Below are 67,437 nucleotides of genomic sequence, written 5' to 3' on the forward strand. Positions count from 1 at the left end.
TTTACATTATCGATAATTTGACGAGGCACGATTTGTAAAAAAGGATTCAGTGGTCCAGTGACTTATCCAACCTGATACATTTTATCTATGTAATCGGATTTATTTTCATTTTATTCTCTTAAAAATAATTTGACTATTAAATATTCAATTTTTGTACTTTTATTGTTTTGTTTTGTTTTTCTTTCTTTGTTTTTTACTTTTTAACTTATATATTTTTCCTTAAAAACAAAAGCTTCTATTTTTGTAATTTCTTTTTGCTTTTACAAATTAATAATTTTTTTTATTTCTCAAAAAATTAAGGTTGGCTGTAAGCTTCAGATATATAAAGACGAATACACGCCGTAGCACAACAGACAACTTGGTTCAATGGTTAAGCTCATAGTTAGACGACCTTTAGGTTTGGTGTTCGAATCCTTCATTTTTTTTTTTCTTGCAGCTTAATTTGTTTTTTAGTTTCATAGCCTTATAGTTGTAGATATTCCCCGGATTCTAGCTGCGGATATATCCTGCACAGGTTTGAGTGGATATTTCCTGTACTGCCCCTTCTGAACAGGCTTGAAAGCCTAATATCGTATAAATTTAGGGATCGAAAGCCAGTTGCACAGCCGCACATGAATTTGTTGTTCCAATTTATTAGGAGTGCTGTCTTATTTCTAATATTGACTCATATTTGAATTGTTATTAGGGCTGCACATGGGCAGGTTTGAGCGGGTATTAGCTAAAACCAACCTCATACCCACAGACTGCGGGTTTTTATTTTCATAACCAACCCGGCAACCACAAACAGCGAGCGAGTTTTGTTACCCGCCCGCTACGGGTTGTGCGGGTTTGGATTTCAACCCGGTTTATATTCAATAATCATTCACACACATGTTTTAAAGTTTAAATAAACTACTTACTTAAGTTCTTGATAACTTTAAAAAGAAAAAAAAAACCATAAACATAACTACATAAGTCTTCATTATTAATCTTAAACAAGTACTAGTGTACATTGTACACTAGTACTTCCAATAAAAATAAGTTTAAACAGTACGACTACTTTAAAGTTCAGATTAAAACTTAAACAATAAAAGTTTTCAGACCAACAATAAATGACTCATGTCTCTTCTATCATATTCAAGTCTCTCCTCCTAGCATCCTCAAGGATCAAGGACTTCCGATACCGGGTTTTTCGGATGGGTTTGGGCGGGTATTAGATAAAACCAACCTCGCACCTATAGACACCGGGGTTTTTATTTTCATAACCAACCCCGCACCCACAACGGGCGGGTTCGGATTTAAAACCCACTGGTTTAGCGGGTACATGCGGGTTTGGTATGATGGGCGGGTCTTGTGCAGCCCTAATTGTTAATATATGAATCACTATTATTGTTTCTATTATGAGGGGAAAAAATGCCCTTTTTTATATGTTTTTCTCATATTTGAGTTCAAGTGCAAAAATTTCTTTTCACCTATATCACGATTGTTAATCGTATAAAACTTGTATTTTGCACTTCAAAAGATCGTACAAAAACTCGTGCAAAAACTCGTATGAAACTTGTTAAACAAAGCATTTTCGATCTCTCTCTGCCCCGGGAAAGAGGTGTACCTTGAAATCTTTGTGTACAATTGGGGTACTTTATCAAAAGCCCCAATATAAAAAATAAAAAACACTTTTCACTGAGTCGGATTGGTCTGGGGTTGGGTGCTCTTATATATATATATATATATTTGTGATGAAAAGAAAAAATATACAGTATAAATTAAGAAATATATATACTAATACAAAAGATCTACACTTTCAGTATTATCAAACGTTCAGTATCTGGAAAAGCAACATAAGATGAAGAACCGAGGGAGGAGGAGGAGTAGCAGCAATAATCAGAATAAATTTAGGAACAACATATTCATGTGTTGGTGTATGGAAAAATGATTGTGTTGAAATCATTGCTAATGATTTCCTCCTCCCAACACATGAATATGTTGTTCCCAAATCAATCCCGTTTGCTGCTACCAAATCAATCCCGTTTGTTGCTCCCAAATCAATCCTGAATCAATTCCGTTTGCTGCTCCCTCTGTTCTTTCACCCATTTTAATGAATTGCAGAGACAAGTGATGAAAACGGGGAAACTTTAAAAGGCAATTTTGAAGAGATGAAGTTGTTATTTAAAGGGATTTTCAGTGAAGTGTATGGGGGGTTTTAGTGTGAGAGAGAGTGATTTACTGTAAAAAGAGTTGATTTTGTTCTGAGAGAGAGACTGAGAGAGACGAAGTGGTGTTTCCAAGAAAAAGGAAAGAAAACGAAGAGACAGGGGAGAGTTAATACTGAACTGATTTGACTAGACCAGCATCACCACCAACCCACTTGGGCGTTAATAACATTGGAGGGTAAATGATCCGATGATCCTGGAAACGGAAGGGTTGAATTCATTGCGTTAATAACGTAGTGATGTCGATCCTTGCAGTCTGGTGCAATGTTTGGGATTCTGGAAGGAACTTTAGTTAGTCTCCTACACATTCATTGCATTTAATTCGATTGGATTTAAAAAAAAAATCGATTGAATTCAAAAAATGTTTGGAGACTGCAACACGTTTGTTATCTTCTATTTCTCAATACGAGTTTTGAGGTTTGAACATAAATTACTAATATTGTATTTATTCATTTTCTACCTTTTAGAAAAGTAAATCCGTCAATAATCCAATCTGTCCCTAATTAATATCAAAAAGGTGGGTTCATGGAAATATCTGATAGGGGAAAAGCGGGAAACGGATTTTGCAGTTTCAACTAAGGGGAGTTCCCTTTATATAATACAAGAATGTTTGGCAAGCGCGTATGCACGTGCTAGAATCATTGATTATTATCGACAACAAAAACAACATTTCATAGAAAAAAGAGAAAGAAAAAATCTTAGAAGATCAATCCAATCTTAAAAGATCAACAAATCAAATATACAAAGACATAAAAAACTATTAAAAGATTGGCGCTATGCAGGAATAGCTTTCTCCGTCTATTTTTTCCTTCTATCAGGCTTTTTATCAAACACGGCTGAGTTTGTTTTGTGCATATAGCTCCAAGCTTTCTTAACCTACAATTTTGAATCTAACCATTACACAACAATCCAACTCCTTTCCGGATATTGCAAAACATACCAACTAACTCTCTGCTACTGCAAAATCATCTTCATATTTAAACCATACTTCCCATCCAATACGGATACAATCACTTGATCATCTAATTCCCAAAATCTGAGACACTAAATCAGTGACTTCCGAACAAAAATTTGATCATAAAACTAATAGCAATTAAACCTTCCAGAAGATAAATTAAATTAAAATTAATAAACCCCAAACCAATCAGAAAAAAAGAAAAGAAAAAAGACTTTACCTTTTAATTAATCAGCAATTGCAAGAATGTATTCACAATATTAATAAAAGATCATAAAATAGAATAATTGAAAAAATAGAGTATCGTTAAGAAGTTGAGCTCCAGAAATTAATGGTGTCTACCGTAAGAGGGTAGAACAAAGAAGCAGTCATGGGGTAATTGGCCTATATAGATATATATTGTTTGATTACGGAGAATCCTAGATTCTTCAAGAATTTTGATAGTTAAATTACGAAAAAACCCATGTTTTTTTGCAATAATTAGCACTTCAAAAAATTAAGATAAGGGTAAAATGGGCAAATATAATTTGCAGCTTCACTGCACTGTAGCAATGAGAGTTTGCTTTATATAATAGAATAGATAGTCAACACGTTTATCATTTAATCCCTTGGGTCCCACCATCCCCCATTTAAAGGCAGAGAACTAAAATCCTTTAGTCCCTATAAAACCATTTCCAATGTGGTTTCTTCCATAACCTTGCTAAAGAATAGTGATATTAACTAATTTAGGCTTAGTTTGGTACTATTGCGGCTTTTGTAAAAGCACTTTTCGGTTGTGCGTTGTTGTGTTGTGCTGTAAGAAAAAAGCAGTTAGACGTTTGGTAAAATATTAATTAAAGTTGAAGCTGATTAAAAAAGCAATCAAAGTGTGTTCCGTAAAGTATCAGATTCAACCATTGTAGTTGTAGCAAATGACAAAAGCAGACATATCTCCGAAAACAGTTTTATATAATTTTATTAGGTTTAAAAATAATTGATTTTTTATTATTAAATATAAATATATATAATATTAAATTTACTAAGGGTTTGGGTGATTAATAATAAGGGTTTGAGATGATTTTGTTAATGGAGAAGTGGAAACCTAATATTAGAGATAAAATTACACTACTTCAGGTGCAAAAGGAAAACATCACATGAACTAACATATTAGCTCATGTGAAGAAAGTAAACATCACCTGAACTAATTATATTAGTTCATGTGAAGAAAGTATGCTTTTACTCTTGGTTCGGGTACATTTTTTTGGGCATCGAAGAAACAAGCAACGGTGGCTCTATCCACTGTGGAAGCGAAGTACATTTCGGCATCAATAGTTACATCTCATGTGACATGGCTAAGAAGAATCTTGGAAGACATCCAAGAGACACAAAAAGGGAGCACCGTAATTTTTTGTGACAACAAATCGACAATTGCTATGTCCAAATATACGGTTGAGCATTGTAAAGAAAGGCACATAAAGCTCAAGTATCACTTCATTCGAGAAGCGTTTGAAGATGGTGATATAGACTCAAATATTGCAAGACGGAAGACCAATTGGCAGACATATTCACCAAGGCACTTCCAAAGGCAAGCTTCAAAATTTTAGAGAATTATTAGGAGTTGTAGAACATCACATTAAGGAGGAGATTGTTAGTTAATGTGATGTGGAAATTATATTCTTCACATGAACTAATATAATTAGTTCAGGTGATGTTTACTTTCTTCACGTGAACTAGTATGTTAGTTCATGTGATGTTTTTCTTTTGCACCTGAAGTAGTGTAATCTTATCTCTAATATTAGGTTTTCTAAACCTATTATATAAAGAAAAAAATGAATAAAAAGAATGTAACTTATCCAAAATATCTAAAAGAAAGAGAGTGAGAAGAACTAAGAGTTCCCACTTCTCCATTAACAAAATCATTTCAAATCCTTATTATTAATCACCCAAACCTTTCCAACAAGCCTCATTGATTTCCCTTCGAAATTTTTGAATTTGATTACCTTGAGGTGTGGTGGCGAATATCTAGGATCAAGTGACCAACAATCATCACCTTCTACGCAAGTGATTTTAACACTCTAAACAATAATCAAAGCAAATGTTCAACAAAATACGATACAAAAACTAGAATAAGTAGTAATGCTAACACAAATGCTACTTAGTATATATGAGAGAACCCAAATGGGTGTGCAAAAAAATAAAAAGAAAATGAAAGCTTAGTGACTTGCAAAGGGGAAGACGAGTTATTCCAGTTTAGACAACTAATCGGAAACCGGTTCCTATATGTATAGGTTTATTTGAAATTTATGAAACTACTCTACATAATGTCGTTCAACTCCAGAAATGGGTATAGGGTTATCTCGTCAATTGAAAACCGACTTCAACTTGTTGGGAAGAATTAAAACAACCGGATCGGAATTCAATTTGCGTAAACGTCCTAATAACAAATAGTTAAATCATTAGATTCATTACCTTCAAAACTCAGATCTCTTTTGTTGGGAGTTATTGTCGGTGGTGATTGGTCAAGAAGGTAAAATAAACTTCACATAACCCAATACCTACACCGAAAATAGAAAAGAATCACACAACAAAAACCAAATATCAAAAATCAAAAAGTTTCCCAAAAACTAACAATGATAAACTAAGAATCTCACCTTCCCATGTTGACAGAAGTGTTAGTTGCGGTTTTGCTAGTTTTCTTGATTTAATGACAGACCTAAAGAAATTCATATCGAGTGCTTGGATTATAGGAGGTAGATCAAGATTTTCTGGTGAGTTTTCTCCCAAATATTTTGGGGTTCGGATTTGGAGACCTAGGTTCAGTGTAGTTGTACTTCAGAGAGTTAGCGTGCAATGCAGCTACAAAAGGAAGAGCAAGGAAATGAAGAAAGTCTAGGGTTTCATTTTTTTTTTATTTTTTTTGGTAAGCTAGGGTTTCAACTTTAGGTTTGAATTTATATTCTAATTAGGTTTCACCTTTAGGTTTGTATCTACCTCGAGATTCTAAATCTAACGTTGCACCAAAAGATCTGTACCGTTCTCGTATTATTAGAGCATATCAGAATGTATGATGGAGGTCAACCCGAGCAGTGTGAATCGGAACATGCCTCGTCGTTTTTATGATTAGTCGTAATATCTGACATGGACTATAAATCTAGAAATGTACGAAATGATTAAGGATTTGTCCAATATCTGAAAGATCATAATGTATATTGAATGTCAATACCGAGAACTAGGAGCCTAGCCAAGTGTTTAAGCGCCTGTGATTACCCGTCAGATCTATCTCCGGACTCTAAATCTAGGAATGTACCAAAAGATATGTTTTGTCCCATATCTGGTAGATTGAAATATGACGAAGGTCAATATCGAGCAGTGTGAACCTAAACATACATCGTCGCGTCTATGATTACTCACAATATCAACCTCGAGACTCTAAATCTGGGAATGCCAAAAGATATGTTTTGCTCAAAATCTGGAAGATTGGAATGTATGTCAAATGTCAATACAGAGCAGTTGTAAACTAAACATGCATCTTTCCATCAATAATTACTCATAATATTTACCTCGAGACTCTAAATATAGCATTGCTCCAAAAGATCTGCTTTGTTTCATATCTATTATATCGCATTGTATGATGGAGGTCAATCCGAGCAGCATGGACCGGGACATGCCTCGTCGCATTAATGATTATTCGTAATATCTATCATGGACTAAAATATCTGTGAATGTACCAAAAGATTAGAGCTTTGTCTAAAATCTGTAAACTTCAGAATATAGGACGGAGATCAATACTGAATACTGTGACCTAGACATGCTTCGTCGCGTATATGATTACTCATAATATCTTTCAGATGACCTTAAATCTATTAATGTACCAAATGTCTACTTTGTCCATATCTGGTAGAATGGAATGTATGACGGAGGTATCGAGCAGTGTGAACCTAAAAGTCAATAATATCGAGCAGTGTGAACCTAAACATGCATCATTCGGTATATGATTACTCATAATATCTACCTCGAGCCCCTAAATCTATGAAGTGTACCAAAAGATATGTTTTGCTCAATTCTGGAAGATCGGAATGTATGTCGAATGTCAATACCAAGTAGTGTGAACTTAAACATGCATTGTTCGGTATATGATTACTCTTTATACCTTTCTCGGTACTATATATTTAATACGTCAAGAACAATATGCTCTGTCCAACATCAAATAAAGTGGAATGTATTACCCAGGGCCCGATACCGAGCAGTGTGAACCTGAAAATGCCTAGTTTGGTGTATGATTACTCATAATATCTATCGGGGGACTATACATTTAGCAGTGTACTAAAAGATCTACTTTGTCCCATGGGAAACTGAAACAAGATCGGATAACCATACACGATGATTTGTACGATTGTACGTATTTGGGTTACTAATATCGAGGTTGATCGAAATGGACTAAGGATTGAAAGAAGCCGTATTGAATGATTTTGCGCAAGTACGCATATTTAGTTTTACTTTTATAAAGATACCGAAATTTTACAATTATAACAAGGCGTAAGGAAAAAACAATCAACTTTTGATGCATTTTCTTAAGAATAAATGACTTCTTATATGAGCATTATTGACTGGATAAAGTATTTTAGTTATATATATATATTCATATGAAATTTAGTGACTATTCAATCATATTTTCATTGGGCCTTTAAGGAGTAAATTCCTTTTAATTCATTATGCATTTAATGAAGATATTCATTTAGCCCCTTTATCCAAGTAGGAACAGAGATAAATTATTAATTTGACGAGGTTATTCATTTGTCGAACATTCGTTTATCGAGGTAAGGCTGTATCTCTTGTACGAAAATTTAATTAAAATAATCACTTATACGAAAATTTAATTCAGATAACGGTTAAATTGATGGACTTCATTGCGAGATTTTGTTTAAGGATTAACGGTTAAGGATCGTCTGAGATCCTTTTGTCATATATGGTTGAATCTTGCTAATAAGAGCCTATACCTACAAAGAGGAAAACTTAACGTACCCATCAATTATTACGAAAGTACGAAGTGATTAGCTAATATTGCACATGAATAGGGGGCAGACTACCACCTGCAAATCTAGTAATAAGTACTATGCCTGGAAGGGTCTTGTCGTGTCATCTAGAGGGAAGAGACCCCAGTATAGACCGGGGGAAGAAGACATCAGTCTATGGGTCCAAATCCTTACAATTTCATGATGGTTTCTCACACCACCTTGGATAATGAGATGTTCTACAGATTATTCTCTAATATTTCTTCAATCTGCGAGAAGAAATGTGTTTCTCTTAATAAATATTTTGAGGGATAGAGATAGGCCATGTGATTGAAATCCATCGACGGCTGTCATCTAATTTATATAGTCATACGGATTGGCATCCATTTGTCTCTTTCAAATATTCTACCATCCGTCCATTTTAGAGCCAACTGTCATTATTATTATATATTATGCACTCCGAGATCGAAATCTGGCCGGGAGTGGACCACAATAAGCCGGAAGCTTGGTAAAAAGATGAACCCCTCCATTTTCAGGTAAGATTCCGTCGTAATATTCTCCAAAACCGTAAACAAACCCTATTCTGGCATATTGTACGCATACCCAGGCTCCGAGATCGAAACCTGACCGACAGTGGACTTTTATAAGCCGAAAAGTTGGTAAGAACGATGAATCCCTCCATTTTCTTGTAAGATTTATTTAGAATATTATCTGAAACCTTAAACAAACCCTATTCTGGCATATTGTATGCATAACATGATTCCAAGATCGAAACCTTATCGTGAGTGGATCACTATAAGTCGGAAACTTGTTAAGAACGATGAATCCATCCATTTACATGTAACATTCCTTTGGAATATTCTCCGAAACCTAAAACCTTCCCTGTGTCTGGCATATTGTATGCATAACTGACTACAAGATCGAAACTTGGCCATGAGTGGACCACTATATAGTTGGAAACTTGGTAAGAACAATGAATCCATCAATTTACAAGTAAGATTCATATGAAATATTCCCCAAAACTTTAAACATACCCTATTCTGGTATATTGTATGCATAACCTGGGTTGTTGATTGAAACCTGGCCGTGAGTGTACCACTATAAGTTGGAAACTCTGTAAGAACGATGAATCCATCAATTTACAGGTAAGATTCCTTCGGAATATTCTCCGAAACCTTACACAAACCCTATTCTGGCATATTGTATGCGTACCCTGGGTCCGAGATCGAAACATAGACGGTAGTGGACCCGTATAAGTCGGATTTCTTGGTAAGAACGATGAATCCCTCCATTTTCAAGTAACATTCCTTCAGAATATTCTCCGAAACCTTAAAAAAAACATCTTCTGCGATATTGTATGCATACCCTGGCTCTGAGATCGAAACCTGGCCGGTAGTGGACCACTATAAGTCGGAGTCTTGGTAAGAACGATGAATCCATCAATTTACATGTAATATTCCTACAGAATATTTTCCAAAACCTTAAACAAAGCCTATTCAGGTATATATTGTATGCATAACATGGCTCCGAGATCGAAACCTGGCCGTGAGTGGACCACCATAAGTCGGAAACTTGTTAAGAACGATGATTCCATCCATTTACATGTAACATTCCTTTGAAATATTCTCCGAAACCTTAAACAAACCCTATTTTGGCGTATTGTATGCATAACCTGGCTCCGGGATCGAAACCTGGCCGTGAGTGGACCACTATAAGTCGGGTACTTGGTAAGAACAATGAATCCATCTATTTACGGGTAAAATTTCATCGGACTATTCTCCGAAACCTTAAATAAACCATGTTCTGGCATATTGTATGCATAACATGGTTCCAACATCGAAACCTGGTCATGAGTGGACCACTATAACCCGGAAACTTGGTGAGAACGATGAATCCATCCATTTACAGACAAGATTCCTTCGGAATATTATCTGAATCCTTAAACTAACCCTATTCTGGCATATTGTATGTATACCCTGGCTCCGAGATCGAAACCTGGCCGAGAGTGGACTACTATAAGTCGGAAACATGGTAAGAACGATGAATCCCTCCATTTTCAGGTGAAATGGGATGTAAATTATCAGATTATGGTAACTCGGGCCATATGACCCTTACTCGAAATTTGTGCAATAAATATTATGGAGACTGTGACGATGACCAGACTACCCTTATATGAAATATGTAAAGTAAATATTGAAGACTCTGAAAATGACCAGATTACCATTGGGTAATTTGGTCGATTTCAAGGGCACTAGAAAATTTTTCCCCTTTTTCCGGCAAGGGTATTTTGGTCATTTTCAAGGGCACACCGAAAATTTCTCGCCATTTCCGGCGAGGATAATTTTGTGAATTTTTAGGGGACTTGAAAATTTTCCGCATGTGCCGCTCGCTGGTGATGTGCAAGATGTTGATTTTCAGCTGTTGGATTAGAAACTCGAGTATATTTACCAACCTAAAGATGAAACCCTAATATTTCATTGTTTTCTCTCCGCTGCTCTCTATCTCTTTCCAAAAGTCAGTGAGAGTACCGGTGTGTTCCCTAAAAACCCTAAGCTAAGGTATTTCTTCCAATTCCATCTGTACTCTGTTTAAATTTTTGTTTTGGCGTCAACACTGCAGTGATTAATTGAGTCATGGTTTGGTTTATTAGATGAATGAATGAGAATGAATAAACTTCTATAGAACCCTCAATATGTTAGTGATTTTGTTTTTTTTTTCTTTTTTTTTTTTTGATCAAATCAAATCTTGAGATTTTCTTTATGTTGTTAGTAATTTAACAAATGAAGATATATTTAAACATTTCATTGTCAAATCTACCCCTTTATTTTTTTTATATTTTTTTTGTATAAAGAAATTGAAATCTCATGGATTTTGATAATCCAAAATCACAGAGGTCCGTGGGTGAAGCTTTAGAAGATAGAACTAGCCAATTAACTGACTCGGTTCTTCATCACATCCTTTCATCATCACCCCTTGATATCAAGGATGTTGCTCGTACTTGTGTGCTATCTAAAAAATGGAAGCACATATGGACCTCTATCCCAACCCTCGATTTCCGATTTTGGATATTAACTCCTTCAACACCGGAGATCAATAAATTCATGGATTTTGTAGACAGAACATTGCTTCTTCATCACAAATCAAATATTGTAAAGTTTGAGCTCAACTTATTCAACCAGTTTCTTCTTCATCACAAATCAAATATGAATGCGTCACGGGTTCATTCATGGATCTAATATTTAACCAGTTGTGATGTCCAAAATCTCAGTTTCTATGTAGGGTTTTTTCAAAAAATACCTTTATCTCTTCCTGTATCTCTATTTACATGTGAGTCATTGACAAAATTGGAGCTAAGTGAGGGTCTGCATTTGGCCTAAAAACATTTCTTTTCCGCATCTCAAGAGCCTTACACTCTCCGGAATCCAATTTGGTAATAATGGTTGCTGGAATAAGCAACCTTTTTCCTCTTTCCATGTCCTTCAAGAGTTGATTTTGAAAAACTGTTCTTGGTTTGGTATGAAGGAATTCAACATTTTAACTCCACTATTAGAAGTCTTGGAAATTGACACCAACGGTTGTCGTCACCGGGATTTAGAATATTGTGAATTCAAAATTCATGCGCCACTTCTAGTATCTCTCATATGTAGTGGTGTCGTGGCGAAGGATTACGTCTTGATGTGCAGCTTTCTAGTACTAGATTATGCAGAAGTTTCGTTCACCATATCTGATGACGAATCAGGAAGGTGGGAGCAAAGGATAAGTCATGTTATAAGAAAGTTTGTTGGAGCACTTTCACGTGTCAGGCAGCTATCATTATCATTATCTGTCAGCAGAACAGAGGTCAATTATTTTTAACAGTCTGTGTAGTAGCTTCTATGTGTTATATGGTTAATCAGACTCCTCAAAACTGATATGTTTTATTGGCACTTCATTTGGATAAATAGGCTCTCTCCGTTGCAGACGATTTTGTTAGCAACCTACCTACATTTCAAAATTTAAACAAGTTAAATCTGTGTTTTGGAGCAACCAAAGATATACGAATATATGCATTGCTCGGAGTAGCACCTAATCTGGAGTGCCTTGTATTTTCTTTGGAAAGTGTGCAAAACTTTTGAATCTGAATACCTTTTATGCTTTCCAAGAAAATATTATTAATGTGTTTGTATGTCTATTTTTTAACTACAGGTCGACCATTTATGTGATGACGACAAAGAGTGTGATAAAAGTGAAGAATTGTTTCGACACTTCCAGTCAGTTCGGTTCGTGGAATTCATTGGTAGAAGGAGGGAGTCAAGATAGGCAAAATTAATCTTGAAGTATGCAGAATCCTTGCAGACGATGATTATTGAATACTATGTTCCGACAATGAAAAGCAAAAAACTGGTTATGTCGGAGTTGCTAAGCTTTAAAAGAGCCTCTAGGAAATGCAGGGTTAAATTTGTCTGTAACTTGTGATAAAGGCATGAGATTTCCATAATCAACATGTTTTTTTCCAGAGTAGTTATTTGTATTTAGTCTTGGTCCTCGACAGTGCATTTTGAATTTTTTTTGGCAGAAAACAGGACACAGTTGCTTTATGGAGAGAACATGGCATGATATGTTAGTTTTTGAACTGCCGTCATCTCTGATTAGATGTTTCTCCTATCGCAAAAGAGAGATCATTTCCCTTTCTATGTATTTCTCTTGCATAACACAATTTGATTTGTTGTATGTAAGCTGTCTTTACAATGACAACACTATCAAACCTGCTGTTGAAATACTTTATCAAACATGGTGTTGACTTAACAGGTACCTTGAAAGATACAATGTGGAAGAGGCAGAAAGTCTGGAAGTTTTTGAAGCTATCCAGTGGAGCAACTCTAGAAATCTACCTTCCATCTGTATTAGAAGCGACTCAAGTAATGTATGCCATTTTTTATTTGAATAAAACAGTTGACCAGATTAGTTGGTCTGCTTGCTCCATTATGGATGATTGTCTAGTCTTAGTTAAACACACCTAATTTTCTAAGTTTGATTCTAAGTTCGAGTATATCCAGAGAGAATTAAATTCATCTGCTGACAAAGCAGCTGAAAACAATAGAAGGCCGGGTGTAACAGGTTCTTGGCTTCCCCATGTCCTGAACCAAAATTTGTAATCTTTCTTTTTCACTAAAATTTGTGATAAAGGCATGAGATTTCCAGAATGTTTTGCTCAATTCTGGAAGATCGGAATGTATGTCGAATGTCAATACTGAGTAGTGTGAACTTAAACATGCATTGTTCGGTATATGGTTACTCTTTATACCTTTCTCGGTACTATATATTTAACACGTCAAGAACAATCTGCTTTGTCCAACATCAAATAAAGTGGAAGGTATTGCCCAGGGCCCGATACCGAGCAGTGTGAACCTGAAAATGTCTAGTTTGGTGTATGATTACTCATAATATCTGTCGGGGGACTATATATTTAGCAGTGTACCAAAAGATTTGCTTTGTCCCATAGGAAACTGAAACAAGATCGGATAACCATACATGATGATTTTCGCGATTGTACGTATTTGGGTTACTAATATCGAGGTTGATTGAAATGGACTAAGGATTGAAAGAAGTCGTATTGAATGATTTTGCGCAAGTACGCATATTTAGTTTTACTTTTATAAAGATACCGAAATTTTACAATTATAACAAGGCGTAAGGAAAAAACAATCAACTTTTGATGCATTTTCTTAAGAATAAATGACTTCTTATACGAGCATTATTGACTGGATAAAGTATTTTAGTTTTTTTACACACATATATATATATATATATATATATATATATATTCATATGAAATTTAGTGACTATTCATTCATATTTTCATTGGGCCTTTAAGGAGTAAATTCCTTTTAATTCATTATGTATTTAACGAATATATTCATTTAGCCCCTTTATCCAAGTAGGAACAAAGAAAAATTATTAATTTGACGAGGTTATTCATTTGTGGAACATTCGTTTATCGAGCTAAGGCTGTATCTCATGTACGAAAATTTAATTAAAATAATCACTTATACGAAAATTTAATTAAGATAACGGTTAAATTGATGGACTTCATTGCGAGATTTTTTTTAAGGATTAACGGTTAAGGATCGCCTGAGATCCTTTTGTCCTATATGGCTGAATCGTGCTAATAAGAGCCTATACCTAAAAAGAGGAAAAATTAACGTGCCCATCAATTATTACGAAAGTACGAAGTGATTAGCTAATATTGCACATGAAAATACAAAGTGACTGGCTTTTTTTGCACATTAAACATCAAATACAAATGTAAAATTATAATGTAAGTGTGTATAACATTTATCTTTCTGTCCTTTCTTTTTGTAACCCTGAAATGATGAACGTGGATCTCCGACTCTATAATTTCCAACTTCCCATCATCTTTTGCAGCATTTTAAGGCACCAATGGAGGAGGCTTACATAATCATCCCTTATCAATGCAAAGGATAAATTCTCTCTCTAAAAGTCCGTCAAATCCTAGACGTAGTAGTTATTAGCCATGTCCCAGAACCAAATACTACCACCATCTACTGAGGTTGACATCTCAGGGGACCCACTCACTCGAAAGCTGCTCCTACCCCTAGGAAGCTGAAATCGAAAAAAAGAGAGGGAGAAAAGCAAATATCTTTTCAGATGATCATAGGGGGAAGACTACGACCTAGAAATCTTGTAATAAGTACTATACCAGGTCTTGTCGTGTCATCTAGAGGGAAGAGACCCCAGTATAGACCGGGGGAAGCACACATCAGTCTATGGGTCCAAATCCTTACCGTGTCATGATGGGTTTCTCACACCACATTGGATAGTGAAATTTCCTACAGATTATACTCTAATATTTTTTCAATCTGCGAGAAGAAATGTGTTTCTCTTAATAAATATTTTGAGGGATAGAGATAGGCCATGTGATTGAAATCCATCGACGGCTGTCATCTAATTTATCTAGTCATACAGATTGACATCCGTTTGTCTCTGTCAAATATTCTATCATCCATCCATTTTAGATCCAACTGTTATTATTATTATATATTATGCATTCCGAGATCGAAATCTGGCCGGGAATGGACCACAATAAGACGGAAGCTTGGTAGAACGATGAATCCCTCCATTTTCAGGTAAGATTCCGTCGTGATATTCTCCGAAACCGAAAACAAACCCTATTCTGGCATATTGTACGCATACCCCGACTCCGAGATCGAAACCTAACCGGGAGTGGACTAGTATAAGCCGAAGAGTTGGTAAAAATGATGAATCCCTCCATTTTCTTGAAAGATTTCTTTAGAGTATTATCTGAAACCTTAAACAAACCCTATTCTGGCATATTGTATGCATAACATGGCTCCGAGATCGAAACATGATCGTGAGTGGACCATTATAAGTTGGAAACTTGTTAAGAACGATGAATCCATCCATTTACATGTAACATTCCTTTGGAATATTCTCCGAAACCCAAAACCTTCCATATTTTGGCATATTGTATGCATAACCTTACTACGAGATCGAAACTTGGCCGTGAGTGGACCACTATATAGTTGGAAACCTGGTAAGAACAATGAATCCATCAATTTACAAGTAAGATTCATAAGGAATATTCCCCAAAACTTTAAACATACCCTATTCTGGTATATTGTATGCATAACCTGGGTCGTTGATTGAAACCTGGCCGTGAGTGGACCACTATAAGTCGGAAACTTGGTAAGAACGATGAATCCATCAATTTATAGGTAAGATTCCTTCGAAATAGTCTCCGAAACCTTAAACAAATCCTATTCAGACATATTGTATGCGTACCCTGGATCCAAGATCGAAACATAGCCGGTAATGGACCCCTATAAGTCGCGTTTCTCGGTAAGAACGATGAATCCCTCCATTTTCAAGTAACATTCCTTCAGAATATTCTTCAAAACCTTAAAAAAACCATCTATGCGTACCCTGGCTCTGAGATCGAAACCTGGTCGGTAGTAGACCACTATAAGTCGGAATCTTGGTAAGAACGATGAATCCATCAATTTACATGTAAGATTCCTACAGAATATTCTCAAAAACCTTAAACAAAGCCTATTCGGGTATATTTTATGCATAACATGGCTCCGAGATCGAAACCTGGCCGTGAGTGGGCCACCATAAGTCGGAAACTTGTTAAGAACGATGATTCCATCCAATTACATGTAACATTCCTTTGAAATATTCTCTGAAACCTTATACAAACCCTATTTTGGCGTATTGTATGCATAACCTGGCTCCGGGATCGAAACCTGGCCGTGAGTGGACCACTATAAGTCGGGTACTTGGTAAGAACAATTAATCCATCCATTTACGGGTAAAATTTCTTAGGAATATTCTCTGAAACCTTAAATAAACCCTATTCTGGCATATTGTATGCATAACATGGCTCCAACATCGAAACCTGGTCGTGAGTGGACCACTATAACCCGAAAACTTGGTGAGAACGATGAATCCATCCATTTACAGACAAGATTCCTTCGGAATATTATCTGAATCCTTAAACTAACTCTATTATGGCATATTGTATGTATACCCTGGCTCCGAGATCGAAACGTGGCCGAGAGTGGACTACTACAAGTCGGAAACATGGTAAGAACGATGAATCCCTCCATTTTCAGGTGAACTGGGGATGTAAATTATCAGATTATGGTATCTCGGGCCATATGACCATTACTCAAAATTTGTGCAATAAATATTATGGAGACTGTGACAATGACCAGACTACCCTTATATGAAATATGTAAAGTAAATATTGAAGACTCTGAAAATGACCATATTACCATTTGGTAATTTGGTCGATTTCAGGGCACTAGAAAATTTTTCCCCTTTTTCCGGCAAGGGTATTTTGGTCATTTTCAAGGGCACACCAAAAATTTCTCGCCATTTCCAGCGAGGATAATTTTGTGAATTTTTAGGGGACTTGAAAATTTTCCGCTGGTGATGTGCAAGATGTTGATTTTCAGCTGTTGGATTAGAAACTCGAGTATATTTACCAACCTAAAGATGAAACCCTAATATTTCATTGTTTTCTCGCCGCTGCTCTCTATCTCTTTCCAAAATTCAGTGAGAGTACCGGTGTGTTCCCTATAAACCCTAAGCTAAGGTATTTCTTCCAATTCCATCTGTACTCTGTTTAAATTTTTGTTTTGGCGTCAACAAATGTAAACTCTAATTTCCAAAAGAAAAAAAAAACGTTTTTTAGATGAATGAATGAGAATGAATAAGCTGCTATAGAACCCTCAATATGTTAGTGATTTTGTTTTTTTTTTCTTTTTTTTTGATCAAATCAAATCTTGAGATTTTCTTTATGTTGTTAGTAATTTAACAAATGAAGATATATTTAAACATTTGATTATCAAATCTACCCCTTTATTCTATTTTTTTTTATACAGAGAAATTGAAATCTCATGGATTTCGATAATCCAAAATCTCAGAAGTCTATGGGTGAAGCTTTAGAAGATAGAATTAACCAATTACCTGACTCAGTTCTTCATCACATCCTTTCATCATCACCCCTTGATATCAAGGATGTTGCTCGTACTTGTGTGCTATCTAAAAGATGGAAGCACATATGGACCTCTATCCCCACCCTCGATTTCCGGTTTTGGATATTACCTCCTTCGACACCGGAGATCAATAAATCATGGATTTTGTAGACAGAACATTGCTTCTTCATCACAAATCAAATATTGTAAAGTTTGAGCTCAACTTATTCAACAATATGAATGCATCACGGGTTCATTCATGGATCGAATATTTAACCAGTTGTGATGTCCAAAATCTCAGTTTCTATGTAGGGTTTTTTCAAAAAATACCTTTATCTCTTCCTGTATCTCTTTTTACATGTGAGTCATTGACAAAATTGGAGCTAAGTGAGGGTCTGCATTTTGCCTAAAAACATCTCTTTTCCGCATCTCAAGAGCCTTACACTCTCCGGAATCCAATTTGGTAATAATGGTTGCTGGAATAAGCAACCTTTTTCCTCTTTCCATGTCCTTCAAGAGTTGATTTTGAAAAACTGTTCTTGGTTTGGTATGAAGGAATTCAACATTTTAACTCCACTACTAGAAGTCTTGGAAATTGACACCAACGGTTGTCGTCACCGGGATTTAGAATATTGTGAATTCAAAATTCATGCGCCACTTCTAGTACCTCTTATATGTAGTAGTGTCGTGGCGAAGGATTACGTCTTGATGTGCAGCTTTCTAGTACTAGATTATGCAGAAGTTTCGTTCACCATATCTGATGACGAATTAGGAAGGTGGGAGCAAAGGATAAGTCATGTTATAAGAAAGTTTGTTGGAGCACTTTCACATGTCAGGCAGTTATCATTATCATTATCTGTCAGCAGAACAGAGGTCAATTATTTTTAACAGTCTGTGTAGTAGCTTTTATGTGTTATATGGTTAATCAGACTCCTCGAAACTGATATGTTTTATTGGCACTTCATTTGGATAAATAGGCTCTCTCCGTTGCAGACGATTTTGTTAGCAGCCTACCTATATTTCAAAATTTAAACAACTTGAATCTGCTTTTTGGAGCAACCAAAGATATACGAATATATGCATTGCTCAGAGTAGTACCTAATCTGGAGTGCCTTATATTTTCTTTGGAAAGTGTGTAAAACTTTGAATCTGAATACCTTTTATGCTTTCCAAGAAAATCTTATTAATGTGTTTGTATGTCTATTTTTTAACTACAGGTCGACCATTCATGTGATGACGACAAAGAGTGTGATAAAAGTGAAGAATTGTTTCGACACCTCCAGTCAGTTCGGTTCGTGGAATTCAGTGGTAGCAGGAGGGAGTCAAGATGGGAAAAATTAATCTTGAAGTATGCAGAATCCTTGCAGACGATGACTATTGAATACTATGTTCCGGCGATGAAAAGCAAAGAACTGGTTATGTCGGAGTTTCTAAGCTTTAAAAGAGCCTCTAGGAAATGCTGGGTTAAATTTGTCTGTAACTTGTGAGAAAGGCATGAGATTTCCAGAATCAACATGTTTTTTTCCAGAGTAGTTATTTGTATTTAGTCTTGGTCCTCGACAGTGCATTATGAATTTTTTTGGCAGAAAACAGGACACAATTGCTTTATGGAGAGAACATGACATGATATGTTAGTTTTTGAACTGCCGTCATCTCTGATTAGATGTTTCTCCTATCGCAAAAGAGAGATCATTTCACTTTCTATGTATTTCTCTTGCATAACAAAATTTGATTTGTTGTATGTAAGCTGTCTTTACAATGACAGCACTATCAAACCTGTTGTAGACATACTTTATCAAACCTGGTGTTGACTTAACAGGTACCTTGAAAGATACAATGTGGAAGAGGCAGAAAGTCTGGCAGTTTTTGAAGCTATCCAGTGGAGCAACTCTAGAAGTCTACCTTCCATCTGTATTAGAACCGACTCAAGTAATATATGCCATTTCTTATTTGAATAAAACTGTTGACCAGATTAGCTGGTCTTCTTGCTCCATTATGGATGATTGTCTAGTCTTAGTTAAACACACCTAATTTTCTAAGTTTGATTCTAAGTTGGAGTATATCCAGAGAGAATTAAATTCATCTGCTGACAAAGCAGCTGAAAACAGTAGAAGGCCGGGTGTAACAGGTTCTTGGCTTCCCCATGTCCTGAACCAAAATTTTTAATCTTTCTTTTTCACCAAAATTTGTGATAAAGGCATGAGATTTCCCAAATCAGTATGTTTTTTATAGAGTAGTTATTTGTATTTAGTCTTGGTCCTTGACAATGTATTTTGAATTTTTTTTGGCAGAAAACAGGACACAATTGCTTTATGGAGAGAACATGACATGATATGTTAGTTTTTGAACTGCCGCCATCTCTGGTTAGATGTTTCTCCTATCGTAAAAGAGAGATCATTTCCCTTTCTATGTATTTCTCTTGCATAACATAATTTGATTTGTTGTATGTAAGTTGTCTTTACAATGACATCACTATCAAACCTGGTGTTGAAATACTTTATCAAACATGGTGTTGACTTAACAGGTACCGTGAAAGATACAATGTGGAAGAGGCAGAAAGTCTGGCAGTTTTTGAAGCTATCCAGTGGAGCAACTCTAGAAATCTACCTTCCATCTGTATTAGAAGCGACTCAAATAATGTATGTCATTTTTTATTTGAATAAATTTTTTGACCAGATTAGCTGGTCTGCTTGCTCCATTATGGATGATTGTCTAGTCTTAGTTAAACACACCTAATTTTCTAAGTTTGATTCTAAGTTCGAGTATATCCAGAAAGAATTAAATTCATCTGCTGACAAAGCAGCTGAAAACAGTAGAAGGCGGGGTGTAACAGGTTCTTGGCTTCCCCATGTCCTGAACCAAAATTTGTAATCTTTCTTTTTCACCAAAATTTGTGATAAAGGCATGAGATTTCCAGAATCAGCATGTTTTTTCTAGAGTAGTTATTTGTATTTAGTCTTGGTCCTTGACAATGCATTTTGAATTTTTTTTGGCAGAAAACAGGACACAATTGCTTTACGGAGAGAACATGACATGATATGTTAGTTTTTGAACTGCCGTCTCTATGGTTAGATGTTTCTCCTATCGCAAAATAGAGATCATTTCTCTTTCTATGTATTTCTCTTGCATAACACAATTTGATTTGTTGTATGTAAGCTGTCTTTACAATGACAACACTATCAAACCTGGTGTTGAAATACTTTATCAAACCTGGTGTTGACTTAACAGGTACCTTGAAAGATACAATGTGGAAGAGGCAGAAAGTCTGGAAGTTTTTGAAGCTATCCAGTGGAGCAACTCTAGAAATCTACCTTCCATCTGTATTAGAAGCGACTCAAATAATGTATGTCATTTTTTATTTGAATAAAACTGTTGACCATATTAGCTGGTCTGCTTGCTCCATTATGGATGATTGTCTAGTCTTAGTTAAATACACCTAATTTTCTAAGTTTGATTCTAAGTTCGAGTATATCCAGAGAGAATTAAATTCATCTGCTGACAAAGCAGCTGAAAACAGTAGAAGGTCGGGTGTAACAGGTTCTTGGCTTCCTGAACCAAAAGTTGTAATCTTTCTTTTTCACCAATGAATTAATTTTGTTACACCCCAAAAAAAAAAGAAAAATATGATAAACCCATGATTCTCACTAAGATGAGAGAAACTGCTGAAGTTTATGTTGGTCTAACTGCGCCGGATGCTGTTATTACCGCCCTGGCTTTGTATCACTTTGAAAAAACGTATCACTGCTGAAATAAGAACTACGTTTTTTTTTTACTCGGTAAAATAAGAACTAAGTTAGTTGTACGAGGAAGAGTAAGTTGTTTTTTACTGTTATGAAGAATGGTTTAATGAAGTTGATTGTCGCCTTGTCATCAACGTTTTGGGTCTTGGGGTCGTTCCATTATTTTAGTTGATCTAACATGATAATGGTTTTAGTAAAACCCTGCACTGACCGATATTTAACAATAGATGGAAATGATGTTCAGTGGGAAAACCCTACGAGCGGAGGGAACTTCCTATCTATGTTTTGTTGAATTATGGCACAGCTTCTAGAATATTTATTTCGTATAGTTCTATGAATATTTTGGATAAAAGGACACAAAATTTTGAGGGAAATCAAGATAGTTATCTATCTATCAATGGGGGAGTTGAAACTGCTATGGCTAGTGAGTAATTCCTACACTTGTGTCAAATCCTTGGATTGTAGGGGTAATGGAATGGGAGGAACACGAGCGGCCACAATTATATTTAGGTGTCGAGGACACTAGAAGTTGTTCTAGGATCCTCTACATTAGCCTTAACAGTGTCAAATCCATTTACAGGTAAGATTCCTTTGGAATATTTTACGAAACCTTAAACAAACCCTATTCTGGTATATTGTATGTATACCCTAGCTCCATAGATAGACCTCATGTTCTCACTTTGGTGAACTGGGTTGTAAGTTATCATATTAGGTTAAATTATGTTTGGAAGACACATCCAAAGGTATATTTATGTCTGATACCACGAGCCTTGCAAAGATTTTGTGCTGAAGACCGATGGCCTGGGTCCCACTATGTAAGTCCTTATTTATGCCTTTAACAAAATAAATAAATAGACTAATAAGACCCTTTTTGGTCTCTCTCTCCACACTCTGTACACACCAAAAGAAGAGTCTTGGTCCCCTAAAGGTCTATCTAATTTGTACAGCAATGGAGGGTCTTGTCCCCGGAGGTTTATCGAATTTTTACATCGATGAAGGTCTTATCCCCAGAGTGCGGAACCATCTTTCGTCATAATAGTCGCACCATATCAAACCGTTTTCCCCCGTTGTACTCAGGAAGAAGCTCGGATTTACCGGAGAAATACTGATCCTGGAAACCGGTTTGATATGGTGCGACTAGATCATGACGAAAGGTTCCTCCTCCCCTTATGCGATGCCGAAACCGCTTTTTCCCCTTATGAGATGCAGCGAGGGCCGACACAACAAGGAAACCGGTTCCTCCCCGTTGTGTTATCAGCCCAAGTCCAGTTGAAGTCGGTAGCCGTATAATCCTCGCGACGAAACCGAGGGACGATACATGTCTGCAAAGAAAATGTCTTGTATCTACACAAGCCGAAGACATCTCAATTCAGCAGAAATGAAAACAACTCATTAATATCGATAAGTAGATTCATACGTTGGCTCACAAACTAAACCCTTCCCATGTTGAGGAAAGTTATTAGAAATGATCATGATGGAAATCTCTGCAACTCAACGAAAAAACTTAATAGTTTCAACTACTATTTTTCTCTCCATCTCTCTCCTGTGTAATTTCGACTCAGATTTTGGTTTGGCCAGTGGAAACATCACTTGAACCCACGACGACTAGGCCGTAGATTTATCCTTGCGAAGAAAACTCAAAAAGAAAGAATGATACAATAAACAAAATTTAGATTCTTAAACTAAACCCACAATCATATATTTTTGTAAGAAACCAAAGCTAAATATACAAAGATATTATTACCTTCGACAACTTCATTGAAGATTTGATTAGTGTAAAGTAAACCCTATCACTCCTCCACGACTGCTTCACTTAGAAGGGGAAGGACTGAATGGCTTTTTCTCAGAGAGGAATATAAAACACCTCGGACCTCAGGCGGACTTTTGATTCTCCCCCTAACATCGGAATTTTGATTAATCCATTCAATGAACATGTAACCCTAATTGGGAGGGAAAAAAAAGAGTCTTAGGCTGGGTTTGGTAATGTTTTTTTCCCCAAAAAGCACTTTCCAAATTACTCTGTAGTGTCTAGGACTCTAGGGGTACATTAATGGAGATTGGAGATCATGAAGGGTAGAAAATTACTGGTAAAATTTAAGGATTAGGATTTTGAAAATATAAGGACTCTATGCAATGTAATCTTCTTACTTTCGAATTTTATTTTATGAATAAAAATTAGGTGTTAGCTTTGGATGGTTGCGATAACAAAGAATTAAAAATTCTCAAATCGGAACACTTAAAACAAAGGTTGAACAATAACACTACTAGGAAGCATAGGTCTGTAATGTCCAGTGCAGTCCAGTCTCCAGTAGGTGAAAACACATGTGATAAAAAGTAGTTCTTCCCTCATAATGGAAGTGCATTTCAATGTACAAGTTACCAAGTGAAAAGAGAAATTTGCACTTTGTATAATACCAATCAATAGGTGAAAACGGAATTTAGCATCTTGGCATAATAAGGGTACCCCTTGTAGTCAAGAGGAATTTTAATGAGTAGTCTGTAATTTCTAATGAGTCGTTTCATTGAGCCTTTTTCTTTTAATGAGTTGTTTCAGTAGCAATGTTGTCTTGCTTTTCTGAAACTCTATGGTTTGAAATTAGACTGGTGCGGTGTTAAGTTGTATCAAAATACCATGTGCTTTCAAACAAAATATACATAGAAAATAAATCATCCATAGGGCACTCTTTATATGAGTAAAACCTTTATAGCTTATATACAAATACAACAATGAGGCTGATGATTAACTCAGACTAATTATTTTGTGATAAATCAAGACTTAACAATCCTCAAATCGAAACACTTAAACAAAGGTTGGACAGTAACACTACTAGTAAGCATGGGTCTGCATTTTTTTGGAGTGAGTGTAAAAAATACACGTGATAAGAAATAGTTCTTCCCTCACAATGGAAGCGCATTGCAATGTACAAGTTACCAGGTGAAAAGGGAATTTTGCACTTTGGTTATTCCAATCAATAGGTGAAAATGAAATTTTGCAGTTGGAATAATATGGGTTCCCTTGGTAGTCTTCCCTCAAAATGGAAGCGGAATATTTGATGATAATACTCCCTCGGCCCCATTTTAGGCCGCTTCTGCTTAGTTTGGTATTGCTAATTTGTTGTGATGTGAGAAAAAAAGCAGAAAGATAGGTTAGCCACAATGAAGAAATATTTTGTGATGAAGACCGATAGCCTGGGTCCCACTATGTAAGTCCTTATTTATACCTAAAATAAAATAAATAAATAGATTGCTTTAAATAAAATAAATAAATAGACTGATAAGACCTTTTGGTCTCTCTCTCCACACTTTGTACACACCAAAAGAACAGTCTTGTCGCCTAGAGGTCTATCTAATTTGTACAACAATGGAGGGTCTTGTCCCTAGAGGTCGATCGAATTTTTACATCGATGAAGGTCTTGTCCCCAAAATGCGCAATGACCTTTCGTCGTGATCAGGTCGCACCACATCAAACCACTTTTTCCCCTTGTACTCAGAAAGGAGCTCGGCTTTACCGGTGAAATCCTGATCCTGGAAACCAGTTAATTTGATATGGTGCGACTTGATAATGAAGAAATGTTCCTCCCCTTATAATATGCCGAAACCGATTTTTCCCCTTATAAGATGCGGCGAGGGATGACACACTAAGAAAACCGGTTCCTCCCCGTTGTGTTATCAGCCCAAGTCCAGTTGAAGTTGGTAGGGGTTTAATCCTCGCGATGAAACCGAGGAACGATAGATGTTATCCCAGTGCAACCCTTACTACGTTTGCGACATTCCCACAAAAAGCGATAGAAATTGCCGTTGTAGTGAAAAATGCCCCTCTTATCAGCACGTTGACTCAACACCTCGTAATAGAAAGGATTTTCCGGGTAGTGTGTACAGAGGTAAACGTAGACCGGCCTCCAACTGACCAACCGCAATCAATAAGTTGTCTTTGTTGCAAGATGATAGCTCTCTTTAATTTCAGTGATGAAATACTTCCGATAACCATTTGATTCCTTGAGTGTCTTGGATGTAATTGAAACTCCATCAGAAACGAGGAATTGGATTGGGTGTAACAGGAACTGCAGTAGAAACATGAGGAATTGGCTGACTGCCGATTTTAGACTCGGAAGATTCTGGAACACCTCTATTTTTATCCCAGTTAGACCTGGAAGGAGAAGAAGAAATATTAGAAATGAAAAAGGTAGAAAGGTTACAGAATGAGTAAACAGATAAGGAGGGTGACAGACACATTGAAACATTTTTTCTAACTCCTAATTAACACAAATATATCAAGATTCAGAAAATGTGCTCGACATAGAAATAGTATTAGTACTTTGAAAAATTAGGGGTTTGGTCACAAAGTAGATTAATATACCATTTACAAGAACCTGTGGTGAATGTAGGAGAGAAATGATTACACTGGTTCAATTCAGAAACATGTTGTATCCTCCAAATGAGTTTGGAAGATGAAGGGATCCATGAAGGGAATTCATTCTTAACTGCATGCCCATTTTGTTCTGCAACGCAAACAAACAATGCCAAAATAAATAAAACACTGAATTGACAAAACCATCATCGTATTTGTACAAGAAAAATACCAAAATCTACCTTCCATTAGTAGTAGAACCTCAATGGGGAGAACCGCAATTCCAGACTAGATACCACCAAGGCTGAACTGAACGCTACCAATTAACTGGTAATCAGGAGTCAGGACAACAAATTAACAAATGAGATAAAAACTAATAAATTGAAAGGAAAAAAAAAGAAGTTTATACCTTTGATCCCCACACTACACTGCAATAGCTTGAAGAACTCTAGCTAGCAGAGTTTCTGAAAGAATGAAAAACCCAACAAAAATAAATTATAATGATCACATTACAAAAAGAACCCACTCTTCAGAAGATATCAAAAAAAGATAAATCTTTGTTTTTGGCTCAAAACAGAATTGGGGCAAATTCATTCATTAGAATGAATCAAACGGCAACAAGATAATCTTCAAAGGAATCGCTTACTCACACTGAAGCTATAAAACATCAAACAACATGAAACTTCAGTAGAAACACCAAAACTTTTTACTCTCTAGTCTCTAAAATCAAATGAACCCTTTAACTACAAAGGAATCGCTTACTCACACTGAAGCTATAAAACATCAAACAACATGAAACTTCATTAGAATCACCGGAACTTTTTACTCTCTAGTCTCTATTCACAAATGAAACCTTTAACTACTCAATAAATACAGAAACAGAAGTTGGAAAGATATTGGCAAAAAAAAGACGTTGGAAAGATGGTTTCACACTTAGAAAATTTGACTTACTTTTTGTTATGATATAACAAATAGAGCAGTGATTTCCTTTATTCCCATAGAAAAATCCGGTAGATGGGAAGCATTTTCGTAGAAAAATGGTTTCATCACAAAAAAAATAATTCCAAAACTTTCCAAGCTTCCCAAAATATCACCTCTTAGGTGGAGGTTATTCATTTATGGGAATTTTTTAAGCATTAATTTATCCCCATTTCCCAAGTGACCGAAGAAAGAAAAACCTTTTTCACTGAGTCGGATTAGTGTGAAACGTGCGTTTTGGTGAGGACATTTGGCAACGTATGATTGGTTTAAAAAGAATAAGAAAATATAAAAAAGGAAACCAAATTCAATTTGGAATTAGTGAGGAGACTTGGCAACGTATGATTGGTTTAAAAAGAATAGGAAAAGATAAAAAAAGGAAACTAAATTCAATATGGATTCGCGAGGACATTTGGCAAAGTATGATTGGTTTAAAAATTAAAAACTCGAAAGGAAAACCTTATCTACCGTGTTTGGAATTTTATGGAAGTCCAAATTCAATTTGGAAATCGAGTATCTACCGTATAAGGGCTCTCTTTTCCAAATTAATATATAAAGGGAGTAAAAAATCCACATATTTACAATCACCCTTTGAAGAATCAATCCTAGCGAGAATATTGCAGTTACGGGATGACCCCTTGTTACGTATCATTACCTATCTCTGAAGAAATTATGGAGCCCAATCCGGAACCATGTAATAGCAATGCCATATCAAATGAGGCTTCTCAAATAACAACCTCCACAAAAAAATTACTATGTACCACACATAGTAAAATATTCTAGATTTTTTTTTTTGAAGCATTTCTTGAAGTTGTGCATCATTAAAAAAATTAAATAGGGGGAAGGAAAAAAAATCAATTTTGAATGTATTTATTTTGGAAGAGCTGAATTCTTATAATAAATATTTTTAAATGGATGCAATACTCTAGTCTAGTATCTACTACAGTACAATTTTGGTACGGAATTCAGTAATTATTCATTTATAATTTCGTGGAGGATTTATTCATTAATGCATTTATCGAGGTTATTCATTTATCCCCTTTATCCAAGTCTGAGAACCGAAAAATTATTTATTTGTCGAGGTTAATCGTTTGTCGAACATTCACTTATCGAGGTACTGTATAGAATAACAACGTTATTTATTTCCTTGCGCTTCACCATTTTTGCAAAGTTTGTGTGTGCATACTTGTTTTTCACCAATGTTCCAGGTGAAGAATTGTATTTCCACCTTCTTTCGACCATCATAAAGGTTAAGAATCTTTGGAACAAACATGGGCGGATGTATGCACAGTTGCACACAGGCTTCCCTGGCTGAAGCTACGTGTCAATCAAACATTTTTTTTTTCTTTTTTTTTAAGCATAAATATATTTTTTTGCAATGTAGTAAATGATAGCTGAATTTACTGAAAACCCAGTATACGTAGTGCCAAGCGAGGCCTTTGATAAATTGATTCTCTCTCTAAAAGCCCGTCAAATCGTAGACCTAGTAGTTAATTATTAGCCATGTCCCAAAACCAAATACCACCACTATCTACTGAGGTTGACATCTCAGGGCCCCACCGTGCCTCTAGGAAGTAGAGTTTATTTATAGGGTCTGCGTAGGGCAAGGACTAGCGAAATCGAAGAAAAAGAGGGAGAAAAGCAAATGTCTTTTCTGAAGATTATAGGGGGCATACTACGACCTCGAAATCTAGTAAGTATTATGACCTCGAAATCTAGTAAGTATTATGCTTAGAACTTAGAAGGGTCTTGTCCTGTCATCTGCAGAGAAAGAAAAAGAGGGAGAAAAGCAAATGTCTTTTCTGAAGATTATAGGGGGCAGACTACGACCTCGAAATCTAGTAGGAGTAAGTATTATGCTTAGAAGAGCCTTGTCCTGTCATCTACAGAGAACAACGATGATACACACACCGTAATTATACACCAAAACTATACCCCGCTTACGTGTTAAATTTGGATTGGTCCATCCTTTTAAAGAGACCCCTGTTTTTCCTGGTGGGGAAGCAATGAACGGTGGAGATCGCTGCCACATAGGGGTGTATCTATCCGGTGGATATGTAGCAGCTTCGATCACGGTGTATTCCGTTGTACGGAGAATAGACCCTAGTATTCTATAGGGAATAAATCGCGATTTTTACGAATACACGGGAATTTTACTTTATCCAAACAATACTTGGATTTATTTATTTTTCGCAAAAACAAGGTGCGGTGACATTCGAACCTTGGACCTTCCGTCCTGTTGGGGCCTAAACCTAACAACCTCTAACCAGTGCCCCAGGCTTATGTTGGTGTTATATTTTGGTATATTCGAAATTTAGGTCAGAATCATGCTCCCCACACATACAAATTATACACGTACGTATTTTCTACACCGAACTTAAACTAGTAAAACGAATTATACACGTACGTTGTCGTTCCGTACTACTGCCGAATCACGAATCGTTGACCGATTTTTTGACCGAACTTAACTTTTATGAATCCGTATAATACTCGTACGTTTGCCGTTCTGTACGTATGTCGTACTCCGAATTGCTCACTAGGCTATAGAATAGGGAGAAGCAAAAATCACTTTGTGGTCCAAATCCTTACCGTGTCATGATGGATTTCTCACACCAAGTTAGTTGTTCTGGTTGTCCATGATGGATCTTAAAATTCGGAGCTGCTACACAGTGAGATGGCGTGTGTGTGGGGTTGGGGGGGGGGGGGCATGTGTATGTTATCTGAGGTGGTGCATCAGTGATGCTACGTTGACGCCTCAAAATCCCTGGGGCCCACCAGTGAGAATTATAGGGGACCGGCGTATCCAGCATTATTGGGTGGTGGAAGCATAGAAAGTATTTTCGCCCTGTAACGTTGATATATAAAAAACAGATCGTTGAAATCGTAACCTAGAATTATAATCCCATCCTATTGTTGACGTATTACTCTATATGACCACCATCAAAGAGTAGCAAGGGATTATTAATGAAGTTATCTCTTTGGCCCGATTCAGAATCAGGACTAGAGGAAATTATTTATTTGGGAGGTTATTCATTTATCGAATATTTTTTTACTGAGATTAGACTGTAGTTGTCAGATTATTTTGCCGTAAAAAACAAAGCAAAAATCGTTGTCTCCCATCAAATATGGGTCCCGCTGATGTTGGATTAGTAAGGGCCACTTATGGTCCACCATAACAAAATATTCTTAAAAGTTAAAACCCGTGGTTGTATGGTTAACCATCTTATCCAGCCCAGTATGCTCGGTCAGCTAATCAGACGGCCATAATCGACTTCTGGTCAAAATAAACGGAAAAGTCTATAACTTGGACAACTAACATAGTCCAGATATAGGAAAATTAATCCAGACCTTTGATCATTCCCATCTTCACCCCACTACCAATCCCAATGCTAGAATTATTCCCCTCTTCACCCCATTGTTCTGATCAAGATCTGTTCATAAATACTAGTTAAAAAATCTTGTTGATACTACCTATCCTTGTTTTTCTCTTTTCTCTCTGCCTAACCAAACTTGCTTCTGTGATATCTGTTTCTTGCTCGATTTGGTCCTTCGAGCAAGTTTAATCTGATTTAATGTAGTCCGTTGGCTTTAATTAGAAGTTCGTTGTTATTATGTAAACTTTTTTAGTTCGATTTTGTGTGACTCGTTTGGTGGTTGTTGGTTTCCTTCATGTTAACTAGGTGTGCTATGGTGTCTTTCTCAATCATTTGTCATAGTGGATCTCCGTGCAGGTTATTTTTTTGTGTTATGAAGCCTTTTTTTTGATGTTTCTCATGGTGTCCACAGTATTCAATGACTTCAGCCGGCACCTGTTTCGTTCTTGGTAGTTTAAAATTGGTGGTGGCAATGTTATTGGCTATCAGATGGTGGTGATTTTCTTTAATATTTTGTAGCATTGATCTGCTGATGTTTTTTATTTTTTTGGGTTATTGCTGCTGCTGCTTTATTCAGAAATATATTGTTGGGTGTAGCAAAAAAAAAAAAAAAAAAGCCGAAAAGTAATTGTTCTCTACTACCCAGGATCAAAAGATATCAAAAGCAAGAAAAAACCTTCGCTGCCTTGGCAAGAGAGATGGTACATGTGATAGTTTGATCGTGGTTTGTTTTATTTCTATTTGCATCTCCTCGCCTCTTGTTCGTGTTAATTTCAAGTGTGAATATGCCATTTGTTGTACTGTTCCTCCAAGCGGCGTTGATGTTGTGAATTTTATCCTCTGAGGTGATGTAGCATTGGGTTTCATTAAGGTTTATGGGTTAGCGGATGGTTGTTGCGGGTAGTGTGTCGGGTCAAGCCACTCTGTTTTTTTTTGCATATTCTTTAGGTAGATTTTTTTTTTGGTACTAGTGTTTTTTTGTCTTTTCAATGTAACCTGCTCTTTGAGCGTTATAATAGAAATGAGACTTTTGTTCAAAATAAGTTGTATATAATGATTATTGCACTTTGTTTTAACTTCTTTCTAAATACATACTCAACAACGGAAATCATATGATTTAAGAAATTAATATTTCGTTATGAAATAGAATCTACGTGTATGTAATATGTACGAACGTATCAATGTATTATTATATATTGTATAATTTTTTTTCTTCTTAAAATGGTGTTATTATGCTTCAAAAGAAAAGTGGTGTTTATGCTTTAAAAAAAAAGTGGTGTTATTATATTTCAATGGAACATAACTATTCTTTTTCTCTTTTTAAGCTTATCTATATCTATTTGTTCTTGATGAAGAATAAGCACCGAGTGTGCGCCGTTTCAGAGGGATGGTGCATTACAGTTTACGAGTGCGTTGCACTATTTCCTAGAAATCTACTCCTAAAAGAAAAAATATGGGAAAAAAAAACCTCCTCTCAAAAGGTGAAAATACTTACTCCCTCCGTTCCTTTTTAATATACTGGTTTTGTTTTTAGAGAAATTTAAGAAAATTAAGAGAACTAATCATTGAAAGTGGTCCTCATGACACTTGTCAGCAAAGGAAAAGAAGTTAAAGGGTCCCCTGATACTTGTCATCAAAAGAACTTAAGAGAAAAGTGGTCCCAGAAAATTAAAGTAACATTTGACTTTCCCAATTACGAAACCAGCCTATTTTTTTGGAACATTTATTTATGGAAACCAGCCTATTAAAAAGGAACGGAGGGAGTATTAACAATTTTAGTTTTGCTAAAAGTAATCTTTAATTAAAGAAACATTTATCATCAAAAGAAAAACATTTATCAACAATATTGTTTTCTAGACACAATCACCTAGACAACAAACCCTACGCGTGAAAGACATAAAAACGGAGAAGATGACAGGCTGTTATGAAAAGAGGATTTTCTTAATACGTTCTTGTTTTGGAAATTACAATTCTCCTTGATATCCTAAAATTCTTAGAAATTAAAGGTTAATGTTTTCAAAAAAGTGTCAAGTTTTTAATTAAAAAGGAACCTGTTAAAATTCTGCGGGCATCCAACTCAAAACCAAATGGGAATGAGTAGAGCGGCCCTACCATATTTTATTCAAAAATTCTTGGTGAACTAGTGATGTGGGACTATTGTCCTTTCACACCCTCCCTCACGTGTCCACAGTCCACACCACGTACAGGTCATACGAGTGACCAATCATTCGGTCACGAGTGCACATGTGATCAGTCATTCGGCCACATCGACCACTAATTCGATACGCCTACACCCCTGCGCACGGGCCTAGCTCTGATAGACTGATACCATGTTAAAGTCTGCGGGCATCCAACTCAAAACCAATTTGGAATGATTGGAAGAGAAGATGGGTTGGCAATAGAAAATGAGAAGGTGGTTCTGATGCGATTGTGACAAGTTGTGATGGTGTGATGGTGGGAGCGTAAGTTGCTCCGACCAGTTTGGTATGTTTGGAAGAAGAAGAAAATACGTATGAGAAGTATTACGATTAATACTTGATCATTATTAGGTAAATATTAATAAAGTAAAGGGTATGATAGTAAATTCTTAATTAAATTTTTTATACCAACCAATAGCTTTGTATGATTTTTCCTTTGCATTTATATTCACGAAATTAGTTAAAAAGACCAAAATCAACGATTTCTGGGTTAAAAAGACGTCTAGATTTTGATACTGTTTATATGGACAAAAATATAAAAATATCCAGGATGTAACCAGTTTCATCCTACCCATTTTCAAATACTTTTTGTTATTTTTAATTTACACCAGGATGCATCCAGTTTCATCCTCGCTATTTTTTTTTAAGTTTAAGCCAGGATGAATCCAATTTCATCCTTGTTAATTTTTTTGTGTCCATTTCACCCATACTAATTTTTACTCGTCCATTAGAACCATGTTTTAAAAAAATTTGCACAAATGACCCATTTTTCGTTTTATATTTAACTATCTCCAAATTAAAGATCATTTTTTATACATTCTTTAATTTATTTATTTTTTTTGATGGAAGAGGTCATTGCCTCTAATTTTCATTAATATGAAAATTTGATTACAATTTGATCGATTGCATCAAGAATCGGAAATACAACCAACATACAACATTTACATAATTCGAAATTCAATGAACCGAACAATGATCTAAATACTGCATATATGTACTCCGAGAATGCATTTGATGTCTTTCTAATGGTTTCAGACCATTTTGGTTGTTGATCATCGCACAAATATGATGCTTCCATAGTAAGGAAGTGATATGCCCAAGTTCTTGTGATCAATTCCAATATTTGTTGATCTTCTCTGCGAATAAATGGATCAATAATTCTCCGAAATGAATCGTCCTTAACGATGTGATCGTCAGTAATGTAACACCACAAAAAAATGCCAATAAGGCTATGATAAACCACTCTAAGAGTGTATGGAAAAGGAAAATGACAATAATTTGTCATTTCCAACGAAAATAAAAGAAATATCTCCAAACAATTGCTACAATGCAATTCTGTTCTATTTAATTATATATAATATAAATTATTCCACCCGAATCTTAACCTAAATCAAGATCCGGGTAGAAAAACGAAGGAGTATTGAATAAAGAACATGAAGATATCTGTAAACTATGAAGGTAAATGTTTAGTAGAAAAGAGATATTGCAGAGCGTTTTTAGCCTAAAATTCAACCAACCAATCCGTTCTTTAATAATTTCTTAATAAAAGTCAGGATTTAACAGAGTCAATGCCGGATCAACGTCAATTACAAGTACTAAAGCCTAAGTTGGACATATGTTAGACCAAACACCAAAGTTGGACAAAATATAAGTACCAAATGTCAATTAACCCCCATTTTTATCAAGTTTTTGTGTGGAAACTTCTCTTTTTACCCATGTTCCAGGTGAAAGATTGTATTTCCACCTTCATTCGATCATTTTTAAGAACTAAAATTCTAAACGAACCGTGTAAAAAACCACGGAAAAAACTATAATGATTAACCTACCGTGATTTTGTACCGCAGGGTGCACCGTGTGAGAGAGGGGTGGGGCCCTCTTATGTCCCACTCCCTATCCCAATGTTTAGAGTCACTCCCGGAACCGTAGGATTCCCCCGAAGTACACTCTGCGGTGCAATTCTTCGGTGGGTGTATAATCGTTGCTGAAAAACCGCCTCCTCACATTCATTATATTGGTGGCCCCCCTTGCTAATCCCAAAAATGTGGGTCCCAGCATAAACATGGGCGTATTTATGCACACCAAAAATTCTATAGGGACCGAGAATTTGGACAACATAAAAACACGTAATCAATCAAACACAAAAGTGGGACCCCATGTTTAAACACCTGGCTACCCCAGGATGAAGGCAGGTGTCAATCAAATAATTTTTTTTGGAAGGTAGTAATTGATAACTTAATTTAGTGAATAACCAAGTACACGTAGTGCCAAGACAGACCTTTGATTCTCTCTGCCGTCAAATCACCTAGTATATTAGCCATGATTTTCGAAATACTACCACTATCTTCGACATCACAGGGGCCCTACTCGCGCTGAAGCTGCTCCTAGGAATCAAAGCTCATTTACAGGCTCGGCGTAGGGCAAGGACTAGCGAAAATCCAAAAAAAAGGGATAAAAGAAAATGTCTTTTTTGATGATTATAGGGGTAGACTGTGACCTCAAATCTAATAAGTATTATGCTTAGAAGGCGTGTGTCATATAGAGAGAAGAAACGCTAGCATGGGGGGATGCGGACATCAATCTATGGAGCCAATTCCTTAGGATTCCTTACCGTATCGTATCATGATGGATTTCTAATCTCTTATATTCGTCCAAGTCCTTATCATATCTATCATGATGTATTTCTCACATCACATTTGGCGTGAATGTAAGTTATTTTTAAAAAAAGTATTATTATTTCGTTATTAATGTACTAAAATCTAAATAAAGATTAAATATATGAATTATACGGATTCAGATAAGTCGGATTCGGTCAAAAATCCGGTCAACGGTTCGTTGTTCGGACAGTAGTTCGGAACGGCATACGCACGTGCAAATTCGTTTTATAAATGTGAGTTCGGCACTTAAAACTCGGCTTACATATATGATAAATTGATAAGTATTATGACCTTATTACGAGATTAACTTTATTTGATATGATTTATAAGATGGAAAAAAAATATTTTAACGTGATTATTTAACAAGAAGTAAACAATTTAATCGGATAAAACACTGGTTAAAAAACTACTAATAGAGAATTTTAACTGAATAATTGTATTTAAATATAAAGTATATACAAAATCAAACAAAAATCAATCAACAGAACTCTGGTCAGGGAGTTACCTACGGGAGAGCGAGGTTGGGCGTTTGAATCTAGTTCGGAAGTATCATTCGGATTCGGCCAGTTCGAATACGTTCGCGAATCATTCGTGAGGTGCATATAATCCGGGAACTAGGTTCGGAGTTAAAATAGTTCGGAAGTATCATTCTGATGCGGTTAGTTCGGATACGTTCTCGAATCATTTAGGAATGATTCGGAGAATTCCTAACTAGGATCCAGAGACACGTTGTCTTGCTTGTAGGCTGGATAACCGATCAATTACCGGCTCCGCTCCTATATCTTCATATTGGACGATCAGATTTGAGTGATTTTTTTCATTTCGTTCAGTGTTTTCAGTGCAAACCATGTTTTTCCACGTTCTATTATAGTATAACATTAAAAGAGAGAATTTATTTCTCATATGTGTTTTGAGCGAAATCGTCGTGTTTTAACTTTTCAAGGGAACGATTTATTTGTCATAAACATGCATAATGCAAAAGACATCTTTCACCGATTCTGTTGGTTAAATCCCAAAAGTGGGAATGTTACAAATATCCTCCATTTTTGTTGACCTTGGACAAATACCGCATAAGGGTAAAAAAATATTGTTTTTGGAGTCAACTTGAGAAAGTTGCTTCCACTTATAAAGTTGCGTCCACTTCTGGAAGCAACTTGTATAAAGTTGCGTCCACTTCTGGAAGCAACTTGTATAAAGTTGCGTCCACTTCTGGAAGCAACTTGTGCTAGTTGCATCAACTTATTAAAGCAACTTGTGCTAGTAGCTTCCCCCTTTTCAGAATGTATGGGTACCGTATTTATAAAAATTGAATAAGGGTATAACTTAAGAGGCGAATTTTGATGGGTACATAAATAATGTTCCCATCCTAAACATTAACCGTGAGACAAAAGCATAAAACATACTTTAAGGAGCAGTAAGCATTAGGGATTTTTCTAGGCCGTTAAGTCTTTAGGTTTGATAATAAGTAAGACAAATGTTATCCTGCACCATTTTGCGGGAAGCTATCTCGCTCAAGCGGGTTTTTTATCGTTAGATTATCAATACAATTGGGAAAATGAGTTTTCCTAGTTAGTTGTTTCCGATCTTGGTTAATCGCAACGAAAATGATTTACTCGCCGAAGAATTTGCACCGCATTCTCATCATGGAGAGGATGGGTGGGGCCCACCTCTGTCCCACCCCCATCCCAATACACCGAACGCTGCCCTGGGTCCATGCGATCTCCCTCGATGCCAATTCTTTGGTGGGTCTAGCAAGACTGTAAAAGAATTTTTGACCTCATTGCGGAATAAGGTTAAGTGGGAAGATGTCTTGTTTTCCTCTTTAGATGTTTTTGTTTTTAGTTAACCAAAAAATGACAGATATGCAACTGTTTTTCTTTTAAATACAATTATTCGACAATATTTATGATAATAATGCAAGAATGACAATGATGAAACTAAATCAGTAAACCATATAGAACAGAGATTTAATTATGATAACAAAAAGTCTTGGCAGACCCGAAAGAAAAACGACACAAAAAAAAACCGCCCCTCACAAACCACCCCCTATGCTAGAATCAATTTCCTCTTAGCATTAAGATCGTGCCACCTCATGTCCCAGATTTGGACAAGGACTGTTGTCCCGGTTATAGAAGGGACGATTTTTTGTATATATAATATAATTTGAGATATGTAAATCATATATCCAACAACTTTCTTCTTCTCACTTTTTAGCGTTCAGAATTCAACCTCATTTTTTAGATCTTCCGTAGCTTTAGGAGTTTAATCATGTCTGAGATAACTGTTCCAGTTCCGTGTCCTTCACATGCCGTCTTTGATTTACATGATCTTCCCACCAGTGTTGGTATCAAAGTTCGCTGGCCTTCACCATACACTATTAATGTGTGTGAAGTTTCAGATTTAATGGGGGATGAACTCTTAATTCCTGAATCACATCTTCAGTGTGGTTTTATTTTGCCTATCCCCTCATTAGTTCGGGACTTTCTTGTTTATAGCAACCTTTCTCCTGCCGAATTAGAATAAATTTTTTTCGATTATATGCAAAAAAAATTGTCCCAAAATCGTAGTCTTCCAGAAAACAAAAGGATTACTGTTGCAAAGCTTTCTGAGAGCTATGAGGTTCGAACTATCCTTGGTTCTTATTTAAAGAATATATTTTGTAGGAGTCCAGAGTTATCTCTTGGTTTTGAGCATAACGATTCAGTTATGTTTAAAGGATTGGATGGCACTAAGTTTAATGATAAGTGCACATTAATTTTTTATGGAAATTAGGAGCGTGATAGTCAGATGTCTTGCTCCCGGAAGCTGAAAGCTTTTCCCTTTCTGAGTAAGTTTGATGAAAAGTTAATTGTTTATTACCAAAAAAAACAAAAAAAAGTTATTTGTTCATACATTTTGTTTTCTTTTAAACATACACTTAGAACAATTTTGTTTGTGCTTTGATTTAACATGTTGCCCTGCTTTTCCCCTTTCTAGGTAAAAGGAAGGCAGTTGAGCTCGGGACTTCTTCTCAAACTGAGAAGAAGGGTAAAGTTTCTTCTTCCCAGGCTCTTGTTGAGTTAAGTTCTACTCAATTTTTGATGGACCATTCTTATCGAGAAGATTCCACTGAATCGGATGGTGCTGACGCAGCCAAATTTATGCTGAATGCATGTCGACCGGATGATCTGGTGTCATTAGCACCGTTGGAACTTCCTGAAGTTGAGGCTAGGATGGCTTCAAACACTGCAGTTGTAAGCAATTTCTCTTATTTTTCTATAACTTGTGTTTAGATTGATCTGACAGATATGATTTGCTAATTAATTTTTATTTGTAGGTGATGAATGACACCAGAGGAGTTCATCATTCTAGACGCTTGGAGCAACAAGCTGATGATTCCACCTCAACGAAAACTTGGAGAACTATGTGTGTTCTGTTTAAAGCCAGGATTGAGTTAGAAAGGGCGAGTAATTTGAGATCCTCTGTACGTGCAAGTGATTTGAATTTGAAGTGTAGAGAATATGAGCGTAATGAGAATCTGCTGAAAGATCAAATTTCAGAATTGACTCAACAGTTGAATAATGCCCGAGAACAGCTTGTCGCATATGAATCATTTTCTTATTACTCTTTTGATATTGTGGAGGGATCTAATCATGCTGTTGATGGAACTGCCAACTCAAGAGCCGATGTTGGCGTTGATGCTGAGGGCTTAGGTTGAGGTGAATCAGGTGATGACGAATTAATTGCTCTTTTCATTAAGATGATTAACACTTTATATTTTGCTTGTATTTTGATTAATGGAATATATTAATCCTCGAGGAGGCGCCATTATGTTTTCCAATTTGCACTCTTTTCGTTCTGATCTCTTGATCTAACCCATTTAGATGATGATCTCAGCTTTGCGGTTGCTCTTCGTTTATATGGAGCTCTTAGATTAGATTCAAATTTGATGGTTTAGAGGCTCTTGAGATTTGGACGTCCTGATATCGCTGTCATCTAAGTCACATTTTTGGGTTGAGTTAATCTTCCCCAAATTATAATCTAAAATCCAGATTGCTTGACCTTATCTCTGACCGTATCCTGTTAGTTGATATTGGTTTAAATCTTCTCCTTTCCTGGTTTTAGTCTTCTACGAATAGGCTCAACGTTCACTCATGCAACACTTGTTCACGTGTCAGAGGCCCACAGTGAGTCCCCTACATGGCTACACGTGAGGGGGTTAGAGGCTCACAAAGAGTGCACGTAAGGGGGCGTGTGAAGAAGGATAACTGGTACCTTATATGCAATAGTAATAATTCTTCCCTATAGTAACAATAATAAATTTTGATATTCACGAGACTGTTATGGTTTGCACAAAGATTAAGAAACACAAAGAGAATAATACCTTTTTTTCCTATGATTATATCTTATTTAAGGTTCCTAGTTTTTACTTGTAGTTCTCTAAAGAGAAGAAATGTTAACGAAGAGGAGCATTTAAGAGTGTGTCTACAAAGTTGAATAACACAATTCTCCATGTTAGGGCCTGATTCCAAGTTGAGTAGTTCTAAACAGACAACTTAAGAAACAACATCTAAACCAGGGACTGGCCTATCAAGGGGCTAACCCGGGCTATAGCCCGTACCTTGATTTGGTAAAAAAAAATTTAGTGCATGCAATTAGTAACTTTTTATGATTAGCCCACTGGATAAATAGGTAATAGCCTATATTATACCGCCAATAACGAAGATCATGTTATTTTTTATGGTTATTTTAACCCAAATAGCAAGTAGCAGACTAATTGTGTTCTTTTGTCGAAGAGCTATTACAATATAGTGCTTAAACTTACATGCAAGTGTTTAAACTCTCGATTTAACCCTTTGTTTTTGAAAGAATTAAAATAACTCCCAACCAGTATAGTTATCGGAAAATGAGTTATTTATCCAAATAATTTTAAAACATGGTTCTAATAGACGAGTAAAAATTAGTATGGGTGAATGGACACCAAAAAAATAATAAGAATGAAACTGGATTCATCCTGGCTTAAACTTAAAAAATAGCGATGATGAAACTGTTTACATCCTGATGTAAATTAAAAATAAGAAAAAGTACTTGAAAATGGGTAGGATGAAACTGTTTACATCCTGAGTATTTTTACATTCTCGTCCATTTAAACAGTATCAAATTTTACATTTCTTTTTCACCCAGGAATTGTTGATTTTGGTCTTTCTAACCAATTTTGTGTATAGTTATTAAATAGATCGACATCTTAGTGGTATATTTTACTACCAAAAAAATTTCGACGACCTTCGGCCGTCATGTTTTGAATGTACAAATATCCCTACCCTAGGTTCAATTCTGAGTCTGTCCCTGATCTAAAAAATATACCCTATGGAGGGATATGATTAAACCGTTGAGAGCAATTGGTCTCATGCTGAATGCCATGGGACCCAACTGAAAAAACTCATGTGAGTACGTTGTTTTTAAGTGGTTTATCTAATTTGGGACGAAGGGAGTATGCATTTAACTTTTGGTATTTTTTCGAAAATGGTGGAACATTGCTATTTAAACTTTTTTAGAGCGATTCTACACTCACCGAATCCCCACATCGTGATTTGTAGAGCGATTCCACCTCCCTGTTCACCTCCCTACAATCCAAGCCTCACATCCATATCGAGATCCGCATCCAGGTTCAGGTGGGTTTCACCATTCCTCTAGTGTGGGGTTTAGATTGTAGGAAGGAGAATAGGGAGGTGGAGATTATGGAGCCAAATAGCACTGCCGTATTTTTAAACCCAAAAGAAAGATAAAAGCCTCCTGAAGATGGCGAAGTTGGCGAAGGAGAAGCGGGATAGAGACGAGCGTCTAGAACTTGAGGCCGAACAAGTAGAAATTAGAAAAGAAGTGAGTAAGAGGCTCAAGCGTAGTGTATCTGGTTCTGAAACTTTAGCCAACGTAATCTATCGATTGGGATTCCATGTTCCAGCCAATTTAGAAAGCGAAAAAAAGGTTAGTCGCAGATTTTTACTATTTTTGATAAGAGATATAACCGTGTTTTGCAGTTATTGTATTTAAGTGTAATTCAATGAATTGTTCTCTTTTTGCAGATAGGAACATTTGTCTGAAAAATGAAAGGTTTTCTGCATCCTGATAAGAACATGGTGCTCGATCCGTATGAATAAATTGAAAGATGTGAGAAACTGGTAATTATTAACAGTTGGAGCTTGGAGGACAAAGAAGCAAAAATTAGCCATGATGTGCGGAAGAGGCTCAAGCTTAGGGTATATGGTTGTGAAACTTTAGACGGAGTAATCTATCGATTGTGATTCCAGGTTCCAGCCAATTTGGAAAACGAAAAAGAGGTTAGTCGCAGATTTTTACTATTTATGATTAGAGATATAACCATGTTTTGCAGTTATTGTATTTAAGTGTAATTCAATGAATTTTGCTCTTTTTGCATCTAGAAACATTTTTTAGGGAAATAAAAGGTGTTATGCATCCAGTTGATCAAAAAAGGTTCTCTGCATCCTGATAGGAACATGATGCTCGATCCGTATGAACGAATTGAAAGAGGTGAGAAACTAAAAATTATTAATAGTTGGAGCTTGGAGGACAAATAAATCTTTTTTATCGGTTCTGATTGTTCTAGGGAATTCCTGAATTGAGGCATTTACATATATTTACTGATTATTATACAACAAGAAACTTGCTTGAAAGTTATGATTGGTGTTTCTGTTTGTTTACTTGGTTTTCTGGTAACCAATTTCTTTGTTCTCGACCTACCTATTAAAACTGAACCATAATCTTCTTTACAATCTTTCCGACTGACCGGCAACTATGCCTGATCTTTTAGTCTACCAATGCGAGTGATGATCTACTCAGCGAGTAACAGCTTGGCTATAGCTGGTCCTATACAGACCAACGAGCGATCATATGACCATATAGCAATAGACATTTCGTGACACTTAAGACAGATATATATGTTTGCCACTTTGATATACCCATAGTGGGTGCTAAAGTGGAAAAATGTGAATAGGCTTTACATAAGAGTTAGTGATAGAGGTGTTGTTGTATTCCGAGCGAAAAAATCTCCTTTTCACTTGGGTTATGAGTGAATTTTTTTTCTTCACAACAGTTGTCGGTGTATCAACTTCAAGTGTAAAACTCCATTTTCGTCAATTAAGAGATTGCATTCAATTGCAAGTGTTTTTCACCTCTATTTAGGGTTGGGTGAAGAATTCGACAATAAAAAAGAACATCTTTCTCGCATGTATCTTCAGGGAAACATCTTGTTGTGACTTGCGACAAGTGACCTTGACTTCTGAAATCTACTCGAGAAGACTTATTATTACGATAAAATAGGTCGAGACTCGAGGATTAATAGTAAAAAAATAGGATAAACCTAACATATTTTCATAACGGACCAGTAAGCATGGGGTTTGGGGTAGAGTGAGACTGGATGGAAAAGCAAACGTCTCGTCTTGTCTCGTCTGGCCTCTTTCTCGTCTTTTCTGTGTCCAGAGAGTATAGACCAGCTAAACTCTAGAAACCAACTTGAAGATTAAAAAGTATTTTAGTTTTCTTAGGAGTGTATTTAACACATAAAAAATGTGTGTAATGTTCGGCCCTGTCAAAATTTCGATCGTGTGAATAAGATCCCGGCCCTGTTAATAGGAGGAGTCCTTCCAAACCATTGAATGGTTATCTATTTATAGTTAAACTGGTCCCCTCTTCATAATCCATAATATCCCTTCTGCAGATCAGAATTATACTAAAACTGATGGATAAGTTTCCTTTAGAAATCCGCTACCCAGATATTAGGTCGACTCCCTACAACAGATTGTGTTCTTCACAACAAATCTGTATGCAGCAACTGGAGGGCCATCCTTGATAACACCAAATTTGGTCTCATGTTCTATATCACATCACGCTGGGGAAACGACTTTGGATCGCAACTGATTGGTGTTGTAAAACACTTAATTTTATATCTAGTATTTATGCTTTCTTTGCTATTATCCTTGTGAATTGCATCTCTTATGTTTAGTTTTGAGTTATTAGGTGCAATGGAGTCCTTGGGAGCAAAAGAAGGAGAAAACGTCCATTTGGAGCGGAAATGGCAAAAAGATTGGTTCCCAGGTGACAATTGGAGCAGGCTAGGTTGTGAAAGGAAGAGGTGGAGAATGAACTGCCAGTTTCCCATAATTGACAGTCGAACAGAGAACTAGGCTGTCGGTTATCTGGGACCGGCATGCCATGTGTGAGCTAGTTACCCCTTAACCACTAAAGCGGGGTGTCAATATGAATTTCTTTTCCTACAAAAACCTAAAATCATAGGCACTCATTATTAGAGTTTATGTCTTCCACTCCACCTGATAATAATGGCGGCACAATTTCTCAGAGAAATCGAGAAATTTAGAGATGAAATTGACAAAATTCAGAGAAGGGAGATCGAGGAGATGATCTTGCCATAGAAGAGGAGGAACTGAAGCAGGAGAATATGATGAATCTAAAGTTTGGTGCTGATGTGAATCTGAGAAGAAAGGAATAAACTGATGGGGATTGTGAAATAATGAAGAGTGATGAATCAGATGAAAACGAAGGTGATGATGCTACTGTGAAGTCGAGAAGATGGGTTATCGATTCTTGAACTCAATAGGGTTTAGATGATTGAATCTGGTAAATCAGAAAAGAAGAAATTGAAGCTTTGTGCTTGTGAATTGAATTAGGGTTTTGTTGAGTTTGAACTCACAATCGAGAACTCAGCTGAAGAAATTAGATTTAGGTTCAAGTGATGAGATGATGAAGCGGATGTTGTTGGCAGAGATGAAATACAAGCCTTCGTGGTACTGTTGTTGTTGATGATGAGAACAAGAACAAGTTACTGGAAGATGGAATATGGGTTTGAATCTGAATGCTGATAATTTGCTGTTGTAGTTGCTAGCAGGGCTGTAAATGAGAGTTGAATGGTGATTATGTGTTGTCGCTGCTGTCATTGAGAAGGTTTATAGAGTTGATACTGTCTTAGCCATGAAATTGAGGAATAAGAGCGGCGATTCTACTAGGGTTTGCTTTCATTTTTATGTTTCATCTTCTTCATTTTTATTATTGATTATGATTATGATGAACTCAAAAGTTATGAGTAGCTAAACACATATTATTGGTTATTGGATAAAGTGGATTTCACTTGATTCAATGAATTACTTTTGTCTCAACTTTATTATTTATGATTCATGGTTTATATTGTCTTATGATTTGATTGTTTGTTTGGTTGAGTCCGGAATCAATCCAATTTGCATTTATTTCTAAAGCTATATTAGGGTTTTCAATACGAAAAAGTTGTTTATCCCTGATTCTAAGTAGCATAATTGTGGGTAGTGCTTGTAGTGATATATCCTACTAGTCATAAATGAATCATAACCTTGGTTAAATCGAATTAGTGCTTTTACACGTTTGATTGCCTTGATTAGTCTTATTCCATAGAACTTAGTGCTTTTAGGGAGTTAAACTTAATTGTGCTTTTACACTTTAGGTTGCTTTCTAGGAAGAATTCACATATGCATCTTTTAATGTGGTTGTGATGAAATCAGGGAATTAGCGGGATATACTTGCGATCAAGGTATCCTAGGAATTTTAATAAATGAGAGATTAAAATATGAATTCTAGTCGTTGATGAAAATACATGTTTGTGAATGATACTATCCCGTGACCAATATCTTCTTCTATTGATTATTCCAGTTATTTACTTTGCTTTCATTTATTTTTATTGCTTTGACAAACAAAATCCCCCTTTGGTTACTTAAGAATCTGAAAATTGCATAACAACAATTGCCTCTCTGTGGAAACGAACTCTTTCTTATCACATACTTCATTTATTTTAGTTAAGTAAGAAAGTGAAATTATTTTTGACGCATACGACTGCCATCAAATTTTGGTGCTGCTGCCGAGGAGGCATACTGCTTGTTATTAAGTTTTTCGTTTCTTATCATCATTTATGCTTTCATATTTGCTTTTTGTTTTCTTGTCTTTTTTGTCACTTGTTTGCGAGAATTGTTTTCAGGTACCTAATCCCTGACTTCTAAAGATTGGAACTATCCAAGGTGCGAGATAGGTACTCAAAGAGGCACAATACTCCAACCAAGTCAAGACACAACAGAAGAACAAGATTTAGAAGTGGAAGAAGAGTTACAACTAGAAGAAGTTCTAGAGCAAGAGGTTCCGGTTGAACAAGAACCACCTTTTGAAGAAGAAGAAGAAGCAATGGGTGATCGTACCCTCAAGGACTTGGCTTCTTATAGGCTTGATACACAACGATGGTGTATCCAAACAAATTCAACCTTCGAGATCAAGCCGGGGTTGATTGGAGACTTACCGAAGTTTCATGGCATGGCGAATGAGGATCCAAACAAGCATCTCATGGATTTCCATACCATAGTCACGACCATGCTACCATCGGAGACTAATGCCGATGGTGCAATGTTGAAAGCTTTTCCATTCTCTTTGGCGGACAATACTAACGAATGGTTGTATTATTTACCATCCGGAAGTGTCACTACATGGAACGGGTTGAAGAAACTCTTTATAGAGAGGTATTTTCCTGCGTCAAAGACTACTCTTATTCGCAAAGACATTTGTGGGATAAAGAAACACGTAGGAGAATCTTTGTATGATTGTTGGGAGCGATACAATAGATTGGTGGCAAGCTGTCCACACCACCAATTCAATGACGCTATGATAATCCAATACTTTTATGAAGGCCTCCAAGCAAGTGATAAATATCTTCTTGATGCAGCGGGTGGTGGAGCTCTAGTGAACAAGACGGTGGTCCAAGCTACCGAGTTGATTGAAAGCATGGCTGCAAACTCGCAACAATTCTACACAAGAGGTGAACCAATGGTTAAGCGAGTGCATGAAGTTACAGATTCATCATCACACCGTGATCAAAGGATGGATAATATGGAGCAAATGATGGAAAAGATGGCTGCAATTATTTTACCTTCATATGGTGAAGAGTTGGAGCAATCTAGCATGGTCTTTCCAAATCAGCAAAGACGGTATGATCCCTACTCCAACACTTACAATCCGGGATGGAGAGATCATCCCAACTTTAGTTATGCCAACAAGCAAGAAGCGGTCCAACAACCTACTTTCAACCGTTCGAGTGCATTTCAACCACAACAACAACAATTCCAACCGCAACAACAACAATTTCAGCAACCAAAAACACAACAAGCAACTCAAAATCAAGGTTCCGATATCGATGCAAAGCTTCAAACCTTTATGCAAGGCATTTCTACCATGTTTAAAGAAAGTCAGCAAGAAACTAAGAATGCTATCAAGGAGTTGCAGACACAAATGGGCTCCATGGCGGTTGATATAAACAAATTGAAGGCACAAAATAGTAGGAAACTCCCTTCTCAACCTATTAACCCAAAAGAGGGTGTCAATGCTATTACGTTGAGAAGTGGCACACAACTTGTGCAACCCGAGGTTACTGATTCGGGCAAGGTGGAAACACCAAAGGAATCTGTTTTGGAGGAGAAGAGTGATGATTCTCCCCAAACTTCTGGGGTACCTATTCCTAACTCTAAAACTCCGGTTTCTACTTATGGTCCTCCTTTACCTTTCCCTCGTATATTTGCAAGTTCCAAGAAGGCGGAACTAGAAAAGGAGATTTTAGACGTTCCTAAAAAGATCCATGTGAACATACCACTCATTGATGCTATCAAGCAAGTTCCCAAGTATGCAAAAGTGTTGAAGGACTTGTGTACCAATAACAAAGGCTCAAAGGTAATGAAGTGCTAAGTGTGGGGGAGAATGCTTCGGCAATCTTACAACACAAAATCCCACTGAAATGTAAGGATCCCGGTAGCTTTGACATTCCAGTCACAATTGGTAACACCACATTTAACAAAGCTATGTTGGATTTAGGTGCATCCGTTAATGTTATGCCTGCATCTATGTACAATTCACTTGAGTTAGGTCCTCTTAAAAAGGCTGGAATTGTATTGCAATTAGCCGATTGCTCTAATGTTTACCCAATGGGTATTGTTGAGGATGTTCTTGTGCAGGTTAATCAATTAGTCTTTCCAGCTGACTTTTGCGTGTTAGAGATGAATGAAGGGTCACCGGACTCGTCTCTTCCATTGTTACTTGCGCATCCCTTCATGAAAACGGTGAAAACCATTATTGATGTGGACAAGGGAATGCTAACTATGGAGTTTAATGGAGAAACAATACGTTTCAACATTTTCGAGACGATGGGATATCCTAGCGATGTCCAATCTTGTTTCTCCATTGATGTTATGAATACTTTGGCACAACAAGTGTTTGAATTGAATGGTGCTGATGCTTTGGAAACCATTTTAATTACAACCATGGATAATGGTGTAGAGTGTGGTAATGAAGTCAAGGAATCCCTTGGTGATCTTAATTCACTACAAGGATGCCCGGAAACTCATAATATCTCTTTCATTTCTTTACCATGCAGTGATGAAAAGCTTGTACCTTCCATTGTTAAATCTCCAAAATTAGAATTAAAACCTCTTCCCGATCACCTAAAGTACTTGTACTTGGGTGACAAGGAAGACTTACTTGTGATTGTTTCTAACAAGCTTAGTGAATTACAGGAGCAAAAACTTCTAAGGGTGCTAAGGAAGTACAAGACGGCCATAGGATGGACGATTGCTGATATCAAGGGTATAAGCCCTGCCGTGTGTATGCACGAAATCCGTTTGGAGGACGATGCAAAGCCTACAAGGGAAGCGCAAAGTGGAATTCAACACCCTCGGCAATAAGATGGGATGGAGAAATGTTGAACATATTTTTGTATGTTTTTGTGGAGGTGGATCCGGTGTATATGCGAATGGGTGTATTTTTTGGTTGGTCTACAAGGACGCAATTAAGACATTATTGTCTTTCAATTTGAGGAGTGAGACGTTCAGCACACATTCATTACCGCCCAATCATATACCTAGGGGTAATTTCCCTATGGATCAATTCCCAGCCGTTGGGATGATGCTGTTTGGGGTTACTCTGTGCGTGTACAACATGCATAGTCAGCAAGAGAACCGTATAGATTTCTGGACGCTAGACGAGAATAACAAGGATTTCGCCTCACCTGCTGATGAACCCAAACATTTGATTTGGAGACGCCGGTTTAACATTAACTTACCAAAGCAAAAGAATGATTGGCCAACTTATAACCCGATTGCTCTGGGTAATAACAACAACGTCCTGTTGTGGGACAATCGATGCATATCGCGTTATGATACATCTACAGGAACATTGAGGGAAATATGGGGAACGATACCGTTTGGAACATGTATTAACATAGTTCCGCACATGAAGAGCAGCGTCTCCTTAGAAGATTTCAGAGCAGTATCGGAGACGTGTGGTGAAAATTTCCATGTCACTAACCCAATGACTGATTTATGCTCCTATTTGTCTTTATTATTAAGTAATAAGTTATAGAACTACTATTGTCTATTTGTCTTTATTATTTGTAATAAGGTTATGTTTAGATTTTGTAATATAAGGTAATGACAGAGTATTACCATCAATGTATTCTTATTCAGTTTGTCCATCGCTTGCACGTACCGCCACAAAGTAAATATGCGTACAAAAGTCTCAATGTCGACTATATTTTGGGGTATTATCACCTGTGTAACTGTACCGTCTGTGTAAAGGCAATTCCATGGAATTAACAAAAAAATTTCCTCCCACTTTCGACTTAACAAACATGAAAAACGTGTAACTGTACATCACGTGTTAGGGCAATTCCTATGCAATTGGAACTCATTCACAAGTAAAGAATGTCGCTTGCACAACTTAAAACTAGAAGTGGGCTTGAGGAAGATATGGTCCTAGAAGAAGACTTTCCAAGAGGACCCAAGATCTACAACCGTTCAACACCCAGAAGCTCCTCAACATCCAACGACATCTCTATACGTCACATCAACATCTGAAGCATCCGTCCAATACCCTAGCCTCCTGTCTCCTCAAGCAGAAACCAAACACCACCTTCATATCAGCTTCTCTCCAACGGTCCAACCTATGCAAAACCTTCATTTCACCTCCTTCCATCAAATCCATCCCCGACCATCTCTGATCATAGCCACCTTCTCAACTGGCCATCAATCAAACTCCTAATTTCTATCTCTCTCCATCTTGTCTTCTTTTGTTATCAAGAACAGAAACCCTAAGAGCTAGGATTGAGAAAGATAAGACTGGAAAAGTCTATAACTTGGACAACAGCTGTAGCAAGGTAGGATAAGACTAGAGTTAGCTTCAACAGCTGGAAAACTAGGATTGCAGAGATGAATTGAAGACAACCGTGATAGACACACCGAAGCTGTGCACCGCAATTTGTCCCAAGAGGAGAATGTATGATAGAGATGGAGCGTGCTTAGCATCTGGAGGGGGTGGGTCAGGTGTGGATCCCACCCTCCTCTCACACGATGCAATCCGTTGTGAAATAATTCGGTGGGTTAATCATTTTTGAATTGAAGAAGGGAACTGTCAGAGAACGCGTTTTGCATCAGCAATAATGCTTGGTGTACCGTGAGGGGATACCGCGCATGCTATCGCGTGAGAGAAAAAAAAAAGTTCCCCCCACCCTAAACCCCACCCCCTGCAAATCTCCCCCAAGGCTCCCCATCTGACCGTCCATTCCCCTCACGGGATTTCTCGCGGTGTAAAACCGCGGTCAACGTAGCATCTGGTTTTGCATTCATTAATATCGTTTCATTCCGACCTTGCTACAGCTAGTCCATCATGGGCTAGTCCAAAATTTGGGCAATAGTTGTCACAATCTTAATGGTGAAGAGAGGAATGATTCTAGCATTGAGATTGGTAGTGGGGTGAAGATGGGAATGATCAAAGATCTGGATTAATTGTCCTATATCTGGACCATGTTAGTTGTCCAAGTTATAGTCTTTTCCGTTTCATTCATTCTTTAGTACTGTACCCTGTCGCTTTGGAGTACTTATAGTCCGTTGACTCTGTTTAGGAATTTGTGTGCTCCCGAGCCGAACACCACATTCCAACTCTGGTAAGTAGTGATCTGCAATAAACTACAGTTGTCTAATCAAAAACAATGACTGCAGCACCACTGGAAGACCATCATTTTCGCTGGAAGACACTTCAAACCCTGCCAACAAACTCAGCTTAGAGTCTCATTAGAATATCCAAACTGCCCCTATTTGGTAAAGCTAATCAGTAGACATTAGTTTGTCGGAGCTAGATTGGAAATCCAACATATGTTGGGACTACTTTATATAAGTCACTAGAATTTAGTTAACAACTTAACAAACAAATGATGTAATACAAGTGTGCTTTGTGTTTCTACCATAACATCCATTAGCATTTATCTAGAATGACCTTATTTTGGAGGGTCGTACGTTCATTTTTATTATAGGTTGCAGTGACAATAACATGTTTTTTCACCTGCCCAAACAAGAGGTACGAAACTGAATTCAGGAGCTTATTTAGCCAATACAAATCATGTATTATCGTTATACATTTCAACGGTTACACCATTAAACTGATTCATTAAATAAGCAAAAGATTACAAACTGATTCACTAAACCGTTCCACCATAATTTTCAGAGTCGGTGCAAACTATAATTTTCACTTCATTCACTTTAAAAACTATGATATTCAGTCTTCTCTGCAAATACAAAACTATGACATTGGGTCACAATTTAACCGCACCTCGTTCTCTCAACTGTCGCACAATAATCTGGTTAGGGATCCGTCATCATCATTTTGTAGATATGTGGACTTTTGTCAAGCAACAACTATGAAAAAAACACATCTTAGAGTGACGTAAACTACTTAAGTGAATGGATGTTTCAAAAGAAAATAATTACACTTCTCGTTGGCTGTGGATTTAATCTTTATCATAGCGATTATGTAGCTCCATACCCCTGAAAAAATAGGATACATATGGAGTTATAAATATTTATATTAAAAGGGAGGGACATTTCATGCTTTTCAGGTCCCAAAGACTACCACCAAACCATTTCTAATCTTTTCATAAAATTGCAAATTTGCGTTATGCTTCATTTTACAAAAAAAAAGTGGTCATAAAATGGACTCTCTTCCTTAGAAATATATACCACCAAGCAGAAAAAATAGAGCATATAGAATTAAGAGGATGTGATGTATACAAACCGCAATCGCACATTAATATCTCCTTCTTCGCACTTGTATTACGTCTTTTATACTGTGAAATCTGGTGCACAAACAATTGATCACGTGAAATGTGGTGCAAACTATAATTTTCACTTCGTTCACTATAAAAACTATGATATTCAGTCTCTCTGCAAATACAAAACTATGACATTGGGTCGCAGTTTAACCGCACCTCGTTCTCTCAACTGTCGCACAATAATCTGGTTAGGGCACACGTCATCATCATTTTCTAGATCTGTGGACTTTTGTCAAGCAACAACTCTGAAAAACACATCTTAGAGTGACGTAAACTACTTAAGTGAGTGGATGTTTCAAAAGAAGATAATTACACTCCTCGTTGGTTGTGGATTTAATCTTTATCATAGCGATTATGTATCTCCTTACCCCTGAAAAAATAGGATACGTATGGGGTTATAAATATTTATATTAAAAGGGAGGGACATTTCATGCTTTTCAGGTCCCAAAGACTACACCAAACCATTTCTAATCTTTTCTTAAAATTGCAAATTCGCGTTATGCTTCATTTTACAAAAAAAGTGGCCATAAAATGGACTCTCTTCCTTAGAAATATATACCACCAAGGAGAAAAAAATAGAGCATATAGAACTAAGAGGATGTGGTGTATACAAACCGCAATCGCACATTAATATCTCCTTCTTCGCACTTGTATTACGTCTTTTATACTGTGAAATATGGTGCACAAACAATTGATCACATGAAATGTGGTGCAAACTATAATTTTCACTTCATTCACTATAAAAACTATGATATTCAGTCTTCTCTGCAAATACAAAACTATGACATTGGGTCGCAGTTTAACCGCACCTCGTTCTCTCAACTATCGCACAATAATCTGGTTAGAGCACACGTCATCATCATTTTGTAGATTTATGGACTTTTGTCAAGCAACAACTCTGAAAAAAAACACATTTAAAGTGACGTAAACTACTTAAGTGAGTGGATGTTTCAAAATAAAATAATTACACTCCTCGTTGACTGTGGATTTAATCTTTATCATAGCGATTATGTAGCTCCTTACCCCTGAAAAAATAGGATACGTATGGAGTTATAAATATTTATATTAAGATGGAGGGACATTTCATGCTTCTCAGGTCCCAAAGACTACCAGCAAACCATTTCTAATCTTTTCATAAAATTGCAAATTTGCGTTATGCTTCATTTTACAAAAAAAAAGTGGCCATAAAATGGACTCTCTTTCTTAGAAATATATACCACCAAGAAGAAAAGAATAGAGCATATAGAATTAAGAGGATGTGGTGTATACAAACCGCAATCGCACATTAATATCTCCTTCGCACTTGTATTACGCGTTTTATACTTTAAAAAATATGGTGCACAAACAATTGATCACGTGGAATGTGGTGCAAACTATAATTTTCACTTCATTCACTTTAAAAACTATGATTTTCGGTCTTCCCTGCAAATACAAAACTACGACACTGGGTCGCAGTTTAACCGCACCTCGTTCTCTCAACTGTGGCACAGTAATCTGGTTACAGCACACGTCATCATCATTTTGTAGATATGTGGACTTTTGTCAAGCAACAGCTCTGAAAAAACTCATCTTAGAGTGACGTAAACTACTTAAGTGAGTGGATGTTTCAAAAGAAAATAATTACACTCCTTGTTGGATGTGGATTTAATCTTTATCATAGCGATTATGTAGCTCCTTACCCCTGGAAAAATAGGATACATATGGAGTTATAAATATTTATATTAAAGGGGAGGGACATTTCATGCTTTTCAGGTCCCAAAGACTACCACCAAACCATTTCTAATCTTTTCATAAAATTGTAAATTTGCGTTATGCTTTATTTTACAAAAAAAGTGGTCATAAAATGGACTCTCTTCCTTAGAAATATATACCACCAAGCAGAAAAAAATAGAGCATATAGAATTAAAAGGATGTGGTGTATACAAACCGCAATCGCACATTAATATCTCCTTCTTCGCACTTGTATTACGTCTTTTATACTGTGAAATATGATGCACAAACAACTTATCACGTGAAATGTGATGCAAACTATAATTTTGACTTCGTTCACTATAAAAACTATGATATTCAGTCTTCTCTGCAAATACAAAACTATGACATTGGTTCGCATATTAACCGCACCTATCGCACAATAATCTGGTTAGGGCACACGTCATCATCATTTTGTAGATCCGTGTACTTTTGTCAAGCAACAACTCTGAAAAAACACATCCTAGAGTAACGTAAACTACTTAAGTGAGTGGATGTTTCAAAAAAAAATAATTACACTCCTCGTTGGCTGTGGATTTAATCTTTATCATAGCGATTATGTAGCTCCTTACCCCTGACAAAATAGGTTACGTAAGGAGTTATAAATATTTATATTAAAAGGGAGGGATATTTCATACTTTTCAGGTCCCAAAAACTACCGGCAAACCATTTCTAATCTTTTCATAAAATTGCAAATTTGCGTTATATTTCATTTTATAAAAAAGTGGCCATAAAATGGACTCTCTTCCTTAGAAATATATACCACCAAGCAGAAATAAATAGAGCATATAGAATTAAGAGGATGTGGGTGTATACAAACTGCAATCGCACATTAATATCTCTTTATTCGCACTTGTATTACGTCTTTTATATTGTGAAATATGGTGCACAACCAATTGATCACGTGAAATGTGGTGCAAACTACAATTTTGACTTCATTCACTTTAAAAAATATGATATTCAGTCATCTCTGCAATGCAAGGCATTGGTTTCGCCAAGTAATCGCACCTCAGTATATCAATTGTCGCACAATAATCTAGTTAGGGCACACGTCATCATCAGTAGGTTTCTCCGTGGACTTTTGTGAAGCAAAAACTCTGGAAAAGACACATCTTGATCGGTACATACATTTTAGAGTGATGTAAACTACTTAAATATAGATGGGACTCCCTCGGTCGTCCCGATTATATATAATAGTATATAATAATCTACTAAAATGTCATGTACTTTCACACCTACATTATGACGTAATATTGTAACCTTTAGGTTTTGTTTCCTTTAAATAAGAATCGAGTCGTTACTTGTTGGGATCATGAATTTTTAAACAATGCCTGCTCATTAAGGACGCGACCATTCGCCGACAGGTGTATTGGATGTCTATATAAGCGTTACTCGTGTCTCCTTGTAGCATTCTACAATAAGAAAATCCTAAATGCTTGTAAAACAAAAATTGATAATCTTTCATCAGTAACAGTTATGGATATGTTAACGGAATTAAATACCGAGATACTACAGCGCCTCCAAACTATAGTAAGCATTTTAGCATGCAAATGTGTATGCAAAGAGTGGAATACTATCCTTTGGGACAAAAGAATTGGCCTCCTTTTTGGTTTTATACCAAGAATGGGGAAAGATAAAGTTACTCAACTCTTCTATAGAGAGGAAGACTTCAGCCCGACCGTAATAGCCAACAATCACAGCGCCCCGAATGACGGAACCTACGATGATTGGACTAAGTTGCACCCAGTAGTTGGATATTGCAATGGTCTGGTATTTTTTTTATGTTTAACACCACAGCATACAAGATCCGACTCCATCTGCCACAACTATGCATCCCAATTGCACGAGATCAAGTACTTTCATGGTATCCACAATACAACGTAATTGGGGGTTTCAGCTACTGTCAACGTACCAATGAGTACAAGGTAGTTCGACTTCACATGGATGGTAAAGTTCAAATACACACTCTAGGAGACGAGAGGGTATGGTGGAACATAGGGAAGATTCCTTATACTTTTCGGAGTTCAGGTGTGTACGCACATGGTTGTATTTTTTGGCAGGATCGTTGTCAGCAGGATCCTTGCATAGTATCTGTAAGGACCCTCAAGCTCGTCAACGTTATTAGACCAGTCAAGATATGATTTAGCCGCTATTGACTTGATTAGTTAAACGTAAATTTTAATTAATATAAATTAATCTAACAATGATCTAGACACGAAACTAGTACCACTGGATAGATCTCGAAAATTTATGCGAAATAGACTACTCAAACGTGTCATTCGGATACCGGATGAATAAGATATCATCAGATGAGTATGAAGGGAAAAATAGTAATTTTTCCTTAGACCGACCTGGCTGCCCTTATCCATTTCTTGGGCGCCTCAGTATTATTCCTTAGTCTTATCCCTAGACTGATCGAAGAAGAATTCATTTTCTTCTCTTCTCTTCTTCTTCTCCTTCTCTCTGTCGATCCCGATCTCAGAGATTTGAGTTCTTTTGTGTGAGAGTTTCATGGAAACCTTGTTAGTTTGTTGATCTGGGAAAGAGGTGATGCTGCTGCTATCGATTGAGTTTTGGAAGAAGCAGAAAAAGGTAAATTAGAGAATTAAATTTTGGGTTTCAGTTAATTCGATTCTCTTCTTGGAATTATTGTTATTTGATTGTATTAGTATATGTTCGTGTTTGATTGAAGTCTAGATGGATGTATGCAGTTTAATTTGATTTCTTAGAGAAACTAGAATTCCAGTTCTTCCCTAAATCGAATTAGAAATTAGGATTTGAGTTTATAATTGAGGATCAATTGAATGATGTCGGAAAGAAAAATAATTGGTTTTGGGATTGATTAATTGTAAAGTTTAATCAAAGAGTTCAAGGAATTAGAATTCTGTAATAGAGAGGATGTGCAGTTGAGCTGTAAATACAGAATTGTAAGGAGTGGATATGTGTTAAGTGTTGAAGCATTGAAGATGAGTGAAATTGCACGTGTTCGTGTTGCTGCTTAGGTGACTGAGTTGGAGATAAAGGTAGTGATTATTTTAGTTTAATTACTGGTAAGATGTAGTAGCTGATAGGGTTGTGATTGGAACTGGGATTGGTGAAGTGAAAAAGAAGATGTTTTAGATAGTGAGTTTGAGATTTCAGTGGTGGACAAGAAATAATGAACTTATGTTATCGTTTGTTCAAGCTGATGATTGTTTTTGTGTATGTTCATGGTTGGTTTATGTGGATGTCAGTAATTGTGACGCTAAGATGGTATGAGGGAATGTTTGATAAGATGCGAAGAAGTTAAGATGTTGTTGAGCTACAAAGAATAAAGCTAAGAAGATGTTGATGGGAAGATTGTTGCTGTTGAGAAGGTGATGTGTTGGCTTTGTTAGCATGGTGGATTGCATGGAAGAGTTAACTCAAGTAATTGTAGTTGGAGTAGTGTTTCATTTGTTGAGGATGAATTGCAGGTGAGAAGAATTAGAACACAGTTCATGGATTGGTTGTAATGGTGATAGTAAGTTGCAGGCGATCATAGTGGTGTAGGTACAAACTGGGAATAAGTGTTGGAGATAAAAATTGCAGGATTTAGTATGAAGTTTATGGCTCAATGGAGGATTAGAGTTGAGCTATAATTGTATTTGGTTGAACTGGTAGAGATTAGGTTGCGAGTACAAGGTTATTGAGATGAAGATGAAATAGTTAGTTGAACTGAAACTACATGATTGTAATGGTTTGTGAAATACAAGATTATGTATTGGAATTAGAAATGGTGAATTTATTGTTTGAAATCTGTATTGGAGTTTTGTAGTGGTGTGTGTTGTTGTTGTGTTGCACAACGATTATGTATTAGTGTTCTTTGGCCTGAGCAATGGCTCTGGCTTGTGCTAAGGCTTTGGCCTTGTGTTTTAAGCCTATTTAGCTAACTCAGTATATCTGATTGAGTTGAATCGGTTCGACTCAGAACTGGCTCAGTGAGCCAAAACTAGACTTGACCAGTTGACCATAGACTTGACCGTGGACTTGACCATTGACTGGACTTTGACCTGGACTTAGACGTTGACCGTTAGTTTGACATGTGACCGTCAGTTTGACTGTTATTGACCGTTAGTTGACTCTGGTGGACTGGACCTTAGGTTAATGGACTTGGGCTTAGGTTTAGTTTTCTTATTTTGATGTATTGGACCCTTAAGGTCTGGATTAACCTTTGGTTCCTTCTACAAAGTTGTAGATACTCTTTAGCCTTATCAAATGGATTATAGATTCTACCTAATTGAATTAGTAAACTTTTGTTATGCTAAAGATAGATAATGAAATGATGTAGAACCATAAATGGGCTTAGAACCATTAGATAGTTCACTCAGCCTTTAACTAGAGAATTGTATGAGATATTGTCATGAGATTTGTGTGAGCCTTTTGGATAATCTCTTAGAGTGCTTGTATGATTAACAGTTACTTTGTATTAACAATGATCTATTCAAAGGACGAACCAGTAGATTGTGAATCTTGAGGTAGGCGTGGCTTGTCTTCAGAACAGGTGGGAACTCTTGTAACTCTCTTGTAATCATTAAGTTACTTTTTACGGCGAGCATGATGTGTCTTATTATTTTTGAGCATGTTTGAATATAACTATATGTTCCTATGCAATACATGTTTGAGTGCAATTGAATGAGTATGTTGCGTATATGCATTGTCTAGTCTCCTCGCGAGGATTGTCTGTGTTCTCCACGGATTCTCGCTAAGCGTTTATAGGTGGGGAAGGCCACACACTAGTACGTAGGTGAAGATCGGTACCCAATATTACTATAGGTCAAAGCAACCTATAGATTACATAGACCCTAGAAGTTGTCCGGTGGCAGCTGTGGGTTGATATTACTATTTTATACCTATTTTACTATAGGGGGAATGACTCTCTGCCTTGAGGGTACCTGCGGGACACATCAGGGTATCACTGGGTAGCGGAGAATAATAGTCCCTCAGCTATCGAATATATGCGGGGAGATTGGTCGTTTGCATATCATGCTTGATTGTTCAGTCTTAGTAGTTCGACTGGGTTACTATGATCTCGATTCAGGAAGAAATTATAGGTTCCTGGTAGGATGAGACCTATTGGGAACCTGCTGTGCGGGGTCGAGTCATAGTAATCAAACCTTCTTATATATTCTAGACTTAGATGGTGGCATCCGAATTTATGAGGAGTACGCATTCCACGAAAATATCTTATGGTACCTGGATTCGTGCTATCATTTGAGACTGGAGTTATTCTAGCATCTCTTTCATTAAGTGAGACGAGGTTGGGATGACACATGTTTAGGTTGCTTTATTTCATCTCCGTAGATCCGTCCGGTGGTGGATCTTTTATAGATATTGTAAATGGACACAATAATCTGGGGAGGTGAGTTGGAGTAATCTTCTGCTTTGTGCTGTGTGTAAGTGATGTACAAATGATTTCTCTAGTAGAATCGTGAAGTATGTTAGTGATTACTTGAATGTTATAAAGGTATCCACTGAGCCCCCTTTTTGGGATGATGTGCTCACTCGTTCTCACTTCAGTTTTTCAGTTATCAAAAGAGATGGTGCTCGTGAAGATGTTCGTTTTCTTAACTTAAATATTTAACGTTGATGTGAATCATATGAAATCACTCTAGGTCTGTACACTCTATTGTAACTCACAAATACATTATTTTATTGATAAAACTTGAGAGATTCTTCATTTACATTTGCTCGAGTGATGGATTTAGTTTTGGGTTGAGTTTTGTATCAGATTTCTAATTTGGAATTTAATTATAGGGTTTGGATCCTTAATTCCTCATTAGGCAGTTGAATTACTGGGTTAGTAGGTAGCTTAATTTTGGGGCGCTACAAACTTGGTATCAGAGCTCACTATTAGATCTTACATGGGAAACAATAGATAATAGCCAGTGCCAGATAGATTGTTAGAATAGTTTAGAACTGGGTTGGGTTTGTAAGATAAATCGTAATTCACTAAAAACAATCAAGAACTAAAAGATTTTTGAAGTGAATTGTTTGATTGTCTTGTATACCATGTTGTTTTGTTTGCTCATAATGTTGTGTATGTATGTTCCTATATAAAATAATAAGTAAAAATTGTAGGTTGAAACCAGTTACAATATAGTTATAAAATTTAATAAAGAATCAAAAATTAGTTAGTCTCAGTTATTTAACACCTGAATAATCCAGCACTGGGGAATAGTGAGGTTTGAAATTTTTGTGTGTTGTGTTGTCTTTGTTCGTAGGAAACCATCGTCGAGTCTTGCTAACCTGGACAGGCCAACTACAAGCATGGATTATCATTCATATTAGGAGGACTACCTTCTATTAGTAAACTGATAGATCCCAAATTTTATTTAGAAACTAACAGAGTACCTTTTCTCCTAATTAGAACCATTAATCTATTAAGTAGAAATTAAGTTAAACTGTAAGAGTGGTTAAGATAATAGTTCAAACATTAATGTTAATAATAATAATTGATAATAAGGTCACTAATAATCATAATAGGAGTAATATTAACACTTATCAAGTAGTTATGCGATATTATTAATTATTATTTACGGTTAACTTTTTCCAACTAAACTAATTAAAAAAAAAACAGAAATACATTATGTTGCCTCTAAAACCAGATAGTTAAAGTAAGATCATTATAGTTAGATTTAATAATGTGATGATACTATATAACATAAAATGCTTCATCTTGTTAATGGTCTTATGTTAAATATCTTTAGTCATGTAAAATATTTAATGAGCCACTAGTGTAATTAGAATCATTAATCTATTGAAATGGAAAAATTGTCAATACTTTTATACGAAAGAGTTTTGTAGATTAAATTAGTGACATATTAGAAATTTATGTTTAGCGAATAGACCAGATAGATAATATACGACATATTAGATTAAAACTTAAGATTGTGCGTATATATAATGCATAAAATTAAAGGGGACTAAATTTCTTGGTAATCTTATACTTGCATTAATTTTAGTTCAATAACTGATTTAGTTGATCAATAAAAATTAAACAAACACGCATGAAGAAGTAATAATAACGTTTGGATGTTTAGTACAACAATAGACTTGAAAGAAAATAAATTCATGTATTAACATGATACTTTACGTCGATAGAAAAAAAATCTAAAGACTATTAGGGTACACTACAATTTTATACGGACTCAAATTAAAATAATATCAAGTTACCAACGCTAATATTTGACAAGACTTATAGTATACAGACTCGATATGAATAACTAAAATCAATTATGTTGATCTTTACGTGAATGTAGAGTTATATTTAGAAAATTAAGACTTAGTGCACCCATTGGGCTATCGACACACCAATAACAATAATAATAATAATAAATATAATGAGATTAGTATTACAACTGATAATAATATTTCAATAATTTTATTAATAGCAAATTTAAAGTAGATAATATTTGGGAAATTTATATATTATATAACAATAAACTTTAAAACATTAGATGTTATAAACTGAAGTAAAAATCAAAAATTTTAATTAGTTATATGGATGAATATATAACAAACATGAAACTATACCTTAGTACTAGGTATTAGACTATAAATATTAGTGCAAACAATCTAGGCATACTTAATTATTGGGATATAAATTTATAGGATAAGCCAATTGTAGTATAATAAGAATATAAGAATAATTAGTCTAAAAATTGTGATAACATAGGCAATCCGATACAGGAAAAGTAGTGAGATTAGTATATTTGGTAGATCCTGAATATCATATAGAAACTTCATTATAGGGTATCTTCTGATGTACCTTGAACCAGTAGTTTATTAAAATATAAAATAGTCTTTTGAACCTAGAGCTATGAATTTTAGTTGTAGAAAACCAAATAGGCTTGTGTTTCTTTTCTTGTTGTTTCGAACTCATTTAAAATGAGTAGTTTTCTTTCGCGCGTTTGTAAGTATGAGCAGTACTTGCACTTAGGCGAGAGATAGTATGTTTCTTTAAGGTGGGGAGTTTTGAGGACCAGAAGGGCGGTTCGATTTTCGAGGACGAAAATTTATAAGGTGGGGAAAATGTAAGGACCCTCAAGCTCATCAACGTTATTAGACCAGTCAAGATATGATTTATCCGCTATTGACTCGATTAGTTAAAAGTAAATTTTAATTAATAGAAATTAATCTAACAACGATCTAGACACGAAACTAGTACCACTGGATAGATCTCGAAAATTTATGCGAAATAGACTACTCAAACGTGTCATTCGGATACCGGATGAAGAAGATATCATCGGATGAGTATGAAGGGAAAAATAGTAATTTTTCCTTAGACCGACCTGGCTTCCCTTATCCATTTCTTGGGCGCCTCAGTATTATTCCTTGGTCTTATCCCTAGACCGATTGAAGAAGAATTCATTTTCTTCTCTTTTATTGTTCTTTCTTCTTCCCTCTTCTTCTTCTCTTCTTCTCCTTCTCTATGTCGATCCCGATCTCAGAGATTTGAGTTCTTTTGTGTGAGAGTTTTATGGAAACCTTGTTAGTTTGTTGATCTGGGAAAGAGGGTGATGCTGCTTCTATCGATTGAGTTTTGGAAGAAGCAGAAAAAGGTAAATTAGAGAATTAAATTTTGGGTTTCAGTTAATTCGATTCTCTTCTTGGAATTGTTGTTATTTGATTGTATTAGTATATGGGTTCGTGTTTGATTGAAGTCTAGATGGATGTATGCAGTTTAATTTGATTTCTTAGAGAAACTTGATTTCCAGTTCTTCCCTAAATTGAATTAGAAATTAGGGTTTGAGTTTATAATTGAGGATCAATTGAATGATGTTGGAAAGAAGAATAATTGGTTTTGGGTTTGATTAATTGTAAAATTTAATTAAAGAGTTCAAGGATTTATAATTCTGTAATAGAGAGGATGTGCAGTTGAGCTGTAAATACAGAATTGTAAGGAGTGGAGATGTGTTAAGTGTTGAATCATTGAAGATGAGTGAAATTTCACGTGTTCGTGTTGCTGCTTAGGTGAATGAGTTGGAGATAAAGGTGGTGATTATTTTAGTTGAATTACTGGTGAGATGTAGTAGATGATAAGGTTGTGATTGGAACTGGGATTGGTGAAGTGATAAAGAAGATGTTTTAGATAGTGAGTTTGAGATTTCAGTGGTGGAAAAGAAATAATGAACTTATGCTGTTGTTTATTCAAGATGATGACTGTTTTGGTGTATGTTCATGGTTGGTTTATGTGGATGTCAGTAATTGTGATGCTAAGATGGTATGAGGGAATGTTTGATAAGATGCGAAGAAGTTAAGATGTTGTTGATCCACAGAGAATAAAGCTAAGAGTATGTTGATGGGAAGATTGCTGCTGTTGAGAAGCTGATGTGTTGGCTTTGTCATCATGGTGGATTGCAGGTAAGTGTTAACTCAAGTAATTGTAGTTGGAGTAGTGTTTGATTTGTTGAGGCTGAATTGCAGGTGAGAAGAATTAGAACACAGTTCATGGATTGGTTGTAATGGTGATAGTAAGTTGCAGCTGATCATAGTGGTGTAGTTACAAACTGGGAATAAGTGTTGGAGATAAAAATTGCAGGATTTAGTATGAAGTTTATGGCTCAATGGAGGATTAGAGTTGAGCTATAATTGTATTTGGTTGAACTGGTAGAGATTAGGTTGCGAGTACAAGGTTATTGAGATGAAGATGAAATAGTTAGTTGAACTGAAACTACATGATTGTAATGGTTTGTGGAATACAAGATTATGTATTGGAATTAAAATTAGAAATGGTGAATTGATTGTTTGAAATCTGTGTTGGAGTTTTGTAGTGATGTGTGTTGTTGTTGTTGTGTTGCACAATGATTGTGTATTAGTGTTCTTTGGCCTGAGCAATGGCTCTGGCTTGTGTTAAAGCTTTGGCCTTGTGTTTTAGGCCTATTTAGCTGACTCAATATATCTGATTGAGTTGAATAGGTTCGACTCAGAACTGGCACAGTGAGCCAAAACTAGACTTGACCAGTTGACCATAGACTTGACCGTGGACTTGACCGTGGACTTGACCATTGACTGGACTTTGACCTGGACTTAGACGTTGACTGTTAGTTTGACATGGACTGTCAGTTTGACTGTTATTGACCGTTAGTTGACTCTGGTGGACTGAACCTTTGGTCAATGGACTTGGGCTTAGGTTTAGTTTTCTTATTTTGATGTATTGGACCCTTAAGGTCTGGATTAACCTTCGGTTCCTTCTATAAAGTTTTAGATACTCTTTAGCCTTATCAAATGGACTATAGATTCTACCTAATTGAATTAGTAAACCTTTGTTATGCTAAAGATAGATAATGAAATAATGTAGAACCATAAATGGGCTTAGAACCATTAGATAGTTCACTCAGCCTTTAACTAGAGAATTGTATGAGATATTGTTATGAGCCTTGTGTGAGCCTTTTGGCTAATCTCTTAGAGTGCTTGTGTGATTAACAGTTACTTTGTATTAACAATGATCGATTCAAAGGACGAACCAGTAGATTGTGAATCTTGAGGTAGGCGTGGCTTGTCTTCAGAATAGGTGGAAACTCTTGTAACTCTCTTGCAATCATTAAGTTACTTTTTACGACGAGCATGGTGTGTCTTATTATTTTTGAGCATGTTTGAATATAAATATATGTTCTTATGAAATACATGTTTGAGTGCAATTGAATGAGTATGTTGCGTATATGCATTGTCTAGTCACCTCCCGAGGATTGTCTGTGTTCTCCACGGATTCTCGCTAAGCGTTTATAGGTGGGGAAGGCCATGCACTAGTACGTAGGTGAAGATCGGTACCCAATATTACTATAGGTCAACGCAACCTATAGATTACATAGACCCTAGAAGTTGTCCGGTGGCAGCTGTGGGTTGATATTACTATTCTATACCTATTTTATTATAGGGGGGATGACTTTCTGCCTTGAGGGTACCTGCGGGACACATCAGGTTATCACTGGGTAGCAGAGAATAATAGTCCCTCAGCTATCGAATATATGTGGGGAGATTGGTCGTTTGCATATCATGCTTGATTGTTCATTCTTAGTAGTTCGACTGGGTTACTATGATCTCGACTCAGGAAGAAATTCTTGGTTCCTGGTAGGATGGGACCTATTGGGAACCTACTGTGCGGGGTCGAGTCATAGTAATCAAACCTTCTTATATATTCTAGACTTATATGGTGGCATCAGAATTTATGAGGAGTACTCATTCCACGAAAATATCTTATGGTACCTGGATTCGTGCTATCATTTGAGACTGGAGTTATTCTAGCATCTTATCCTTCATTAAGTGAGACGAGGTTGGGATGTCACATGTTTAGGTTGCTTTATTTCATCTCCGTAGATCCGTCCGGTGGTGGATCTTTTATAGATATTGTAAATGGACACAATATCTGGGGAGGTGAGTTGGAGTAATCTTTTGCTTTGTGCTGTGTGTAACTGATGTACACATATTTTTTCTAGTATAATTGTGAAGTATGTTAGTGATTACTTGAATGTTACAAAGGTATCCACTAAGCCCCCTTTTTGGGATGATGTGCTCACTCGTTCGCACTTCAGTTTTTTCAGTTATCAGAAGAGATGGTGCTCGTGAAGATGTTCGTTTTCTTAACTTAAATATTTAACGTTGATGCGAATCATATGAAATCACTCTAGGTCTGTACACTATGTTGTTACTCACAAATACATTATTTTATTGATAAAACTTGAGAGATTCTTCGTTTACATTTGCTCGAGTGATGGTTTTAGTTTTGGGTTGAGTTTTGTATCAAATTTCTAATTTGGAATTTAATTATAGGATTTAGATACTTAATTCCTCATTAGGTAGTTGAACTCCTGGGTTAGTAGGAAGCTTAATTTTGGGGCGCTACAGTATCTTTCAATTTGGACACTGAGACGTTCCATTCACATTCGCCACTCCCGCATCATATTCCTGGGAGTGAATTTTGGATAGATTCTTACCCATCACTTGGGATGGTCATGTTCAGATTTCTCCTTTTATTTTACTACATCCATTAGGGGGTTGATCAGCCCCCCCAGATAGATTTCTGGGCTCCCATTTCCGAAGAAAATATTCATACATGGGCACCTGGCGGGGAATGAAATTGGAATTATAAGATGAGCATTTTCTTGGAAGAGGATGGGGACGAATGACCGACTTATGACCCGATAGCCTTTGGAAATAACAACGACCTCCTATTGTGGCAGAATAGGCGTTTATTGCGTTACAATACACTCACCAGGACTTGGACGGAAATTTTTGGGATACTACCGTTGGAAACATGGGTTGCAATTATTCCTCACATGAGGACCGCTGTCTCGTTGAAGAATTTTGGTGGACAATCGGAAACGTGTACTCATGATGTCCATGCCACTAACACATTCCTTGGGTTAAATATGTAGTTTTTTTTTTTTTTTTTTTCCGTTGTTTATATTTTCCTAAGTTGTGTTTTTTGTTTTTGATTTTTTGCTTTTAGTATTTGGATTTTTTTATATGTTGAAATGTACAATTTAGTTTATCAACATGATAGTGTTGCCGCTAAATGTTGGGTCATTGTTTAACTAGTCAACCTTTGTTTTTTTTTTTTCCTTTTTTTGTGTTACACCTATGGTTAGGGCACACGTCATCATCATTTTGTAGATCTGTGGACTTTTGTCAAGCAACAACTCTGAAAAAACACATCTTAGAGTGACGTAAACTAATTAAGTGAGTGGATGTTTCAAAAGAAGATAATTACACTCCTCGTTGGTTGTGGATTTAATCTTTATCATAGCGATTATGTAGCTCCTTACCCCTGAAAAAATAGGATACGTATGGGGTTATAAATATTTATATTAAAAGGGAGGGACATTTCATGCTTTTCAGGTCCCAAAGACTACACCAAACCATTTCTAATCTTTCCATAAAATTGCAAATTTGCGTTATGCTTCATTTTACAAAAAAAGTGGCCATAAAATGGACTCTCTTCCTTAGAAATATATACCACCAAGGATAAAAAATAGAGCATATAGAATTAAGAGGATGTGGTGTATACAAACCGCAATTTCACATTAATATCTCCTTCTTCGCACTTGTATTACGTCTTTTATACTGTGAAATATGGTGCACAAAAAATTGATCACATGAAATGTGGTGCAAACTATAATTTTCACTTCATTCACTATAAAAACTATGATATTCAGTCTTCTCTGCAAATACAAAACTATGACATTGGGTAGCAGTTTAACCGCACCTCTTTCTCTCAACTGTCGCACAAAAATCTGGTTAGGGCACACGTCATCATCATTTTGTAGATCTGTGGACTTTTGTCAAGCAGCACCTCTGAAAAAACACATATTAGAGTGGCGTAAAATACTTAAGTGAGTGGATGTTTCAAAAGAAAATAATTACACTCCTTGTTGGTTGTGGATTTAATCTTTATCATAGCGATTATGTAGCTCCTTACCCCTGAAAAAGATACGTATGGAGTTATAAATATTTATATTAAGAGGGAGGTACATTTCATGCTTTTCAGGTTCCAAAGACTACCAACAAACCATTTCTAATGTTTTCCTAAAATTGCAAATTTGCGTTATGCTTCATTTTGGCCATAAAATGGACTCTCTTTCTTAGAAATATATACCACCAAGCAGAAAAAAATAGAGCATATAGAATTAAGAGGATGTGGTGTATACAAACCGAAATCGCACATTAATATCTCCTTATCCGCATTTGTATTACGTCTTTTATACTTTGAAATATGGTGCGCAAACAATTGATCACGTGGAATGTGGTGCAAACTATAACTTTCACTTCATTCACTTTAAAAACTATGATATTCAGTCTTCTCTGCAAATACAAAACTATGACATTGGTTCGCAAATTAACCGCACCTCGTTCTCTCAACTGTCGCACAATAATCTGGTTAGGGAAGTCATCATCATTTTCTAGATCTGTGGACTTTTGTCAAGCAACATCTCTGAAAAAACACATCTTAGAGTGACGTAAACTACTTAAGTGAGTGGATATTTCAAAAGAACATAATTAGACTCCTCATTGGTTGTGGATTTAATCTTTATCATAGTGATTATGTAGCTCCTTACCCCTGAAAAAAATAGGATGCGCATGGAGTTATAAATATTTATATTAAAAGGGAGGGACATTTCATGCTTTTCAGGTCCCAAAGACTACGACCAAACCATTTCTAATCTTTTCATAAAATTGCAAATTTGCGTTATGCTTCATTTTACAGAAAAAGTGGCCATAAAATGGACTCTCTTCCTTAGAAATATATACCACCAAGCTGAAAAAAATAGAGCATGTAGAATTAAGAGGATGTGGTGTATACAAACCGCAATCGCACATTAATATCTCCTTCTTCGCACTTGTATTACGTCTTTTATACTGTGAAATATGGTGCACAAACAATTGATCACGTGAAATGTGGTGCAAACTATAATTTTCACTTCGTTCACTATAAAAACTATGATATTGAATCTTCTCTACAAATACAAAACTATGACATTGGGTAGCAGTTTAACCGCACCTCTTTCTCTCAACTGTCGCACAATAATCTGGTTTGGGCACACGTCATCATCATTTTGTAGATCTGTGGACTTTT

General features: G+C 36.3%; 2 protein-coding genes across 19 annotated transcripts; both read left to right on the forward strand.

Moving 5' to 3' along the window:
• The first annotated feature begins 10,631 nt into the window (after positions 1-10,631).
• LOC113357504 lies at positions 10,632-12,747 on the forward strand. Of its 3 annotated transcripts, none has more exons than XR_003363652.1 (2): positions 10,632-10,693; positions 12,321-12,747. XR_003363652.1 is itself a non-coding variant. In XM_026600918.1 (2 exons), exons 1-2 carry the CDS (start codon positions 11,652-11,654, stop codon positions 12,248-12,250), a joined length of 495 nt encoding a protein of 164 aa, XP_026456703.1. In that variant the 5' UTR covers positions 11,448-11,651; the 3' UTR covers positions 12,251-12,747. The 3 variants fall into 3 exon arrangements, 2 of the variants coding, with proteins under 2 accessions (XP_026456703.1, XP_026456704.1); XM_026600918.1 differs by lacking the exon at positions 10,632-10,693 and adding an exon at positions 11,448-11,975 and having other exon boundaries at positions 12,080-12,747; XM_026600919.1 differs by lacking the exon at positions 10,632-10,693 and adding an exon at positions 11,448-11,975.
• A 4,356-nt stretch (positions 12,748-17,103) lies between these two features.
• Positions 17,104-21,254, forward strand: LOC113357505. 16 transcript variants are annotated; one of them, XR_003363657.1, is made up of 7 exons: positions 17,104-17,256; positions 18,856-19,567; positions 19,691-19,766; positions 19,930-20,001; positions 20,163-20,277; positions 20,635-20,705; positions 20,867-21,254. XR_003363657.1 is itself a non-coding variant. In XM_026600920.1 (5 exons), exons 2-5 carry the CDS (start codon positions 19,972-19,974, stop codon positions 21,076-21,078), a joined length of 441 nt encoding a protein of 146 aa, XP_026456705.1. In that variant the 5' UTR covers positions 17,104-17,256; positions 18,856-19,971; the 3' UTR covers positions 21,079-21,254. The 16 variants fall into 16 exon arrangements, 1 of the variants encoding a protein (XP_026456705.1); XR_003363659.1 differs by lacking the exon at positions 19,691-19,766 and having other exon boundaries at positions 18,856-19,343; positions 19,458-19,567; XR_003363661.1 differs by adding an exon at positions 17,546-18,101 and having other exon boundaries at positions 18,856-20,001.
• Positions 21,255-67,437: the final 46,183 nt, after the last annotated feature.

The sequence above is a fragment of the Papaver somniferum genome, chromosome 3 (assembly GCF_003573695.1).
Source record: "Papaver somniferum cultivar HN1 chromosome 3, ASM357369v1, whole genome shotgun sequence".
Classification (NCBI taxonomy): Eukaryota; Viridiplantae; Streptophyta; class Magnoliopsida; order Ranunculales; family Papaveraceae; genus Papaver; species Papaver somniferum.

What these genes read in the sequence shown, in the direction of transcription:
- LOC113357504 (XM_026600918.1), top strand. Translation starts at nt 11,652, where the DNA reads ATGAAGGAATTCAACATTTTAACTCCACTATTAGAAGTCTTGGAAATT. An exon ending in TATCTGTCAGCAGAACAGAG is followed by an intron (nt 11,976 to 12,079) that starts GTCAATTATTTT and finishes TTGGATAAATAG; the next exon opens with GCTCTCTCCGTTGCAGACGA.
- LOC113357505 (XM_026600920.1), top strand. Translation starts at nt 19,972, where the DNA reads ATGTTAGTTTTTGAACTGCCGCCATCTCTGGTTAGATGTTTCTCCTAT. An exon ending in TTAGAAGCGACTCAAATAAT is followed by an intron (nt 20,278 to 20,641) that starts GTATGTCATTTT and finishes GGCAGAAAACAG; the next exon opens with GACACAATTGCTTTACGGAG. An exon ending in GAGAGAACATGACATGATAT is followed by an intron (nt 20,679 to 20,866) that starts GTTAGTTTTTGA and finishes TTGACTTAACAG; the next exon opens with GTACCTTGAAAGATACAATG.